Consider the following 70,849-nt stretch of genomic DNA (forward strand, 5'->3'; position numbering starts at 1 on the left):
TTCAACTAAACACGAAAGACTGTGACAGAGTGAGGGGTGGAGAGGTCAGAAGACAGCAGATGTGGCAGAGGTGATCCCAGCATCTTTATTTTGTTCTCTCTCTCTCTCTCTCTCTCTCTCTCTCTCTCTCTCTCTCTCTCTCTCTCCCTCTCTTTCTCTCTCTGTGTCTGTATGCGTGTTTGTGTCTGTATGTGTGTTTGTGTCTGTATGTGTGTGTATGTATACTGTGTAAAGGTGTCCATAGAAGCCAGAGGAGGTCATCAAGCCCTTGGAGCTGGAGTTACACACAGTCATTAAGCCGTCATGTGGGTGCTAAGAAAGGAACCTGGGTCCTCTGCAAGAGCAGCAAGCACTCTTACCTGCTGAGTCATCTCTCCAGAGTCCCCAGAGAAAGAATCTTAAGGGCAACAAAGGAGAAATTCCCAAGGAGTCCCAAGAACATCAGCAAAGGATCATCATCAAGCAGCCTTCCCGGAGAGTGGTGCCACCCACAGTATTCTGGGTCCTCCTGCGTCAATTAACAATTCCTAACAGATACACTCACAGGCCAATCTGATTTGGGAAATCCCTCAATTGAGACTTCCTTCTCAAATGACAATAAAACTAATTAGGAAGTTTATATGAGACAAATAAAGACATTATGTGTTCACAGAATCAGTGATTCAACAGAAGATACAACAGCTATGAACATATATGTACCAAACAACAGAATCAAAAAATATGTGAAGCAAACTGTCAGAATTTAGGGAGAGACAGGAATGATCTTGGGAGTTGTCAACATCACACTTGTAAATAGCTGGTAGATCAAGGACAGGGAAGATCCAGAAAGACTCTAAGTAGCCTGGACCCAATGTGCACACACAGGCTACTGCAGGAGCCGCATGGAACATTCTCTTTAGACTATGGATGTGTTCATCACATTTCTCATTGCTGGGGTCGAATACATGACAAGAAACAGCTTAAGTAAGAGAAGGTTTATTTTGATTTATAGTAAGAGGGTCCTGGCAGCAGGAGGTGGCTGGTCACATGATGTCCACAGTCAAGAAGTAGAGAGATGAACACTGGTGCTCAGCTTGTCATTTCCTTCTTATTCATCCCAGGACCCCAGCCCATGGAAGGATGCTCCCCAGGTGGGTCTTCCCATCTCAATTAAATCTCATTGAAAAGTGCTGTTTCACGCGTACCCAGGGATTTGTTTTTATGGCAGTCGAAAGTCCATCAAATTGGTAAGATTATATATCACACTGCAGATGCCTCAACTTCAATATTATCTTGAATGTTATGATACAAAAGTTAATAAACATTAAAAAATTGAAATTGGGGGCTGGGGAGTTTGCTTAGTGGCTAAGAGTATGTACACTTCCATGTCACAATCTGGTGGAGGTATTTTCTCAATTAGAGGTTCTCTTCTCTGAAGTGAGTCTGTGCCAAATTGACATAAATCTGGTCAGCACATCTACCATATGTTTAAGGAAAAATTAATAACAATTCTCCATAGTTTTTTTTAAGATACTGAAGAGGAAAGAACACTTTCTGGATCATTCTATGAATCCAGGAGTTCCCTTAAAAATCTTGTATGTCTGAGAGTGTATGTCTGCATGTATGTCTGAGCATCCCATGCTTGAAGTGTCTGCGAAGGCCAGCAGAGGTATCAGATCCTCTGGAGCTGAAGTTACAAATGGTGGTGAGCTGTTATGTAGATGCTGAGAACAGAACGCAGGTCCTCTGTAAGAGCACCAAGTTCTCTTAACCCCTGAGCTATCTCTCCAGCCTATCCTACTGATGAATTTTTAAAGAAGATTCATTGTGTGTGTGTGTGTGTGTGTGTGTGTGTGTGTGTGTGTGTAAGAGAGGGGGGTGTGTAGGAATCCCAGAGGCCAGAAAAGGGTGTCAAATCCCCTGAGTCAGGAGTTAGAGGTAGTTGTGAGCTGACCTATGTGGCTACCGGGAACTGAACTATGGTTCTCTGCAAGAGCCGCACTCACTCTTACCTGTTGAGATTTTGATGTAAAAAGTCCCCCTGACAAAATACCAGCCAAGTGAATCTGGCAACCCTTAAAACAGATACCCAGTGGGTAGTGATTACTGAGGTCAAATACCTGCTAAGAAACAACTTAAGAAAGGAAGGGTTTATTTTGATAGGGAAGACACGGCAGCAAGGAGTGTGAGGATGTGTGTCGATGCGGGTAGAAGGAGCTGGGGAATTCCCATGAGGAGCTGGAGGGGAAGCAAGATGTGGGCATGATCAAAGTATGTCTCATATACATGTCTGAGATTCTCAAAGAATAAATTTTAAAACATCTTAAAGGAAAAAGGACTACACAGAATGACCAAGGGCTTTACTCTTGGAATGAAAAGATGGTTCTGGATATGAAAATCCATCAGAGAGTTACACCACACTCAAAGAATAAAGAACAAATGTGGCCAATTCAATTGATATAGAAAAAAACACTTGCCACATTTCAAAACTGCTTTATAATTTTAATAACAGACTCAAAACATAGCAGTAACTGCTGGAAACCTCTAGGACATAACAGAATTCCCGTGTAAAGTCCCTAGAATTAACGTCACACTCTCTTCCCAGGTCAGGAGTGAATGCAAAGTTGCTTTCACGTTTGTTTAAGGTTGCATTTGAATTTCTGGGTGTAGAAAGGCGGGAAAAAGAATAAAACATCACTGAACTGGAAAAGAAGAAGTGAAATTACTCAGTTGACAGAAGCATCAGTTTACAGACAGAGCCCTCAAAATCCTTACACAGAACTGTTGGAGCTGATTAAGAAGTTGAATGACATCAAAGAACAAGTAAGGAAGGAAATCAGGAACATTATTTTTGAGGTTGGAGAGATTGCTCAGGTTGATAGCTCAGGTGGGTTTTGCTTGTTTTATTTCCAGCATAAACATGTTGGCTCACAATCATCTGTAATTCCAGACTCAGGGATTAACACACCAGCTTCTGATCTCCATGGACACTGCATGCATGCAAATATCCATACACAGAAAATAATGTTTTTTAAGTTTAAAAAGAAAACAATTTCATTTGCACAGCATCAAGAAGAATAAAATATTTAGGAATAAATATAACCGAGGAGGTAATACTAAGAACTACGAAACTCATCTAAAGTTACTTTAAAGACCCAAAGTGGAAAACATTCACTTTTAAAGATTTCAAGATAATATTGATTATAATACTACTCAAAAGGACGTGTAATTGCATATGACCCTACCGAGGTTCCAATGGTGGGGACTGGGGAAATGGTTCAAGGGTTAAAACACTTACTTTGTAAGCACAAGGACCAAGTTTGAATCCCAGTACCCACGTAAATGCAGGAATGATTTCTAGAACAAGTTTTCCAGCTGTAGAAAGTTCTGGGTTCAATGAGAGACCATGGCTCAAGATATAAGAGATCAATCAAGGGAGATACTTGGCACCAACTCCTGACCTGCATATGCATGTGATTATGTGCACACAGTTTCATGCATGCACACTCACACAATACACGTACACTTGCATGCACACCACACAATGGATTTTTTTGAGACAGGGTTTCTCTGTGTAACAGCCCTTGCTGTCCTGGAACTTGCTTAGTAGACCAGGCTGGCCTTGAACTCACAGAGATCCATCTGCTTCTGTGTCCCGCGCAACCTCCCGCCAGCAGGAACGATGCGGCACACACAGGCTCCTTCTGCAGTAAAGCTTTTATGCATCTTGAGAGGGAGAGCATAAGCTTACAGATGAAGAGGACCCCGAGGGGGCAAAATCCCAGTCCTTATATATGAAACTTCTCCCCGCCTAGGACGTGGCACCCAACGGTTGGCTGTAGCCCGTCGACCGGTATTGTGTCACAGGTGAGGCAGTGCACAAGGAATGAAAAAAAAAACGTCCTAGCACACACGCAAACCACCTGTTTGTCAGTTGGTTGAGTGGATGTCAGCGCCATCTTGCAATGGCGAATGTGAGGGCGGCTCCTCACACCTCTGCCTCCCAAGTGCTAAGATAAAAGACAAGTGACACCATGCCTGTCGAGTGGTATCTTTTTTAATAAGTTCAAAAGCCACCATAAACTCATACGGAATATCAGGATACCCCAAGATGGCTCTAGATATGTGAAACAGTATGGATAATATATACATATGTAATATAAAATGAATAATATACACAACAAAAACAGTGTTGTACCGTCATGGGGAAAGACACATAGCCAGGGGCTAGAATTGAGCACCCAGAGGTGAGCTTGTTTATATCATTGCTTATTGATAATTGAGGTGTGTGTCAAGAATACCAGGTCCTTTTGACAGATGGTGCTGGAAAAACTGGACAGATAGAAATAGACAGTAACAAAGGAGTGAGCTCGGAACCTTACCTCTCCTCAGTGGCGCGATTGACCTTCAAGTAGATCAAGGGCATAAACACCAGAGCCAATGATCCATTCCTATGAAGTACTTAGAGGAAGGCAGAAAAACCTCCAAACCATTGGCAATCATTTACCCTCACAGCTTTTGTTTGTTTTTGTTTGTTTGTTTTTGTTTGTTTTTGAGATAGAGTCTCTTCTGTGTAGCCCTGGAGGACCTGGAACTCTCTAGGTAGCCCAGGCTGGCCTTGAACTCACAGAGATCCCATTGTCTCTGCCTCTCTAGTGTGGGATGAAAAGAATGTGCCACCGTATGCAGCTTGCGAATATATTTATGTAAAGCAATGGTCTAAGATTTTACTATTATAAATTCAAAGCATCAACTGGCTTTAAAAGCATCAAAGATGTTCTATGTCTTGCAGTATCAAATTCAGCCAAGATGCAATTCATTATGCAAAATTAAGCAAGCATTCCTGGGGTTAGAGGGGAGCTCAGTAGTTAGGAACACTTACTTACTGTTCTTCTAGGGACCAAGCCCAGTTCTCACCACCTATACCAGGAGGTTCATAAGCACTTGTAACTTCAGCTCCAGAGGACTGGACACCACCTTATTCTGGCCTCTGGGGCTATTTGAACACTTCACCCCCTCCACATGCACAATTAAAATAAAAATTAAATATTTATTTAAAGCTCAAGCAGTCCATTTCATTAGTATGTAAATTTGCTTTTTATCTCTAACACATGGTAAAATTACATTTACACCCAAAATAGTATTAAAATAATTTTCCTTATCATTTATCATTTGTAATTACTTGATTTGTATCTATTTTATAGAGCCAGTGTTACATGTCCCACATGTGCAAAGATTTTGGGAATGAAGAGTCCATGGGGCCAAAGCTTAGCAAAGGAAAGAAAACAGAAAACTAAAATTTCATCAAGTTAAAATTGTTTACATTTTTAAGAGATGGTGCCAAGCTAGCTTCTAACTCTATGTCTCTGAGGCTGGCTTTGAACTTCTGATCCTCCTGTCTCTAATTCCCCAGTGCCTAGATTACAGGTATTCACTGCTATACCTATTTTATGAAGTGCTGGGGGTGGACCCAGGGTCTTCCGATGCCAGGCAAGCACTCAACCAACTGAACCAGAGGCCAAAAGTCAAAAAAAGTCAGTGGTTAGGAGCTCTGGCTGCTCTTGAAGAGGACCCAGGTTTGGTTGCCAGCACATATATGGCAGCTCACAAATATACTAACTCCAGATTCAGGGGATCTGGTGCCCTTTTCTGGTTTACTTTTCTGTGTACTGAGTCCTCATGATGCACATACATACATACATGCAGGCAAACATTCATGCACATAAAATAAAAATAAATCCTCTTTCTTGAAGTATGAAAAGATAAACACAGAATAGGAAAGTGGCCAATCACATACCAGATAAAGGATCAATGTTTAGAATATGTAAAATGCCGAACAAAATCAACAACAAGACAGTTGGGAGAAACAAAACCCAGAAATCCATGTTAGTAATAGACAAAGGATGCAAATAGACTTTTTTTTCAAAGATGGTGTATGATGGTCCAATGAGCACATAAAATGTTCTCACTGTCACTGACAGACAGGGACATGTAAACCAAGCCACAAGAAAAACTACCCCACACTAACAAGGTGGCTGTTGGGGGGGGGGGGAGGTGATTAGGAGTACAGGCTTGGGAAAGTTCCAAGTCGTGTGGAACCTCACCCATGTCTGCTCAAATCTAAGATGGTACAGCTGCTGAGAAGAGGTCAGGAGGTGTGTTACTGAGGATTTCTATTGCTGCAAGGAATCACCATAACCAAAAAGCAAATTAGGGAGGAAAGACTTTACTCTGTGTATACTTCCCCAGCACAGCTCATCACTGAATGAAGTCAGGACAGAAACTCAAATCGGAGAATCCTGAAGACAGGAGCTGATGCAGAAGCCATGGAGGAGTGCTGCTTGCTAGCTTACTCCCTCTGGCTTGCTCAGCCTGCTTTCTTTCCGTGTACAATTGTTTTATTTATTTACATTCCAAATGTTGCCCCCTTCCAGGTCCCCCCTCCAAGACTTCTTCACCCCATCGCCCTCCCCTTTGCCTCTGAGAGGGTGCTCTCCACCCACCACTCACATCCATCTCATCACCCCCCTGACCCCATCCCCTTCCCTAGGGCATCCAGTCTCTACAGGATTCAGCTCATTCTCTCCCATTGAGGCCAGACAAGGCAGCTACATATGTGTCGGGCACTGCATACCAGCCCATGTACTCTTTGGTTGGTGGCTTAGTCTCTGGGGTCTGGTTTAGAGGACACTGTTGGTCTTCTATAGGGTTGCCATCCCCTTCAGCTCCTTCAGTTCTTCCCCTAACTCCTTCATAGGGGTCCCTGACTGTGGGGAGTCGACAGAAGGCGGCTATCATCCTTGCAGCCATCTTGAGCCATATACCCTGATAAGAGACTTGATTACATCAGCCTACAACAGCTGAGCACACTCTGATAACATCTTGCTTTAGATACCCAGGATTTTCCCTTGGGTGTGTGAGACTTAAAGCTGTGATTTAGAGCCAAGACTTAAGGGCTCGACTTAGAGATCAGATTTAGAGACAAGGCCTAAAGGCATGACTTAAAGGTGTGACTTAAGGGCGTGGCTTAGAAGTGAGACATATAAAAGGCGAGAGGCAGACAGAAGAAGAACAGAGAATCAGACAACAGATTATTAGGCACTCAGGAGTACAACTTGGAACTAGGAATTAGGTTAGAGAGTACAACTTGGAGTAGAATTAGGCACTTTTTTTTTCTAATAGTAGAATTAGGAGGAAGAAGACACTTGGACTAGAGAACTCAAAAGAAGGATTATTAGGCACTAGGCACTTGGAGGAAGAACTTGGAATTAGTTATTAGGCACTTAGCACTTGGAAGAAGTAACTTGGAACTTGGAGGCATTGGTGACTAGGAACTCAAGACTAGGGACTTGGAGAGAAGAAGAGAGACTGAAGAATAAACGGGATTGAATCGCACTCTGTCTGGTCTCCATTCTTCGAATCCGTCCTCACTCTCTCTCTTGTTGAACCCCAACCCACAGACTGGAGCAGCTTGGGGCAGCACGGCTCTAATGATTTAGCCCCCAAGGCTTTGGCAGTTCGGGTCCCAACACTGACAGATCGGTCCGTGACATTTTGGCCCTCAAATGTGGGGTAGTGCAGTTCTCAACATTTCTGGCCCCGAAGCGTGGGGCAGCTCGGGCCACAACATCTGACCTCAGTCCAATGATTGGCTGTCAGCCTGCTTTCTTATAGAACCCAGGACCAACAGCCTAGGGATGGCACCACCCACCACGGGCTAGGGTCTCCCCATCAATCACTAATTAAAAAAATGCCTTATAGCTGCATCTTATGGAGGGATCTTCTCCACTGATGTCCCTTCTTTCCAGATAACTCTAGTTTGTGTGTCAAATTGACATAAGGCTTGTCAGAACAATAGGGTACTCAAAAAGTTCAACAGAGAGACCATGCAAAGTTTCCCCACAGCTCAGCAACTTCCCCTCCTGGTCTTTATCCAGAGGATTAGAAAGCATTGATTCAAATGCTTGGATGTCAGCATCCATGGTAGTGTTAGTCTCAGCAGCAACAAGGCTAGAGCAAGCCAAGCCTCCACAGATAAATGGACAGGCAGGTGTGGACCAAGCACACAATACACTATTGCTCAGCCTTAAAGAGGGAATAAATTCTAGCACATACCACTGCATGGATGAACCTGGAGCACAGCGTATTCCGAGAACTGAGCCAGTCCCATGAGAACACATTTCAGCATTCTCTTCTTTTGAGGCTTCTAGAGACACTAGCAGACAAAAACTGGGATATGGGGCTGAGGGGAGTGAGGCGGAGAGTCTATGGTCAGTGGAACCATGCTGTAGTTTGGGAAGATGGAGAATTCTGGAGGCAGATGCTAGGGACGCCTTCACAACATGGTGAACATGGTTTATACTGTGGAGCTGTGTGCTTAGGTGTGGGAAATCTTAAGTTGTATGCGTTCACCACATGCATATGCCATGTTGTCTTGTTTAAATGTTCCTGTTAACACCCTCAATTCCTCCTACTAGAGAAGAACCCTGAATCCCACTTACCTAACTGCTCTTTTGTTTTCCACTCTACACCCCAGTCCTAGGCACACCTTTAAAGACTCCCTGAACCAGCTAATCCCTGCTGACCTTTGCCTTGATGCTTAGTCTCTGGTGTTACTATTCCCTAATCTTCAGGAGGCCTTCTGCCACCCACCTGCCCCCATAAAACAGGGTGACCTTCTCTTGGCTCCTGGAAAATTGTATTGCTATCCCAAGAAGCCCATCCCTGTTGCAGGATTTGAAGTGACCCATGGACTTTGTCGTATCTCCCTGCCTGGGGTAACACCTGCTGACAGATAGGTCCATCAGTTAGGAAAAGGGCATAAAGGGACAGACAAACGGACCAGGAAGCATCTGTGTAAGGTCCATGGTGGAGGCCAGGGAGATCCAGATTCTTGTGGGAGAGTGGCCTTGTATGGGTGGCCAGGTATGCTCCTGAAGCCTGGGTACAGGTTTGGGTACATATTCTGCCTTTCTCATGTAATAGCAGCTTAGAGGACCAGGATGTTAGAGCCAGGGTAAACTGTCCAAAAATCAATAGATTCTCCAGTGTCACTAAGCAGCACCTGTGGAGACAGGCTGCAGTTTGGAGCCCAGGACAGCCAAGTATTCTCCATTTGTTTCCTCTGTGAGACTAGTCTTATTAGTAACCTGTGAATGTGCTGGGGGTACAGGCTTGACACTACCCAAACCAAGAAGCAGTGTTCTTGTGATGAGTTGACATGGTCTCTCTGTGGCCCCAAGGATCCTTTGTCGATAAGGATCATCTTTGTCCCTGAGCTCTGTGTAACCCAGTGCAGGTCCCTTTGTCCCAGCTGGCCCTGGACTCAGAGGCCAGGGTGAAGGACAGGGTCCCGCCCCAGGCTCTGTGGTCAAAAACCACAGGGATGGTTCCTGGCATAGCTGAGGCGCCCCCACACACACACTGCACTCCAGGAGGCGGCTGGCCAGCCACCTGCTCCCCCCACCCCTGCCAAGCAGGAACAACCATGTCCCTCCTGTCCCTCTCCTCCCTGTCCACGGCTTCCAACTCCTTCAACTGTGAAGAGGTAAACTTGGAAGGCTGAGCAAACAGGCTGGGTGGCCGCCACATCCGGGATGTCTCAACAGCTGCGACCCCAGCAAGCCTGTCACCCTCTGTCCACAGAGATGAGCTCAGTGCCAGATTAAGGACAGGACTTGGGTGGAAGTTGCAGCTCCTCCAGTGTAGTGTGTGGATCTATTAGGTGCCTACTATGTGCTGCCTGTGGGCCCAGATGCCACAGGGTTTTTTCCTGAGTGAGGATGGGCAGGAGTGCGCAATGTCACCTGAGCTGGGGGTGGATGAGGCTCGCTGGGCCCAGCTCAGTGAACACAGGGTGCCAGATCCTGGGCGAAGGAGAGAAACTGGTAAGACAGCTAGCTGTCCAAGCAGTGGGGCTTTCCAGAGGTGGGGGACTGCAGGATTCTCCTTTTAATACGAGCTTATCAGTGAACTGAGTGCAATTGAACACCAGCCGTGTTCAATTGGGCTCGCAGCCCAGTCTGTGAGCACGTAAGAAAGCCAAGGGGAGCAGGTTGCAATAGAGGCCTAGATAAGCCACAGCCGGTGACACAGACCATCTAGGAAGAGGATGAAGCCCACTCTTCAGACCATCCCTGGGTGTCCTTCAACAGCCCCATTTAGCAGAGGAACTGGGCATGAAAGAGGACATCTCAGACCTGAAGATCCTGATGGGAAGACTCCAGAACAAAAGTCTGATGTGCAGACCCAGCCCAGGATGGCACCAGGTTCCTAGGTAGGAGCTGTAGGCCCCACCCAAGGCCATGCTATACACATGCACTGGGAATTAAAGAAACTGCAGACAAGGGTGAAAACACGTGTCAGCCTGGCAGCCAGTCTTAGTACACCCAGAAACATCTTGGGGGAGGGGGGCATCTGCCATGCCAGAGAAAACATGAGCAGACTTTTGACATTATCACTGAGATAAAGTCAGAATGGTGTCTTTTTATCCACCCCAACTATATCCAGGGCCACAGCTCAGCGGCATGCACAGCTGCCCACTTTCACCTCTAGAACTTTCTATCTTGCCAGCAGACACTGTGTCCCCATTAAAGACACATGCTTCACTCTCTGACATCTCATCCTCCTTTCTGTGGATCTGATAAGTGGGATCCTGCAGAATTATCTCTTTTGAAACCAGGATCCTCAAGGCCCACTCATGTGCTGGACAGCAGAATGCCCTCTTTTTAAAAGTCTGTATGCTTGTCAGGCTGCGGTGGTGCATGCATTTAACTTCAGCACTTGGGAGGCAGAGGCAGGTGGGTCTCCAAGTTCAAGGCCAGCCTGGTCTACAGAGCGAGTTCTAGAACAGCTAGGGCTACACAGAAAAACTCCACCTCAGGGAGGCAGGGAAATGTCTGTGTGCTAGTCCATTGTAGGGACGGGGCCTTGCCAGCCATTGTCTAGTGTCCGATGCCTGGGGCACTCCTGTTTCAGCAACCGTGGATGGAGCCACTAGGTCAGGAATGACTGTATTTGTCACTGTTTTCTCCTCTTCTGGCAAATTTGCCTAAGAGTAGAGCCGCTAGGCCATATAGCAGTTCTATTTTTAACTTAAGGAAGTGTCAGACTGTTCTCCAGCAGTGGTCCCACTTGGCTGCCCACTGACTGAGCGGGGTCCCCGCCTCCCCATGTCCTCCCGGGCACCTCCTGTGCTCTGTTGTTTGATGGCAGCTGACTTCTTGGTTCTGAAACAATTTAAAGGTTTTTCACATAGACTTTCCCCTTTCCCATTCCATCTCTATGAATTTAGCCTCAGAAAGGTAAGTACAGGGGCAGTCAGGGAGGGGCTTCCATGATACTGAGGTCACCTGAACACTGTGCCACTTCCTGACATGGCCAGCCCCTAGGAACTTTCAGGAGTGGTCAGATCTGGTGTGCACTCCTGGTAGCTATAACAGAAGGCATGTGAACTTGTTCTGCATTCATCTAACAGGATGAATTAGACATGAACATCCTGCTCTTTATGGTAGTGTAGAAATGGCACTGGCAGATATGTTCATGGTCCAGAAAATGGCTCCCCCCAACCCTCAGGAAACCCAACAACACAATTAATAGAGTTGCGCCCCTGGAACTCCCCTTCAAGATGGACAGTAGGGTCAGGAGAGTCTCAGTTATCCCCTTTCCCCACTGTCCCCCGGTTTGAGGTTTACAAGTTCCAGAGCTGAGGCCCGAGGCAGGTCCAGGGCCCTTGGGATCCTTGGCCATTTCCTTTGTCAAGGCCCAGGGTTAATAAGATGACCCTGGAAAGAAGTGGAGTTCAACCGGAGAAGCCTGTGGCCTGCCTTGGCTCAAACCAGTACTGGGCCTCATTTTCTCCGTGTGCTTGAGCTCTACAGCAGACAGGAGCCCAGAGACTCATCTTTCTCAGATTCTGTGAGGGTTCCCCTCCTCCCTAGATCCCCAGAAGCTACACAGAATAGGGACCCTACCAGGTTCGTGGCCATCTGGAACATTCCTGACTCCCCATTTTCTGGGCTGAGGCATGACTCTTGAAGAGTGAGCCCACCCTCAAAACCTTGTTGAGTCTTTGGGAACCCAGGACTGAGCACCTGGGGTCAGCTTCCTGGCTAAATACAAGCCAAAGTTGTTGACCCTTTGACCCTAATTCTTGTAGTATCTAGTCTCCCAGAGCAGCTGACACAGGGCTGCCTGGCCAAATACCCACCCCATAGGCCCAGGGCTTCGAATCCAGAGTAGTCAGCTCCACTCCCAAGCTTCCTTACCCTGTTCACTCCCTCCCAGTTCTCAGAAGCCACAAGGGGTGGGAGCACTCTGTCTGGTGGCACAGTGATGCAAATCCTTCCTTCTCCATGGCCTCTTCCTGCCATGGTCCCTCCCCAAGAGCAAACACACGTGGCTGTGCAGGGAGTAGACAGTGCCTTACATGGCCAAGGAACTGGGCTCTGGGCCAAAGCCTTCGGCTACATAAGTCCAGGCCCCCAGGGAGTAAGTGCCTTGTCTCAGTCCCTCCCGCCTGCCCTCTGTACTGCCCCCAGGATGGGCAGCAGGAGCTGGAGCTGGGCTCTGGTCTGGGCCTTTGTGGCATTGCTCATGGTGTGGCCAGCAGGTAAGGCCAAAGCCCCTTGCCCTCTCAAAACCATCGTCCCAGAGAGATGACCTCCACCTGGGGATTTCTCCTGCTGAGATGACAGGCACATCCCACTGTCCTCAACATCGTGGTCCCAGGTCTTATAGTTCTCTGGGTTCTGGATCCAATGTCCCACACTCTAGCTATGCCAGCAGCCTAAGGACCTGGCTTTGATGGAGATACCTGGCAGAGATCAGGTCCTCTAAGGCTGCAGGTATGAGCCCCAGTGAAAGCCCCAAGACAGTCTTGGCTTTGGAAATGAACAGGAATCAGAGATGAATGTGAGGACCACAGATGTATTTCTGAGTCTGAGGTGCATGTCTCACAATTAGCAGGCACAGAGACTTTTAGTTTGGACAGGCCCTTCCCTTTACTGCTGGGGTCACAGGTACCAAGGTGATTGATCGTCAAGAGGCTGGGGCCTCCTTCATGAAGTGGATTCTACCTCCAGGTATTAGGGCTGGAGCCAGAACAGACCGACAAGATACCCAGAGCTGTAGTCTGAACTAATGACTGAGTCAGGTGGGCTGTGTGACCTTGCCAGCTGAGGTGTTTTTCTTGCCTATTTGCTCCTGAGAAAGCCGCAATACTAAGAAAGGTGGCTTCCACAGGGCTCAGTGGTAAGCAAGCAGGGCTAGCCTGAATCCCCAAGTGCCATGATCTCCCCAGGCTCTGCTCCCTAGATTAGGAGTCTGAGCAGAAGGGAACCTCAGCTTCAGGATTCCTGAATCTGTGAAAGAAGATTGTGTGTGTGTGTGTGTGTGTGTGTGTGTGTGTTGTGTGTGTGTGTGTGTGTGTATCCCGAAACCCATTCTTTCAGAGTCTGAGAAGCCATGGTTGTTCCTTTTGCTTCTACGGCTGTCTGATGGCTGCTGACTGCTCCCCTGGGCTATATCTCTCCCTAACAGGGGTCCTGTTCATCAGAGTGCTGAGCCTCCCTGCTGAACAGCCAGCCCTCCTTCCCCACTAACTTCACTTGTAAAGAGCAAATTAAGCCCTGTGTTGTGGAATTGTCCTTTTGTGACAACTGTTGTGTGTGTACGTGTGTGTGGGGGGGGTGTTCTTCACTTAGCGGAAATTTCTTGTCTGAATGGGAACCTAGACCAAGAAGTGTGTCTGTGTGGTGGTGGTGGTGGGGGTTGGGGGGAGAGGTGGCTGAGAACTCTCTGGCCAAGTGGAGAGTGAGGAATCTCAGCCTGAGGGGGACTGGCATAGAGCAGGAGGCTTGGGATGAGGGTATTCTTACCCATGTAGCCTTCCAGAAGATGGCAGAGGACAGGCTGGGCCAAGCACACTTGGGAGAGGCTGTGGATCTGGGGTCAAGGATGGGCAGAGGGAGTGTCTGTGCCTCTGAGAAATGCAGTCAAGCGGGGCCCTTGAGGAAGGATTAATGCACAGGACAGTCCCTGCGGTTTCCAAAGGTCAGCTGGACACGCTGCGAAAATCAAACAGGAAGCCGCACTGCCCATGGCACTGGAGCAAGTAGCCATCTGAGCGCAGACCTGGGGGACATGGTCCCTTACAAAGTGCTGACCTTAAGGAGCCATCAGGCTTTAGAGGCTTGAGTTGTGGAGGTTGAAGCTGTCTCTAGTAGTGCTGTGGAGGTGGCTTTGCCCGGAGGCAGTGGACAGTCCAGGCCATTGAGAGTGGACATCCTGCACCAAGATCCAGTCTGGGGCTGCCTTTGAATCTTAGGTTTCTTTCTGTTATGCCACTTTTGGGAACTGCTAATTGTGTTCTCTCTAACAAAGCCAGCCTTTATCTTCCTTATCAAGGGCCTTACGTCACCTCCCAATAGATAATCACAGTTCTGATACTAATACTGTTTCCTGATTTGCTTTTTGGAACCACTGGGACCATCTTCCATATCACTGGCAAGACAAGGTGCCACCGTAGGGGGAAAGGCCTGGCCTACAGGGGCCAGAACTGCTCAGGTCACCTGGCTTTGGTGGTGTTGACTGAAAGGGATTACAGCTAATGGGACTGGGGTCACCAGGCCCAAGTCTGTTCAGGTTTCTATAGATTATAGGAGGGTCTTGGCCTACAGCCGGAGCCAGCCCATGTGCCTCACACTAAGCTACAGAAGTTGCCATGGCCTGATGGTGTCTTTTGGACATGTATTTCCCTTTCCTGCAGAGAGCCAGGGCCAGGCAGAGCTGAGCTCAGAACACCCAGAACTCACCGGAGACAGTCAGAAAGTGTATAGTGGTACGTGGCTCAGGCTTTGGGTTGGGGATGGGAGGGGCACCAGTGATTTGGATGGGGCTCAGGTAGGATAGACCACTGGTCTTCCCACAGCCATTCATCACATGGAAACTGTTAATTAGTCCACTCTGCCTGAAGGCAGTGCTGGGCACACACAGGCCAGAGCACCCAGAAATGGAAGAGCTCCTGGGAAGACAGGAGAGGGTTTCAGTGGGAGGTGAGGGGTCCAGGGGGTGACCAAGTAGAAATTGGATATCCTGGAACCAACCTGTTAGCCCTGGGCTTCCTGATTTCCTTGGGGTGGGCACTGAAGAGGGTGGGTGGCCAAGAAAGATATCCTCAGTTACACCCCCAGTGTGACCTGGCCTTCCTTCTGCAGCCCCCACAACCTCATCCACGCAGCATGTCACCTTCATCCCACCTATCACTGTCTTCCCTAGCATGAGTGGTAAGTGGACAGTTCCTACTGCCAGCCAGGCTAAGGAGTGGAGGTGTGTGGGTTGGGGGTGGGGCAAGAGGGAGATTGCCAGTCTGGTTGAAGGTGACATAGGGTGAGGCTCCTGAACAGCTCTGAACAGGGTCTGGAACTTTCCCTGGGAACATCTGTTGACCGCCCTGGGACCTCTGACAAATGAAAGGGCCGAGGGATGGAGCTGGGTCTTTGGGTTTCATTCAAGCAACTCAGAGTGGGTCAGGGCAGAGAGCTGGCTTGCACAGCTATGGGTAGCAGGCTTCCCTGCTCCACAGATATTACCTTGGCCCTAGGAGGTTGAACCTTGGGTAGCTGGCATGGAGTGGTGACATTCAGTGGTTCTATCTGGTTTCCCTGTAGCCTTACACCTGGCACACAATGGGAGAGTGTGCAGCACGTGGGGTGACTTCCATTATAAGACCTTCGACGGTGATGTGTTCCGCTTCCCTGGCCTCTGTAACTATGTCTTCTCTTCACACTGCGGGGCCACCTACGAGGACTTCAACATCCAACTGCGTCGTGGTCTCGAGGGTTCCAGGCCCATGGTCACCTATGTGTTCCTCAGGGCCCAGGGGCTGGTGATTGAACTGTCCAATGGCTCTGTCCTGGTGAATGGACATCGGTGAGCTGGGCCTTGGTTGGGGAGGAGCACACTCAAGCCTGGTCTTTAGACCTCAATCTGTTTGCACTTGGTGCTCTGGGGAGTGATCAGGATCAGAGTACGTGGGGAGGACAGGCCCTGCCTATACCTGCTGAAGGAAGACCAGAACTTTCTGCACAGGGAGGAGCTGCCCTACAGCCGTGCAGGTCTTCTGATGGAGAGGAGCAGTGGCTATGTGAAGATTAGCATCCGGCTAGTCCTCACCTTCCTGTGGAACGAAGAAGACAGTGTCCTGGTGAGGACACTCACCCAGCTCCCTACAGCCCCCTATAATCCTACACAGGTCTTAGACAAACCCTTGCCATCTCACATAGCTCCTCTCGTACTACAGACTCCCAGAACTCTCCACAGTCTCCCACAGCTCCTCATTCCCCTCTAGAACCCCCACAGTCTTCCTAGACCCCCAGAAGTTCCCCACAGATTTCACCAAATCCCAGTCACTCATGGCTGCCCACAGTCTCCCACAGTGCACATGGCTGCCACATATCCCCCCAGCTTAGCCACAGCCCCTGCAGCTCTCCCACAGCCCTCACAGTTCCTGGACCTATTATAGGGACCCCAGAGAGTATCAGAGGAATGTCCTCTCTGGTTCCCTGGGTGAGTGGGGTGAGAAGCTGCCAGGCAGGTCCTGGAGCCAGAGCAGAAGCCCCGAGGCTGACGCTGCTCTGTCTTACCTTCAGCTGGAGCTGGACTCCAAATATGCCAACCAGACGTGTGGGCTGTGCGGTGACTTCAACGGGCTCCCAGCTGTCAATGAGTTCTACACCCACAGTGAGTGTCACTGAGTCTTCAGGCTAGATGGTCCTAAGGGCTACAGAATCAAGGAAGTCCAGGAGGGACATGGGGAGGGGGGTGGGATAGCAGACATGGAGGAGGGAAGTGTGTGTGTGTGTGTGTGTGTGTGTGTGTGTGTGTGTGTGTGTGTGTGTGTGTGTGTGTGTGTTTTCCAGGTAGAGCCTTCTGATAAGCAGACCCCCTGACTGTGAGCTTTCTCTCCTACAGACACTAGGCTGACCCCTGTCCAGTTTGGAAACCTGCAGAAGTTGGATGGTCCCACAGAGCAGTGCCAGGATGTCCAACCCTCAGCTGTCAACAACTGCACAGATAAGGTGAGCCCCTTGATCATGCCATAGCCCCCAAGGCTGGGAACAGTGCGAGGCTGGCCAAAGACTGAGGAACATCCCTGGGTGCCCAGTTGGAGAGGGATTTCCAGCTCCTGAACAATCAGGGAAGGGAAAGCTCTCAGGAGGCTGCTGTTTGGGCCTGAGGGGGACAGATCAGGCTGGCTCTCCATAGTGGGTCCAAAAAAAAATCACATTTTTGATGGACAGTCACAACTCATCCACCAGGGCAAACACAACGTCTGTGTGCAGGTGATGTGTGTGGGATATCTGTGCCTACTACCATACAGTGGGACAAAGGCAGACACTCAAGGACATTTAAGAAGCCCCTCTTGAGAGCAAGGAGGACTCATCCTTCGGATGGGAGTCTGTAATCCCCCAAACTAGTAAATACTAGTAAATAATAAGTCCTCCCTAAATTGTGAAGTGAGGGAAAATGTTGTCCAGTCCTTGGAAGCTTGGCCCCACACTGGCTTATCTGGGGTAGGAAGATGTTCAATAGCAGCACTGAATTCATGGAGGCCACCTAAGGGTGGGCGTTACCTTTATTCCCTTCCCCTCTGAGGTAACATACAAGGATGCACTCTGCATTCTCCTGGATGCACAAGCCACAGGTCAGCATGTCTTGGAGCCCTGGAGTAGGAGATGGGAGAAACAGAGAGCCCTCGGTCATTCCCTCAGAGCCAAGTAGAGCTCTGTATCCAAACGTAACAAGTTCACAGTGCTTAAGTAGAATAATGTAGATGAATGGATGGATGGACAGATGGATGATGAGTGGATGGACAGATAGATAAAGTAGGTGAGTGATGAATGGTAGCTAGATAGATGAGATGATAGATAGATAGATAGATAGATAGATAGATAGATAGATAGATAGCAGATAGATGGTGGCTGGATGATGGATCAACAGACAGATGGATGGATTTATGGGTGGAAGGAACCTTCAGGGAAGAAGAGCTTCCTGTCCTGCCCTTGGAGGGGCTCAGTCCCCATTACAAGTATCATGACAATCCTGTCTGAGAGTCAGAAGGTCAGAAGGTGCTTAGCCTCTCTGTGTTCTCCAGGAGGACATCTGCCGTCACATCCTGCTTGGCCCTGCCTTTGCTGAGTGCATTGCCCTGGTAGATGTCAACATGTACTTGGATGCCTGTGTCCAGGACCTGTGCCGCTGCCCCACCTGCCCATGTGCCACTTTTGCTGAATATTCCCGCCAGTGTGCCCATGCAGGGGGCCACCCACAGAACTGGAGGAGTCCTGATCTCTGCAGTTAGTACCCTCACTAGAGGATAGCCCAAGGTCTTACTAAGGGTCAGTCTTGAGCCTAGAACATGGCTGGGAAGACAAGGTAGAGAGAACCACTTAAGGGCCACTGAAAGAGAGTGAATGTCAGGGAGAGAGGAGATAGTGGGCAGAGTTGAGGAAAGAGTCTATGCCTGAAGGCTCTGGTGAACCTGTTGGTCTCAGAGGGTAGGACCCAGTTATGTCCCTGGGCACAGCAAGAAGATATGGCTCCAGGACCTCAGGGTAGGGTCTCCTGGAGAACAGTGGCCTCAGTTAGCCATGGGTAAAGAAGGCTGTATAAGAAGTGCTGGGTCTCTGCTTTCCTGCCTATCCAGGAGGTAGCTTTCTGGGACCTCAGTGGACATGAGAGCAAGCAGTGGGCATGACTGCCACTGGCTGAAGTGGTCAGGGGTCACTTCTCCTGGGTCAAGTGCTATCTCTTACAGACTGGACATGCCCTTTCAACATGGAATACCAAGAATGCAGCTCACCCTGTGTGGACACCTGCTCCAACCCTCAGCGCTCTCAACTCTGCGAGGACCACTGCATGGATGGCTGCTTCTGTCCCCCAGGCAGGCCCTGTGCCCTTTGTCTCCACTTCCTTTGAGTTATGGTTTCTAGCACTTGACCCCAGTGTCAGCTGACTTGCCCTACGCCTAAGGGGGATAGGCCTTGTGAGGGGTTGCATCCCATAGCTAAGTGCAGAATGGAAACTGATCATTAGAAAGACAGAGATCTGATTGTCTCTTTCCAGAGAATAGATGTCTTGGGTCCCTGAGATTAGGTGAGGAAACTGAGGCCCAGAAGAACTTATCCCCATCAGTTCAGGATGGGGCAACATTCTATACTAGGGGCCCTTCCCCATGCCTAGAACTTGGGTTGTTTTGGAGGCAAGCTGCCTCATGCTATCTTTATGGGAGGCATCTGTGTTCACTACCTCTTCCACCAGGAACTGTGCTGGATGATGTCAGACATTTGGGCTGCCTGCCCCTGGAGCAGTGCCACTGTACCCATGGTGGCCACATTTATGCCCCTGGAGAGTCCTTCAACACCAGCTGTAGGTCCTGGTAAGCTTAACAGCCTTCATGGAGATATGTGGGGTGAGGCTTGCCTCTTCCCTGTACCTCTTCTGCTCATGGACTTTCCCACAGCACCTGCTTTGGGGGACTGTGGCAGTGCCAAGACCTACCATGCCCTGGCACCTGCTCTGTGCAAGGCGGGTCCCACATCTTCACCTTTGATGAGAAACTCTACAATGTGCATGGAGACTGCAGTTACATCCTGACCAAGGTGTGGCCAGAATCTTGTCTATAGATATTAGCTAGGGTAGTGTTGATGGTTAAGAGCAGGGGTGAAGGGCTTGGTGAATCTCTGTGCTGACAAGGATGTCCCAGACTCCATGACAAGCTGCCTATTAAAAACCGGGGTACCTGAGAATACTTCTAGAGCCCCTCCATGTCTTCAGGTGTTGTGCATAAGGGAATTCTATATCCAACCACACATTTTGGGTTTCTTGACAGAAATGTGCAGATAGTAGCTTCACTGTGCTGGTCGATCTTCGGAAGTGTGGGATGACGGACACTGAGAACTGCCTCAAAGCAGTGACACTAAGCCTCAATAGTGGGGGCACGGTGAGGACTGGGCTCTGACTACAGTCACATTCTGGGTTACGAAGAACAGAGGTAGGGAACCTTCTGCTAGGGCAGGTCTGAGCTTCCTTTTTAGCTCTGTCACTGGATGGAGGGGGGATTTCCAACAGAATTATTTCTGTAAGTGACTGGATGGGCCCTTTGGGTACTGACTGTTCCACCACATCCCAGGTCATCCGGATCCAGTCCAACAGTGGTGTGTTTCTGAACTCCATGATTGCTCAGCTGCCACTGTTTGCAGGTGTGTGGCTCCCCGACACAGCAAGCCAGGGCTGGCACCTTCAGTGGGCAGTCAGCTTTCAGCACTGGATAGAGTCTTTGACACTACCCAGTGGGTACTGGGTAGCTCTTTGTGGCTCTTTGTCAGCTCCAGTGTTTCCCATGGGGTAACAAGTTGCTACCCCTGGTTCTGTGGGAACCCTATGTCTAACAACACTGCCGAGCCCTATCAGGGACAGTTGGGTCATTTACATCCCATGCACATTTGGGAACTTTGGGCGTGGGATTTCCTTAAGTGCCCCATCTCCTGTCTCAGCCTGCACTGTCCTATTTGGTGAGCTAGCTCCCAGCATGCCCAATGTCTCTCCCCTTACAGGCAACGTCACCATCTTCAGGCCATCATCCTTCTTCATTATAGTACAGGCGGGCATGGGGCTGCAGCTTCAAGTGCAGCTGGTGCCCCTCATGCAGGTGTTTGTCAGGTTGGACCGCTCCTACCAAGGCCAGATGTGTGGTGAGGCACCAATGGGCTTGAGTGTAGGGCTGTGGGGGTGGGACTATTGGGGTTGGGCCTGCCCTAGATCTAGGCTGTGAAATGAAATCAGGTGTTAAAGGTGTTTGGGAAGCATTGTTTCTAGGGCTTGATGGAAACCCCAGCACCACCCGGCACACCTGACATCTAACCAGTAACCTGTGGCGTGGCCTGGGCAGACAGACACCTGTGGTGCCCTGCTTGGGTTAGCCCTGTTAGGGGTTTATCATAGGGGAGGTTCTGGAACCAAACACTAGGCAGGGACTTTCTTCTCAGTCTTCTAACAATGCTTAGAGGGATGACAGGCCGGGGAGAGTGACCAGATGGAACAACCCACTGACTTCCTGACCCTGGTCCCTAGGCCTGTGTGGAAACTTCAACCAGAACCAAGCTGATGACTTCACAGCCCTCAGTGGGGTGGTGGAGGGCACAGGAGCAGCCTTCTCCAATACCTGGAAGACTCAAGCCTCCTGCCCCAACTCCAAGAACACCTATGAAGACCCCTGCTCATACAGTGTGGAGAACGGTAACCACCCTCTCTAGCCATTGGGCACTCTGCCAGCCCTTCCTGACCTCTGGGCCACAAGAGCCCCTGTGGAAGGGCTTAGAGAACCCCCATGTAGACAGGAAGGCATGAAGGGTTAAGGTTCATCCGGATCCCAGGGAGGGAGACAGGCTCTGGGAAGCAGGTGAGGGGCAGCCCATATTTCTCCCTCTCCCAGAGAACTTCGCCCGGGAGTGGTGCTCGATGCTCACTGAAAGCTCAGGAGTTTTCTCGGCCTGCCATGCCACTGTTAGCCCTGTGTCCTTCTACTCGGTGAGACCATGATCTGCTGGCCTGGGGTGGGGCAGGTATGAAAGCCCTTGAAAGCTGGACTCCCAAGGCCCACTACCCACTCTGATGTGTGCTTCTTGGGGCAGTTAAAAGACTCACCAACTGAGAAGATAAAAATGAAAATTCTGGGGCTCAGAAGGGTCCTTCATGGTCTCAGTGCATGTCCAACCTCCCTCTTGCAAAGACAGCAGGGGCTGGAGCAGGGTGACCTCATGTGGCGCTTGTCTCTATAAGCTTCCCCTTAAAGGTTTCTTTCTGTGTTGGGCCCCATTCACATGGGTCAGAGCACTCCAGAGAAACCTTGGGGGGAGTGACACACCTCAACCCTAAACAGCACTCCAAAGCTCTAAACTTTAGCATATCACTCCACCCCCAAGGGTGAGTCTCCAGGTAACCCACTTCCATGACACCTTTCTGGACACTCCCTCCAGGACTTATCTGGCTTCTGCCTCTGTATTTTCTGCCATCCCATCTAGTTTCCCTATGTGAAACCCAGTTAGAATGACACCTCAGATACAAGTTGACCCTGCCCTTGTCTTATGGAGACTCTTCCCCTGGGCTCCTGCCTTAGGCTTCATGCCTTTCAGCTTCTATGCCCAGACTCCAAGTCTGGCCTCTATTCTGGCTTCCACTTTGCACTGTGGCCTCTGACTCTGCCAAGCCTAAGCCACCCCCCCAAGAGACTGTTGTCAAAGTCCCTTATAGGGTGGCTCCTGCTGGGATGCCATAGGTCCAGGCCTTGCCCAGGGTTTGGCTGATGATGGTGATGTTGAAAATTTAATAAACAACAAGGGAGCCTAGGAGACAGAGGTACCTGACTCCCTGACATCCTGTCTCCCAGAACTGCTTGTTTGACACGTGCAACTGTGAAAACAGTGAGGACTGCATGTGTGCAGCCCTGTCCTCCTACGTATTTGCCTGTGCTGCCAAAGGCGTGCTGCTCAGTGGTTGGAGGGACAAAGTCTGCCGTGAGTATGCTGTGGGCCACCAAGGCTTTGACACAGGTTAAACATCCCCACATTAGCCACCTGGATCCTGCCACTCTGGCACAGGGGCCACTTAGGACCCCTGGTAGCAGTAGCTATTAGTCTGATGTCCCGTGACTACTGTGTGCCATCCTGTTTTGTCAACAATGGTGTCCCTAGTCTGAGGCAGGGAAGAGAAAGGGCTGGGCCAGTTCCCCAGTCATTGACCTCTCTGTCCCCTGTTCTTCCTATAGACAAGTACACCAACAACTGTCCCCAAACCAAGAACTACTTCTATTCAGTGAGTACTTGCCAGCCTACCTGCCGCTCGCTGAGTGAGGTCGACCTCACCTGCAGCATCCCCTTTGTGCCTGTGGATGGCTGCGCTTGCCCTGGAGGCACCTTCCTGAATGACAAGGACCACTGTGTACCAGTGGAGGAGTGCCCCTGCTACTTCCGTGGAGTTGTAGTGGCTCCCAGAGAGGTTGTTATGGACAATGGTGTAGTGTGGTAAGCAAGACTGTCCCCACACCCTTCCCCATCCTCACAGGTCTGTGTCAGTGGGGTCTCTAGCTACTGGCCCTTCCATACCTGAAAGTTTGTGTGACCTCTTCACTGAGTGTTTCAAGACATACTTGGGGCATGTTGGGTGTTAGGGGCATCTTTCAGACTGCCCGCAGAAATAGCAGGGAGGTTGTTCTGAGGGTCCTGTGATATCACAGAAGCACTCACAAGCAGTTCTCAGATGAAGTCTTACTCCCTCTTTGGCCTCAAAGGCAGTTCTTTTACAACTCAGGGTATAGACAAGCTTTCTATGACAATAACAAAAGCCCAGGACAAGATAGAGAGGTTTGCCTCAGCTCACAGTTTTGAATATTCAGCCCATCATGTGATATGACAGTGGTCCCATGGCTTTGGGCCTGTAGTAAGGAAGTGCATCATGGTAAAAGGATGTGTAGAACATAACTCACCACAGAACAAGAAGAGAGAATGGGCAGGATAGAGTTAAGGTTCCACTGTCCCCTTTAATGATCAAACTTCCTCCCACTTGTCTCTACTTCTAAAGGGCACTACCAAATCCTAGTATTAACATAGGCTCGTGACTGACCTTTAGTGTATGGGAATGTGGGGTTCAGGGTCTTCCCAAGGAACCCCAACAGCAGACACCCTCTTGTCCTTGGGAGGAGGCAAGGGGCCCTATGAAGACCCAGACCTTGGTGGGGTATGAGAAGTACTGGGGTTAAGATGTAGGAGACACTGGGCCCAGAGCAGGGGTACTATTGTCTCTTGTAGCTCGTGCACGAATGGAAAGTTGACCTGCCTGGGAGCCCTGATGCAGAAGAGCACAGGTAACATTCTACCCTGACCAGCCTGTACTTGGCCATGACTACTGTGCCAAGATGCTCTAGGGAAGGCAGTCCTGTGGGCTTTCTGGCAGTGTGGCCATAGAGCTCTTGGGGGTTGTGGGCTATACCTTCTGGGGGCAGGTCCACACAGCCTGGATGCTCTGGATAGAGCACAAGACCATTCAAGACCCTAGCTTGCTATCATCTTAGCAGTCAGACGGGGTTGGGAGACTGTAGGGGTCAGGAATGTCCTACCCTAGGCCTCTCTCGCGTGCTTGTCCTCTGCAGAGTGCCAGGCACCTATGGTATACCTGGATTGTAACAATGCCTCAGTGGGTGAGCACGGGGCCGAATGCCTCAGAAGCTGCCACACACTGGATGTGGATTGTGTGAGTCCTCTCAGTTCCAATGCCAACCCTCACCTACATCTTAATCTGCAGGGAGAGTGGGAGGAGGAATATCACTGGGTAGCCGATGGCTTTGGGTCTTGCTGACCCTGAATGACTCCTGAACATTCCCTGTTCGGTGTCTACTTGCTTGGTGTCCTGGAAACCTAATAGGGATGAGGGAACAGGCTGCTCTTTCAGTCCCTGATTAGCCAACTTGTGCCTACAGTTCAGCACACAGTGTGTCTCGGGCTGCGTGTGTCCCTCGGGGCTGGTAGCAGATGGGAACGGGGGCTGTGTTGCTGAGGAGGACTGCCCCTGCGTACACAATGAGGCCACATATAGACCTGGGGAGATCATCCGGGTAGACTGCAATAATTGGTAAGTCTTGGGACCCTCAGAGAGGTTCAAGAGGTATCTACAGGGACACTGGTGTGAGATAGCATTGGTGTTTTAGGGGCCTCAGCATGTGTCTTGGGGCCAAGGTACTCATAGGACTGCATTCTGTGGAGGAAAAGGTTGTCTATCTAGTCTAGGGTGATTGGAAACACACCCACACACGATGAACACTTGACATACACTGAGCTTAATTCCCCAAGTGAAGTGGCTTGCTAGCACAGGACCAGAACAGCCAGTCTCAGAGGACGATTCCCTTGTTAGCAAGGACCTTTCCTTTCCCAGCACCTGCAGGAATCGCCGGTGGGAATGCACCAATCAGCCCTGCATGGGTGCCTGTGTGGCCTATGGGGATGGCCACTTTGTTACCTTTGATGGTGAACGCTACATCTTTGAAGGCAGCTGCGAGTATACTTTGGCTCAGGTGTGTAGTCCCTGGCCCCTCCTAATGGATCACCCTTTTCTGTCCTTCCCACCATTTGTCTGGGCTGTGACCAGAGCTTCATCCCTTACCTTCTTAGGACTACTGCAGAGGCAACACCAGTACTGATGGGACATTCCGTATTGTCACTGAGAATGTCCCTTGTGGGACTACAGGAACCACCTGCTCCAAGGCCATTAAGATCTTCGTGGAGGTTTGAATCCATTTTTAGCCACTGGGAACTGCCTCCTTCTCTCTGCAGCTCTATTTCTGGCTCTCCAGCCAGAAAGTATTCTCAAGGACAAGATAATTCTTAAGAGACCCAAACTTGAGACTTATAACAGCAGATTCTACCATTTTCCATCCTTGGGCCAGAGTTAGATCAAGGCTAGCAAGGCCCTGCTCCTCACAGGTCAGGAAGATCCTTCCTGCCTTTCTGAGCTAGGGGCTCCTGGAGTCCTTAGTGTGTGGCCATATCACTCCAGTCTGTCTCTGACTAATCATGACCTTCTGTTCTGTGTCTATATGTCTCTGGTCATAACAAGACCATAACTTTCTCCATCCCTCGCCCAGTAAGTCTTCATCTGCTGAGGCATCCTCCAGGGGTAGACATTAGGCTTAGGGGACACCCAGGTAATTCCAGACAATCTGCCTCAACATCTTCCAATGGCTCTTTTTCTAGTAATGTTGTTTTCAGGTCCTTGGAATTATTGGTATATTCAGAAAGGATATCATACCCAGTACCCCACTTCTGGTTGAGGAAAGTCAGAATTCATAGAGCAAAAAGCAGAGCTGCTGGCTTGGCATGTATCCCCTCCAGTGTGGAGGAAGGCAGCACCAGGTCACCTGAGGTGGGTAGGGGATGGTATGCGTGAGACAGCACTGCTCATGTGAGCCTTTGGAGACCTGCAGGTGTGTGGCTTGACTTTCTCCATCCCTCGCCCAGTAAGTCTTCATCTGCTGAGGCATCCTCCAGGGGTAGCAGGCAAGCTCTTCCTCTCCCAGCTCCCTGAAACCGTTGCCCTATATCTCTCCATCTACAGAGCTACGAGCTGATCCTTCATGAGGGAAACTTCAAGGTGGTAGAGCGAGCGCCAAGTGGGGACCCTCCATACAAGATCAGATACATGGGCATCTTCCTGGTCATTGAGATCCGCAGTGGGATAGTCGTGTCCTGGGACAGGAAGACCAGTGTGTTTGTCCGGCTGCAGCAACATTACAAAGCAAGTGTGGCCACCAGGGACCCTGCTTCTAGGCTTGGCTCTGACAGGTCTAAGGCTGGAAGCTGACAAGGCTACTGAGGGTTGATCCTCACTGAAAAGCCCTGGCCACTGAGGCCACACAACAGCAGGTTCCAAGAGGGATGGGTTAAGATTGCAATGGATAATGGGTGTACTGGAATCATGGTTAGTGACCTAGCCCTGCCCACAGGCCTGCACAGAGACAGCCTTCTATAGAGAATACATGTGATTCACCCACCTGCCCCAGGACCCACTTCCTATATAACATTCATTTGGAAGTTCACTGGGTGCAACCCAGGGGAAATGGGTTCTCCCTATGTTCTACTCCCAAGCCAGGCTCTGTGCCACCTCACTTAGCTGTCTAAGGATTCTCCTTCCTTGTGTGTCTGCAGGGCAGGGTCTGTGGCCTGTGTGGGAACTTTGATGACAACGCCATCAATGACTTCACCACACGCAGCCAGTCTGTGGTGGGCGACGTGCTGGAATTTGGAAATAGCTGGAAGTTCTCCCCATCTTGCCCGGATGCCCCAGTTCCCAAAGACCCCTGCATTGCAAACCCTTACCGCAAGTCCTGGGCCCAGAAAAAGTGCAGCATCATCAACAGCGCAACCTTCGCTGCCTGCCACTCTCAGGTAGGGCCTGACCTTGGTTCACAGGACTTGAAGTTGCCTACATCTTCCTGGTAAGACTTGAGTCTTGCTGGACTAGGCACATAGCAGACCCTTGAGGGCCATCTTGACCCAGTCAGAGCACATGTTCCAAGGCTCTGGGTTTTCAAGTTCTAGGTCTAAATCTCCCACAAGATGAGTGGGCTTTCATGCATATACCACATCATGGGGTCATCTCCATCATCTTGGGACCAGCCCTTGACTACAGTCACTATCCATGACTCTCAGTGAAGTACCATCATCATCTTCCTGGGTGACCCCCAGACCTGTCCGGTGTACCTCAGAAACACCAGCAGGATTCCTCCAGAGGAAGTGGTAACTGGCTCTCATTAGATCTCAACAGCTACCTTCTGTTACCACAACCAAAACTCAGGAGTCTAGCTAGGAAAGAAGCTTCATGAGACAGGCTTTCAGACGATGACCTGAAAGTGTTCATGGATCATGGGCAGCCAGTGCCACTCACCTGTGCTGAGCACCTCAGGTCACCACGCCAACCTTGTGAGCAGGTGGACAGGGGTCCCTCTGGTTACCACGCTCTCTATATCTTGGTTCACTGCCAGCCTAAAAAGGCTGACTTGGAGGTCCCCTTGGTGGCAAAAGCAAGAACTTGAGTCCACGCTGGTGTCTTCCAGTTGGCACAGTGTGAGCTGTAGGCCATGTCCTCCACAGAATTAGACAGTTAACCACAAGTCCTACAGCTGTGCCAATCTGGAAGCTAAAAAATGCTGGATAAGTAGTCAGCACCCACTACTTCAGTGGTTCCCAGCCTGCAGGTCGTGACTCCTTTGGGAGTCGCATAACAGTTGTTCTGCATATCAGACATGTACACTCCTATTTATAACAAGCAAACTTACAGTTATGAAGTAGTAATGAAATAATAGGGTTGGGGTCACCACACCATGAGGAAGGGCCACAGCCTTGGAGTATGTTTGCAAGGGTCTGGAAGCTCAAGTGGTCTCTAGGAACTAACTCATTCAATTGGGTGGAGGATAACATTTGCTGTCTCCCAGCGATTCTCCACAGGAATGAGGCAGGAGATTGGTCAGGGAGGGGCTCACACCAGAAAGCAAACCCAGGGAGCCACCAGAGGTCATGGGCACAGCAACCCAGGGAACGAGTCGGTTATGGGAAGGCAGACATAGGATGGAGGCCAGCGCACTGGAGAGAGAGCACAAGGACAGAATTGAGAGCACAGTGCTGTGCCCTGCAGGTATAAAACCTGCAGGTCGTATGACTAGCTCAAGTTAAGAGGAGTCGCAGAGCATTAGTGAAAGTGTACAAGTGTGCAGGTGCTCATGTGTGAAGAAAAGCAGGTGTGAACGTGGGGCAGATACAGGCAGGCAGTTGTATGGGTGCGTACGCAGGGAGGCACGCAGGTAAGCAGACAGGCAGGTGAATATCTGTGCAGGTGCAGGTGGGCAGGTACACAGCGTTGCACAGGTGAGCATCTGTGCGAGCAGACAGATGGATGGGTGCACACACGAGCAGGAGGAGAAGCACACAGGTCAACAGGCAGACAGACATACAAGTGGTTAGGAGGCTGGGTAAACACATAAACAGGTGTGCAAGTTCACATACAGGCAGGTGCACTGGTGTGCATTCAGCCACGTGCATGGATGGGAAGGTATACAGTTTTACAAGTGTGCAGGTGCACAAATGAGCAGCTATACAGGCAGGTGGGCATGTAGGCATGCAGACAGACATATAAGCAGATTGCACAAGTGGCAAGCCATACGTATACCTATACCTACACATATACCTATACCTACGCATATACATAAACCTATACATATAGGTATACACAGGCCTGTTGACCTGTGTGATTTTCCTCCTGCCTGCGCATGCACCCAGCCATCTGTCTGCTCACACAGATGCTCATCTGTGCAACACCTGCTCACCTGCACCTACTAAATATTCACCTGCCCGTCTGCCTGCCTGTGTGCCTCCCTGCATACAGATAGGTACACACATTCAGCTATTCAGGCGGGTGTACAAGCTGCCAGGTGAGCAGTGCAGGAGCTCAGGCATATGGGTGTACAAATAGCAGGTTATAGGTATGTAAGTATGCAAGTATGCAGTTATACTGGTAAGTCAGAAAGGTGGTGTTGGACCATCCCACTTGGAACACTCTGATGGCAGCCACAGTACCAGATCAGGCTTCCCCTAAGTGTGGTTGGGACTAAGGCTAACTCTATATGCTTCTCATATATACACTCAGCTGCCCCGTAACCTGGGTAGACATTGCTCTCCTCCCTGAGTGGCACTTTGGCCCCTCCATTCCAGGTTGACTCTACAAAATACTACGAAGCCTGTGTGCATGATGTGTGCGCCTGTGACTCAGGAGGTGACTGCGAGTGTTTCTGCACTGCTGTGGCAGCCTATGCCCAGGCCTGCCGTGATGTGGGTGTGTGCTTGTCCTGGAGGACACCAGATATCTGCCGTGAGTGGGGCTCTGTTTATGGTATTGAAGGGTGGGGCTGGGGGTGAGGTGGGTGGCAGCCTCTACACCTCCCTTATGGCTTGGATTCTGGTCACTCTAACATGTGAGTGTACGTGTGCATATGCGTGTGCATATGCGTGTGCGAATGTGTGTGTGTGTGTGTGTGTGCGCGCACGCACACATGGACATGTGTGTATTGTACATGTGTCCATATATCTATATATACGTGTGGCTCTTTGACACCTGACAGGTGGTAGTTGAGGCTGGGGCCTCCAGGATCTGGAGTAGGGAAGGAACCAAGGAAGCTACCTGCCTAGGCCAAGGCTTGTGTATCTGGGTGCGGTCTAGAATGAGGCCTAGCAGGCGCCTGCTTAGCTCTGCCCTCCTTGTTCAGCTCTTTTCTGTGACTACTACAACCCTCATGGGGAATGTGAGTGGCATTATCAGCCTTGTGGAGCCCCCTGTCTGAAGACCTGTCGAAACCCAGCTGGACACTGCCTCGTTGACCTGCCAGGCCTGGAAGGTGAGGGTGGAACCCTCGGGCCCATAACCCATGCATGGAACCTTTAGGGCAGACCCAATGTACTAGGGGTTCTCTGCCACTGCTTGGAGGCTGGGCCAATGCGTACATGCTTGAGAGGATGGAAAGGCAAATGATAAACCCCTGCATGCTCTAGGCTGCTACCCAAAGTGCCCACCCAGCCAGCCCTTCTTCAATGAGGACCAGATGAAGTGTGTGGCCCAGTGTGGCTGCTACGATGACGATGGACACTACCATGACATTGGCACACAGGTTCCTACAGATGAGAATTGCCAGAGTTGGTGAGAAAGGACTCAGGAAAGGAAGAGGGTAGAGACGCAGGGTGGTTGGGAGAGAGCAGGAAGGGGAAAAGTATGTGTTGGTTAGGGGTGCCCACAGATCTTCAGAGCCCCTGTCTTCCCCCCTAGTCTCTGCACCCCTGGTGGCCTCCAGTGTGTTTACAACCTTACAGGTAAGGAAAGGCTGTGGGTTTGGGGTTGAAGAGGGTCTGGAGGGTGAGTAAGCTAAGCCGGTGCATATAATTCCCAGCCTGCACATGCACCTATGAGGGCCGTATCTACAACTACAATGATGTTGTCTACAACACCACTGATGGCCTCGGTGCCTGCTTAGTAGCCGTCTGCAAAGACAATGGGACTATAATACGCACAACTGAAGTGTGCCATGAAGCCCTGTCTACCACACCATTCACATTCACCACCACCCTGGCACCCCTTGTCACAAACGGTAAGCCCATACCAGGTTTTCTGGGAGTCCCTGGATGCTAAATTATTATGTTAACCCAGGGAGGGGTTTGGCCACATCTGGGATAAGGGAAGTTGTCAAGGACTCCAGCTGCAGAGACATGCTGGGTCCTGACCCATTGTTTGGTAGCCCAGGCTCTGCCTGGTATCCATGACCTCACCCCTCCCTTTCTGGTCCCTAAGACTCTTTAGTACAACTGGTAGGACTGCCACCAGAGACCACAAAAATCCCCAGGTTCCATTTGTCTTTGGTGTACCCCACCTCAGTCAGTGAGCTCTCTCCAGATTAGCTGGCAGGTCCTGGATTCAGGTCAGCAATGGTCCTAACTTTTGTAAAGATGTGGAGCCCTCTGTCTCTGCACTCTGAGGTCAGAGGAACTGAGCAGGGCCTTTTATCACTTTTGCACAGGCTCAGTTCCCATGGTGTCTACTGTGTGTGTCCATAAGGTCTGCCACTGGTCCATTTGGTATGATGAGAGCCATCCAGAGGCTGGCATGTCAGGCGGGGACTTAGAAACATTTGAGAACCTGAGGGAGAAAGGACACCAGGTGTGTCAAACCCCTGTTGCCATCGAATGCCGTGCAGTGAAGTTCCCCAGCATGGACTTAGAGGAGCTGGGTCAGAAGGTGAACTGTGACCTATCCTCTGGGCTGAGATGCTTCAACAGGGAGCAGGTCCCCCCACTGTGCCACAACTATGAACTGAGGGTTCTGTGTTGTGATTATGTGCCCTGTGGCTCCTCTCTGACCTTGGGTGTAAGTACCACTCACTCCCAGCCTGACATCAGTAGAAGACCCTCTTTGCCTACACTTACCACTCATACAGCATCCTCAGAATCACAGTCCTGGACCAGCGAAGAGAAAGAGACATCACCAGATAAAATTCACAGTTCAAGGCAAACGGTACCATTAGCCTCAAACAGCAAACCTACTTCACTTCCTACGTTGTCTAGAAACTCAGTCAGCAGCCCCCCTCTGTCCAACCCTACTTGGACTACAACAGTGAAAGAGACCAATGAGAACACAATGCTTAGCTCCCGGACAACAGCAGTATTCACTTCACAAACCAGGCCCACTTCAAGGCCCAGCACAATCACACAGACAGTCAGCAGCCCTGAGACCTCCTCCACTACCTGCCAACCCCAATGTCAGTGGACAAAGTGGATTGATGTAGACTACCCTACGTCTAACATTGATGGAGGAGACATAGAGACATATGAGAACATCAGGGCCAATGGAGAAAAAGTCTGTGAGCAGCCTCAGGATATCAGGTGCATGGCCCAGAACTACCCTGAAACGAGCGTGGACAAGTTGCAACAGAATGTGAAGTGTGATGTCAACTTTGGTCTGGTGTGCTACAACCGGGACCAGAGAGGTGATTTCCCGATGTGCTACAACTACCTGATCAAGGTGCTCTGTTGTAGTGTTAGCCACTGTCAGGGACCTACAACCACTGCAGGGTCGACCCCAACGACGGGAACTACCACCTCCACTACCCAGACCCTGTCCTCCAAGCCTTTTCTCGACACTAGTTCAGTTGAGACCTGGTCTCCCTTAGACTCTACCACCAGTATGGATGCTTCAGAGATGCCCACCCCTGGGACCCTGACTAAAAGTGTGTCACTCCCACCCACCACTCCTCTTACAGTCACCTCAGTGAGCACTAAGCATTCCAAGAGTATAGAATCCTCTGGCATTCCATCAGTGGTGACTACCAGGTCCACCTCTCAAGGGCATTCCCTGCCTCCCAGCAGTCCCCACAGTACAGTTTCAGCAACAACCTCAAGGACTTCCCTGTCCATCACAGCAACTATCTCTACCTCCCTGACCACTCCCGGACCCTCCAATACTCCTCATGAAAGCACTACCACAAACCTAGCCACAGCTGCCTCCATGACCAGAGCAGAGACCCTATCCTCAAGGCCACATACCAAGACCACCTCAGAGTTATCTGGAGTTTCCTCAGCCAGCTCCACAGCAGGACCCAGCACACAGCCTGGGTCCACTTCAAGGCCCAGCACAGTCACACAGACAGTCAGCAGCACTGAGACCTCCTCCACTACCTGCCAACCCCAATGTCAGTGGACAAAGTGGATTGATGTAGACTACCCTACGTCTAGCATTGATGGAGGAGACATAGAGACATATGAGAACATCAGGGCCAATGGAGAAAAAGTCTGTGAGCAGCCTCAGGATATCAGGTGCATGGCCCAGAACTACCCTGAAACGAGCGTGGACAAGTTGCAACAGAATGTGAAGTGTGATGTCAACTTTGGTCTGGTGTGCTACAACCGGGACCAGAGAGGTGATTTCCCGATGTGCTACAACTACCTGATCAAGGTGCTCTGTTGTAGTGTTAGCCACTGTCAGGGACCTACAACCACTGCGGGGTCAACCCCAACGACGGGAACTACCACCACTGCAGGGTCAGCCGCAACAACAGGAACTACCACCACTGCAGGGTCGGCCCCAACAATGGGAACTGCCACCACTGCCACTTCTGGGACAGCCACACACACTTCCTGGCCTATGTCCAGCATGCCTACCAGCCCCAGTACCACAGAGTCATTTTCTTCCCCTGGAAAAACCACAGTCCTTACCACAGCTTCTTCTACAGCCACAGCCACACCCAGGGAGACTCAAACCTCATCTTTGCTAACCAATGGTCTCTCCTCAGCCCTTACAACCACAGGGACCACTTCCACAGGCTGTAAATCTCAGTGCACCTGGACAGATTGGCTAGACAGCGACAAACCCCAACCTGGCCAGTTTGGAGGAGACATTGAGACTTACTATCACATTCAAAACAAGACAGGTATCAAGATATGCAAGAAACCTGTGGACATTGAGTGTGAGGCCATCCTCTTCCCCAACATGTCCTTCCAGCAGCTGGGCCAGGAGGTGGTTTGCAATGTGGACTTTGGACTCATCTGTAGGAACAGCAAGCAGGATGACAACCAAATGTGTTTCAACTACCATATCCGTGTCCTCTGCTGTGAGGAAGATGCCAGCTGTATCAGCACAACTGGATCACTGTCTACCACCTCCATGTCAGCATCTGGATTTCCCAGCACCATCTCTACGTCCACGAGCAAGTGGCAAGAGAAGCCCAAACCCTCAACTTCATTCACAACTCAAAGTAGACCCTCTACCCCTAGGACAGAGAAGATTGTCTCCATCACCACAACTAAGACGACTGGAAGTTCCTCTGTCTCTAGTCTCTCTACCCTTCCAGCCTCTCCCACCAGCCTTCTCCAAACCTCAAAAGAGCCCCACTCAGGTAAACCAAGCACAAGTTCGTGGACAGCCTCCACCAATGTTCTGAGTACTTCCAAGCTGACCACTACCACTGGCAAACAGTTCCCTAGAACAAACACCACACTGTGGAATAGCCTCCCTTCTAGTACCTCAACCACGGTCACCAGATCCACCCATCCCATTTCTACCACAATGACAACAAACAACCCTCAAACACTGATCACCAATGACATTTCCAAAAGCAGCTCTGTGTTGCCTAGTAGGCCTCATATCACCACAGCATCCTCAGCCACAGCAACAAGTGTAGGTCCTATCAGCAAGTCACACTTCTCTACCTCCCTGACCACTCCCGGACCCTCCAATACTCCTCATGAAAGCACTACCACAAACCTAGCCACAGCTGCCTCCATGACCAGAGCAGAGACCCTATCCTCAAGGCCACATACCAAGACCACCTCAGAGTTATCTGGAGTTTCCTCAGCCAGCTCCACAGCAGGACCCAGCACACAGCCTGGGTCCACTTCAAGGCCCAGCACAGTCACACAGACAGTCAGCAGCACTGAGACCTCCTCCACTACCTGCCAACCCCAATGTCAGTGGACAAAGTGGATTGATGTAGACTACCCTACGTCTAACATTGATGGAGGAGACATAGAGACATATGAGAACATCAGGGCCAATGGAGAAAAAGTCTGTGAGCAGCCTCAGGATATCAGGTGCATGGCCCAGAACTACCCTGAAACGAGCGTGGACAAGTTGCAACAGAATGTGAAGTGTGATGTCAACTTTGGTCTGGTGTGCTACAACCGGGACCAGAGAGGTGATTTCCCGATGTGCTACAACTACCTGATCAAGGTGCTCTGTTGTAGTGTTAGCCACTGTCAGGGACCTACAACCACTACGGGGTCGACCCCAACGACGGGAACTACCACCACTGCAGGGTCGACCCCAACGACAGGAACTACCACCACTGCAGGATCGACCCCAACGACAGGAACTACCACCACTGCAGGGTCGACCCCAACGACAGGAACTACCACCACTGCAGGATCGACCCCAACGACAGGAACTACCACCACTGCAGGGTCGACCCCAATGACGGGAACTACCACCACTGCAGGGTCGACCCCAATGACGGGAACTACCACCACTGCAGGATCGACCCCAACGACGGGAACTACCACCACTGCAGGGTCGACCCCAACGACGGGAACTACCACCACTGCAGGATCGACCCCAACGACGGGAACTACCACCACTGCAGGATCGACCCCAACAACGGGAACTACCACCACTGCAGGGTCGACCCCAATGACGGGAACTACCACCACTGCAGGATCGACCCCAATGATAGGAACTACTACCACTGCAGGATCGACCCCAACAACAGGAACTACCACCACTGCAGGGTCGACCCCAACAACAGGAACTACCACCACTGCAGGGTCGACCCCAACAACAGGAACTACCACCACTGCAGGGTCGACCCCAACGACAGGAACTACCACCACTGCAGGGTCGGCCCCAACGACAGGAACTACCACCACTGCAGGGTCGGCCCCAACGACAGGAACTACCACCACTGCAGGGTCGGCCCCAACGACAGGAACTACCACCACTGCAGGGTCGGCCCCAACGACAGGAACTACCACCACTGCAGGGTCGGCCCCAACGACAGGAACTACCACCACTGCAGGGTCGGCCCCAACGACAGGAACTACCACCACTGCAGGGTCGGCCCCAACGACAGGAACTACCACCACTGCAGGGTCGACCCCAATGACTGGATCAGCAACTACTGCCTCTCAGACCCTGAGTTCTAAGCCTCTTTCCAGCCCTATTCTGACTGTGACCGGTACTCACTCAGCCTCTACCACAGTAGCAACAAGCATATCAAAAGGCTCTAGTCACACAGCCACTCTTGTCACATCCTATGGCACAAGTTCCCCACATGTTTCAAGTGTCACAGAAACTAGCAGCCCAGGAAGAGTCTCCTCAATCCACACAACACCCAAGACCTTGCCTGAGACATTACAGTCGACGTCTGGCTTGACTACACAACAAACCTCGTCAACTGGAATCTGGACAAGTATACTTACGGGTACAGCTGGCACTGTCTCCTCAAAATCTCTGTCTACCAGCCTAGAGTTGACCACAGGCATAAAAGGGCTGTCCACTAGTATACCAATGACACACACCCTACCAGTAACTGAAACTAATGCCACCACCCCCCAGGGCACAACACGCTGCCAGCCCAAGTGTAAGTGGACTGAATGGTTTGATGTGGACTCACCGACCTCAGGGGTAGTACAAGGGGACATGGAGACCTATGAAAACATCAGGGCCTCTGGTAAGAAGATATGCCAGGCACCAGAGAAAATTGAGTGTCGGGCAGAGAACTACCCTGCAGTGAGCATTGATCAGATTGGCCAAGTAGTAAGCTGCAAGCTGGAGACGGGGCTCGTCTGCGAAAATAATAAGCAGACAGATGATTTCAAAATGTGCTTCAACTACAATATCCGTGTGCTTTGCTGCGATGACTATAGCCACTGTCCTAACACCCCTTACAGCACCATCAAGCCAGCCTCGCTCTGGTCTACCCATACTCCCCTGGTCCCTTTCACAACGTCAGTGTCCTCGAGCACTGAGTCCACCTTTCAGACTAGCCATCCCTCTAGCTCTTCAGTACCAAGCACCCAAGCATCCACATGGACTACATTTCCTGACACGGGCTGTGCACCTCGCTGCAAATGGACAGAGTGGTTTGATGCAGACTTCCCTAACCCTGGCCCCAGAGGTGGGGACTTTGAGGTCTATGCAGTGTTTCGTGAGGTTGGCTTCATTTTCTGTGATCAGCCCAAGGACATCCAGTGCCGGTCAGAGAAGGAGCCAGACAAGCCCCTGGAATCTCTAGAGCAGGTGGTCCAGTGTGATGTGCGATTCGGCCTGATATGCAAAAATATCAATCAATCGGGACCTTTGCAGTATTGCGACAACTACCATGTGCGCCTCCTCTGCTGTGACGACTATAGCCACTGTACCACATCACCTATGGCCACCACGCCCACTGTTCCTTCCTCTCACCCGTCGTCTACTCACACTGCCCCAGTTTTGAATACCACGACTTCTTTCCCCGGGGTCACTAGTTCCAGTGTGCCCCACTCCTCTTCCCTGGTATCTACTCACACCTCTGCAATGTTGAGCACCCAGACTTCGCCTATAGCCACTGGCTCCACTGTGGCTCCCTCCTCAACCTCGGGGACCCCTCATACACCTGGAGTTTCCCCCAGCAGCCAGGTGACCTTCAGCGTGTCTACTGCTTCTTCCTCCGTCTTCAGTACCCCCAGGCCTACTGTCTTTTCCAGCCATGCATCGTCCCCATCACCCTGTTTCTGTCAGGCCTTTGGACAGCTGTTCTTACCTGGTGAGTAGAAAAGCCCACATTCTCCCTACCCTATGTCCCTTGTCAGTTTTCAGAGCTCTGAGCCCTTTCATGCATACAAAGTTCAGCTGGTGCCCTTTGAACAGGATTCTCTTTCCCTCAGGCTACCCCTCAGGCCCCATGGCTTCCCCCTGGCACTAGCCTGCCTCTTCAGCTGGGCTGTCGCTACGTTTTCTTATGCCCCCTTCCTCACAGGGGATCTCATCTACAATAAGACTGATGGAGCTGGCTGCCAGTTCTATGCCATCTGCAACGAGCATTGTGATGTTGACCGCTTCCAGGGGACCTGCCCCTCCTCTTCACCTCCAGTGCCCTCTACCCCGGTACCTTCACCTCCCCTGCCTCCTGGCTGTGATAATGCCATCCCTCCCCGGCAGGTGAGTTTCCCTTTCCCCTCCAGCTCCCTCCGATCTGGCGTGGGTTTGGGTTGCCAGGGACAACTGCTTTGGGGTTGAGCTATGGGTAATGCTCAGGAGCACCCAGCCCCGTGGCAAGGCTGGCTCAGTGACCTGTCTTCAGTAGCTCCTTTTGAGAGGGGTGCACAGGCTTTGGGGTCTTGATCAGCAGACAATGGCTGCATTCAGAGCTGTAGGAACCCAGGGCTGCAGACAGGACAGGGCTTGAATCTCCACAGGAGCTCCAGGTGAACACCCTGTATATCTTCTCCCTCAGGTGAATGAGTCTTGGACCCTGGAGAACTGCACAGTGGCCATGTGCCAAGGCAACAACCAAGTCATTCTCCTAGAGCCAGAGCCTGTGGACAATGTCACCTGTGTCAACAAGCACTTGCCCATCAAAGTGTGGGACCAGGAGCCTTGCCACTTCCACTACGAGTGTGAATGTGAGCAGAGGGCAGGCATGGGACAGTTCAGCCAGATGGGACAGCATTGAGGCATTTGGCTTCAGTGTCTGTCAGTCTCAGACAGCACATGCAAATGCTGTGCTAGCCTGCAGGCAGTGCGCACAGGGAGGCTAAAAACATGGATGTGGCATGGGCAGGGGCTGTAACCAGAGAGAGGCAGGGTGGGAAAGTCACAGTGTGAGTCCTTTCCTATGGTACTGATGACAACTTCCATTACTGAGTGATAAATGACTCAAACTTGGGACTTAGAACTCAAACTCTTAGGATCTCCCATCCTAAGATGTTGAGCTAGATTCAGATCAAACCAGGCAGGGCCACACTCTCTATGGAGGTTGGGGAGGTTCCTTCCTGCCTTTCCATGTTAAGGGCTACAGGAGTCCTTGGCTTGTGGCTTCATCGCTTCATTCTGCCTCCATCTTCTTATGGTCTTCTGCCCCATGTCTGTCTCTCCTATCATTTATAAGTACACTGTCATTAGGTTCAAGAGACACCTAGGTAATTTGGAATAGTCCCATTTTAAGACCAACATCATATTCACAGTAAATATAGTTTGGGAGACACCTATTTTATAGATATAGCAACTGTTCCCCTGGGGTAGTGGTTTCTGAGGTGGCACTGGGTAACAGTGTTGGGGAGTGAGTCTCCAACTGTAGTCTCCCATAGGCTTCTGCAGTGGATGGGGGTACTCACACTACCTGACATTCGATGGCACCTCCTATACTTTCCTGGACAACTGTACCTCGGTGCTTATGAGAGAGATCCATCCTCGCCATGGCAACCTGAGCATCCTTGCCCATAGCTACTACTGTGGGGCTACTACAAATGCCACCTTCTGTCCCCGCGCCCTCAGTATATACTACAACTCCATGGAGATTGTCCTCACTATCGCCACTACTAAGAGTGGGAAGGAAGAGAGCCTGGTGAGTCTTGTGATAGGCAGGGCCACCATACCACAGTGCAAACATGGGGTCTAGATATGAGGTGACATAGAAAAGCTCTGAGGACCAAGAACATTCTCCCCTCTGCAGAAATGGCCTGTAGGAGCTTGGCTAGGCTAAGAAATAATTCCTAGCTCTAGACTGAGGAGACAATAGGAATGTATGTCCCTGGTGTTTGGGAGGGAAAATTCCCAAAGTAGCATGCTGCCTCGCCAGCCCTCTGATCATTGCTTTCCTCTGGACATCCCTAGATTATATGGGACCATATGTGGATACAGTCAGGCTACAGTAAGAATGGTGTGACTGTGTCCTTGAGTGGGGCCACCACAATGACTGTCAACATTTCTGCCATTGGAACCAGCATCACCTTTGATGGGAACATTTTCCAGATATGGTTGCCCTACAGATATTTCGGCAACAATACTGAGGGCCAGTGTGGTGAGTAGGCATGACCTAAGTAAGTAAGTGGAGGAAGGAACAGGTCTATGGGAAACAATGGAAGCTGATGTAATCCTGCCCTACTCACCAGGTACCTGCACAAACAGCCAGACAGACGACTGCCGCCGGCCTGATGGCACAATAGCTTCCAACTGCCAGGACATGGCCAAACACTGGATGGTGCCTGGGAACAGTAGCAGTGGCTGCTTAGCTCAGCCTAGCCCTCCCCCCAGCACCACTCCCCAGCCCACAGTGTCCAGCACACCGACCTCCACCCCATGCCCCACTGCACCTCTCTGTGAGCTGATGCTGAGCCAGTGAGTTGTCCTTTGGGGGTGGTGGGCTTGGGCAGTAGTTCCCTTGGCCAGCCTCCCTGCTGAGCTTGGCCCAGCCCTGACCACTCACTCACTGTCATAGGGTCTTTGCTGAGTGTCACAGGCTCATCCCTCCAGATACTTTCTTCAGAACCTGTGTCAGTGACCACTGCAATGGCAATATTACTGACACACTCTGTCAGAGCCTGGAGGCCTATGCAGCACTCTGCCGGACCCAGGGTGTATGCACCAACTGGCGCAATGCCACTGGAGGGTTGTGTGGTAAGTTGGAAGCATCCCACTTAGGGCTTCAGCCTCCTTGGTTCTTCTGAACCTGTTTGATGACACTTTCTGTGCCCACAGACCTCTCCTGTCCACCCACTAAGGAGTACAGGCCTTGTGGACCCCTGAATCCAGCATCCTGCAGCTCCAGGTGAGTGCTGTCTGAGTGACAGGAATGTGGAGGTAGCAGCTGGCCTCCCAGGCATGTCTGAAGGGTTTAACCTGTGGGTACCCTCATTCCAGTACTCCCTGGGATGTTCACAATTGGCTCTCAGAGGGGCTACTTGATTTCTGATCTTACACCCTGCTCCTCCTCCTCACATTAGGATGCAGGACCGTTCAGCTGGGATGCTGACAGAGGGCTGCTTCTGCCCTGAGAATCAGCTCCTCTTCAACTCACGCCTGGACATCTGTGTGTCAGAGTGTCGTAAGTGCCATTCACCTACCATAAGACAAACCCCGCCCCACCCCTGCTCTCCATAGGGTCCATCCTCACCTGCCAGGCCAGGATCCTGTTCTCTCTGACTAGTATGGGAGAAGAGCCTAGTGAGGCAGATGTCCATCCTGCAGATGTATTCCTGCAGATGTCAAAAGGCCTCCTGTGAGCCTGCCACCATTCTGTGTAAACTTTGCTGCTTGGGGCTGGTCAGAGAACCTGCCTCCCTTCGTCACATAAGAGCTAGAATCTCAACATTTACTCTTACTACTCCCCCAGGGACCCAATACCCTCAGAATTCTCTAGGACCTTCTGTTCCATCCTTGGAAAAGATGGAGGTCTTGGCTTGGGTACAGGTGGTCAGAGCTAAGAGCATGGTTCTCTCAGCTTATGACCCCCTTCTGCCTGGCTTTGAACCCCAGCATCTTCAGTAACAACTTTATTCATTTCTTTCCAGCCTGCGTGGGACCAGATGGGCTACCCAAGTTTGTGAGTGGTGCTGCTCGCTAGCCTTTGCTTGAGCTAAAGAAGAGCGGGAAGGAGGGAGGGAAGGAGGGAAGAAGGAAGGGAGGGAGGAAAGGAGAGAGGGATGGATGGAAGGAGGGAGGGAGGGACAAAAGGAGGGAGGGAGGGAGGGAAGGAAGGAGGGAGGGAGGGAGGGAAGAAGGGAAAGGAGGGAAGGAGGGAGGGAGAGAGGGATGGAGGGAAGGAGGGAGAGAGGGAGGGAGGAAGGGAAGGAGGGAGGGATGAAGGAAAGGAGGGAGGGATGAAGGGAGGGAGGGAGGGAAAGAGGGAAGAAGGGAGGGAAGGAGGGAGGGAGGGAGGCCAAGTCTTTATGGCCCAGGAAGCTGATGTGGGCTCCTGGGATCCTTGGAAGGGCTAACCTGCTTAGGGTAAACTATGACTTGGAGGTGAGTTCAGGTAGACAGGCCAGGGACTTTAGGACCTCGGAGCCTTCAGAGATCCTGATTTGGCTTGTTTCAGCCTGGAGAACACTGGATCAGCAACTGTCAGGCCTGTGTGTGTGACCCCGGCTCTGTGTCAGTACAGTGTGAGCCAGTGAAGTGTGAGAGCCAGGATAAACCCCCACAGTGCACAGAAGCTGGCTTTGTGACTGTGACCCAGCCCAGCGCTGACAATCCATGCTGCCCTGAGACACTGTGTGGTGAGCATCTCCTGGGGACGTAGAGGAGTCTCACTCTAGCTTAGCTGCACTGGCCATTCAAGGGGTGGGGGATGATCTCAAGATGCTTCTTCAGCTTTTTACCTAAAAATAAAGCTGGTAACCTCTGGTCTGAGCTAACAAAGCAGAGGATTGGGGAGTACCAAGAGGGTCAAAGAGATTTGTTGAAACCCAGAAAAACCATGAAACACACTAAGTCCCAAGGGAAAAATGACATCAGAGGCTAGTATTTCCAAAAGGAAGAAGATGGGGAGGGGGTGGCTAAATGGGCAGTATCCTCACAGAGCTACCCCTTTACAGTTTGCAATTCAAGCACCTGCCCCAAGAGTCTGCCCGAATGTGAGCCAGGGTATGAGCTGGTCCAGACCCATGAGAATGGCAGCTGCTGCCCCAGCTCCAGCTGTCGTAAGTAGGAATGGGGTGGAAGCAAGGGGTAGGGGACACTGAGACTGGTTGCAATGGAATCCAGGGATGCAGGGGGAGCAAAGGTTTGTGCCCTGCTGCCAGATGCATACTCAATCCCCCTTTCCTTTCAGGACCTAAACTGTGTACATACAATGACACCGTTTATGGGGTAAGGGCTCAGCCCAGGCAGGGTGGATAGCAGGGGCAGGTTGAGGTGGGTGGGAAGTCCATGTTTACCAGTCCCTGGTCTTGTCTTGACATTCTTGCCATGAAGGGGAGATCAAAGAGGGAGTCTGGACCGTTAAGACATAGGACATAAGATCATTGTGTGTGTGTGTGTGAGTGTGTGTGTGTGTGTGTGTGTGTGTGTGTGTGTGTGTGTGTGTGAAGAAAGCTGTAGAAAGAGGGGCTGCCACAACTGTTACCTCTGAGTGCTCAGCTCTTGGGTCTCCCAGCTTACTGATGTCCCTGCCCACTGGGTACCTATTTTCAACTAGAGGAACAATCATATGTTAGCGGGGAAATATCTGGGCCCTGTGGGCTCTACCTGGATTCAGCTACACATCCTGACCTGTTGTGCTCACCCACATCTGCCCTGCCTTCTGTGTCACTCTTCTCTTCTGCTCTAGGTTGGTACAACCTTCCCAGGGGGTCCCTGCCAGACATGCACCTGCCTCTCTGTGGGCAACCAAGAGCCAAAAGTAGAGTGTAAGGAGATGCTCTGTACCACCTCTTGTCCCCAGGTGAGCCTGTGGCCCAGAAAACACCCTGAGAGGCTACCCTTGGCTGCCTTTCACTGAGAGTCCTCCAGCTCACCGTCATTTTGAGGTCTTCCTCTTTTCCAGTGGGAAAAGTAGGGGGAGGGTAAGGACTGGAGTACAGGACCTGCAGGCTGATGAACTAAGTAGAAACGGGTCTAGTATGGTACCCTGTGGGTCACAACATCTCTGAGGGTCAAATGACCTTTTCATAGGGGTCACATTTCAGATATCCTGTATGTCAGATATTTACATCACAAATCATAACAGTACCAAAATCACAGTTATGAAGTAGCAATGAAGTCATTTTATGGTGGTGAGTCGCCACAACACGAGGAACTGTATTAAGAGGCTGTAGTGTTAGGAAGGTTGAGAACCACTGCAGTCAACAGAGAGAGGCAGGGTGAGCTAAGCTGCAAGACCTGGGAACACAGCAAAGACATGCATGACCTTTCTGCTGTTCCTGTTAAGGAATCCCAGAGCCCCAAGTGTGTGCTCAGGAGGGTGGATGGGATGCATCACAGACATGACCACCTCTCCTGTCCCCACAGGGCTTCAAGTACACACTGGTGCCACAGCAGTGCTGCGGGGAGTGTGTGCAGAATGCCTGCCTCACACCAGAGGGTCACGTGGTACAGGTAATAGCAGAGGATGGACGGAGACCTTCCCTTGAGCAGGTCTCAGCCACAAGCAGATCACTGCCTAGACCTCTGTTGTGTGATTTGCTTTTCAGCCCAATGAAACCTGGGTGAACAGTCCTGTGGACAACTGCACTGCATACATCTGTAGGGCTGAGAATGGAGTCCATGTTCTGACCCCGATCCCCACGCCTTGCCCTGATGTATCCAACTGTACGGTATGTGCCTGGGAGGCCCTGCCTTTGGGTGGTCTACCCTTATCATGCCCCTGGAAGGCTCTACCCTAAGGAGTGTGTATTTCTACGACCTGTCCCCCTATCCCAACTCTGCTGCAGTCTTGTTCTGTTCTTGGCTCTGTAGGGAACCCTAAGGAAAGCGGGTTGCTGTTACTCCTGTGAAAAAGAGGGTAAGTTGAAGACATCTCCTATCTCCTCCAGCTCCATCCAGTTCCCACCAAAAACAATACAAGCTTCTCCCACTGGGTGGCAGATCCCACCAGGGTTCCAGGATGAGAGAAGGGGTGGGCCACCCACGAAAGCTGTGTCAGTTACTTCTGTCACTTCTGTGACAAAACACGGGACAAAGCCATTTGAAGGAAGGAAGAATTTGTTTGGCTCCTGGTTGGAGTGTGCTGCTGCCCCACCATGGTGTGGAGACGTGGCTGTTAAAGCAGAGGCGGGCGGCACTGTGTCTGTAGCCAGGAGGCAGGGAGGGATAGATGGTGGCGGGCAGCTCACTTTCTCCTTTCCACTCAGGCTGAGACCCCAGGCCATGGAGGTCCTGCCTACATGCAGGGTGGGTCTTTTCTCATAAATTAACTTAATCTAGAAAATCTCTCTGAGCTTTTCTCTTAGGCGACTCTATATCCTGTCAAATTGACAGTCAATATTGACACCATGGAGGGTCAGCTTTACCAGGTCCAGAGGCTCTGAGTAAGGGTCTAGGGTCCTTGCACTGGCCTGTTTCCTTTGCAGACTCACATACCTGTCAAGTGCACGTAAACTCAACCATATTGCGGCATAAGGGCTGTGAGACGGAGGTCAACATCACCTTCTGTGAGGGTTCCTGCTCTGGAAAGTCCAAGTGAGTGGGTGCCTTACCTCCCCTGAGAGTACAGCAGCATCTAGTTGCTACCTGTCACCTTGGGTCTCACAGAAACTGTACCCTGCTCAGGGTCAGAAGGTCACACATAGCTCTCTGCACAAAGATGCACATAGCATATGGCCCATCTCCCATCCAAGCCAGGAGCAATCCTAGCTTAGCTGCACAAAATAGGGGTTTGGCTAGGGACCCACGGGCAGGAATCTGAATATGTCTAGGGGGTCAGGTAGCATCAGGTCCTTCTGTAAGCCCTAGATGGCCCCAGGCTATGGTCAGCCGTGAAGAGGGAGAGGTCAGGAAGGTTGAGAGTCTGTGGTAGAGAGGGCAGGAGAAACGGCCAGAGGCTTATTTCAGGGCTTAGGGTGGCTGTCCAGAGGAAACATCTGAACAGGATCAGCAGAATGGAAAGGGAACAGAATCGCAGATGGCTATGAAAGATAGAGTAGGGTTTAAAGAGAGCCCAGGAGGGGTAAGGCTTTGTGTTTAAGAAAGTAGCCATGCTGGATAGTCAGGCAGCTGTCAAGAGCCTACAGAGGACCATGAATTATTACACTGCTAAGAGGAACACCCTCCCATGTCCACAGGTACTCCATGGAGACCCAGGCCATGGAGCATCAGTGCACCTGCTGTCAGGAGAGCAAGGTCCATGATGTAGCTGTGACTATGCAGTGTCCCGATGGTACAGTCATCCAGCACACCTACACCCACATCGATGAGTGCAACTGTGCCCCGGCCTGCAGCTCCCTGCCTATGACTTCCATGAACGCTTCCTAGAGCCCACTGCTGGAAGGCAATTGCATCCCCAACCCCTTATGACCCTCCACTTGGAGCAGAGCCTGCACAGCTGACCATGAAAACCTTAGGCAGGCATGCTCCACAAGGCCCACAAGAACCCTCTGTGGCTCTCACTGCTTCTGGTCGACCCTCTGCCTGCCACTGCTGAGACCAGCATCAAGGAGGTTGGTGGGACAATTAAGACCCACTAGAGGAGGGTGCCAGGTGAGGATTTGGCCCCGAGGAGCCTGTTGGCTGTTTTGGCCTCATCCTCTGTGAGAGCCTGTGGCTGTAGGGCTTCCCACAGCAAGCCTGTGTGTCCTCTGTAACATAAAGTAAGCCCTGTGTCAGTCACTTCACATTCACAAAGGCAGATGGGACTGTCCAAGCAAGACCAGCTACCAGGGAGCTGTATCAGGCAATGTGGCTGCCTGCTGGAGGGGCTCTGGGACCTGGGGTTGAAAAGGGGTCTGTGCTCACTCATCCCTAAGCTGCAATAAACCCTGGCACTGTGTGTCTCCTCCTGGTGTCTTTTCCTGGGCACTCTGCGTGGCTTCTCGTTTGTGGTTCAAAGTTTCCAGGAACAGAGCTAAAGTTATCAACAGAACATGGGGGACGAGAGTGTGTCTAACAGGAATAGGGGAGAGGTAATTAGCCATTGGCTGGACACTGAGAGCAAGGGCAGGGGCAAAGCAAGCCAGGGACCCACACACCAGCCTCGCAGCCACTGAACCCAAGGGCAGCATCAGAACATTCTAGGTAGACAGAGGAGCCTGTGGGCTGAGAAGACCATCCTAGCATCCATCAGTGTGGTGGAGGCAATGGACAGACATGTGGAGAAGGGCGCTTTGCACTGCTCAAACACCAAGAGGCTGTGGCTGCAGTGGTGCTAGGACCTAAGTCCTGTTCTGCCTCCTCAGGTGCACTACATTTAAGATACCTGTCAATGACTGGCTTACTATACAAGAGGCTATCGGCTGCTCCTTTCCTTCCATCCCTCTGGTGACAGTGGAGAACATTCCACACATGTGGAAGGGGATCACGGGGCCAGGAATGTGGGGCTCTATGGCTTGGGTTTCAGAGGTAGGAGTGGCAAGAAGAAAACATGATACAGGGAACCTATGTGTGGTGTGTGGCAGATAAAGTCCTGGCTGGACTGTGTAGGAAGGGTACAAGATAATCTCCAAATGCACAGAATGTGGCCAATGATGGGGCTGTGACCTGGGAAGATAAAGACACAGTGGTTAGCTATGGCCTCAAAAGCTTCTGGAGAATAAACCACAGGGGTCCTGCTATGGGCTATGGGCTCCCTCTGCTCCCCAGAAGTGGATGTAAACAGATCCAGTGTGGCAGAGCTCCTGGGCCTGGGGTAGGAGAACCCAGGTCCTCACAGATGTGGCCAGTAAGCCTGCCTTTCCTATGCACTTGGAGAGGTCTGTCTGGCAGACGGCACACCGGGGACTGACAAACGTGATGCAGAGGTTGGTGAGGCAGTGGGTGTGCTGAGGGACAGCAGGAGGACACTGAAGCCGGCTTCTCTAAGCTCACCTTTGATCTCAGAGTGTGGCTTCCAGGACAAGAAATTCCATGTCCCTGTTCTCAGAAAGCCACAGCCAAATGATGATTCCTCAATCCCAGTCATTCCCAGGCATCCTCACCGGGAATCAAGGGCATCATTTGGTGGGGATGCTCTCAAATGTTGAAGTCTTCCATGTCAAGGGACACTATGGCCAAATATATAGTGTGTAACGCCACTGTTCTACCCACTGAGGAAACAGAGATGAAAACTGCTTTAGCAGGGACAAGGCCTGCTCCAGCCAGGGCAGTAGACCCAGAGTCCACTCTGAAAATCTAAGGCCTGACCAGGGCCCAGGGAAAGCCACAGCAAGACAATGAATAAACAAGCTGATCCAGGTCCTCTTTAAATATACTCTAAGAGGGATTCTGCCTTCTAGGTGGGAGAATGGGCATCTTCCCCACAGTGACAAAAAGGAACTACAGCCACAAGATGGATTAAGTGGAAAGCAGACATGTCCTTGTGAAAAAAAGACATTAGCAATACAGCAGCCATGACAGGGCAGCCCAGGGGTCCACGTCAGGAGGCCCAATATCCTTCCTTAAAGGGAGTATATACTTAACTCCTAAACCACTAGTCCCCAAGTGAGGCAGAGTCAGGAAACAAAATGGGACCAAGTACCAGGCACCCAGGTTTGCAGGTAAAGTAGGGTGGTTTTATGCTGGGAGCCAAACCCAGGAAATTACCTGCTGTTTTACAAAGTCTAGTCAGTACAAGGTTAAGAAAGGACGTGTTCACAGGTCTCAGGTCCCAGGAACTTAAAGAACGTCTGGCATTTCCTTGGAGCTGATTATGACAGTGGGAAGGTCTAGGGCAATAAGGATTCCATAGTAGGATAGCCCTAAGCAATGACCCTCGCCCAAACTTCCCGGTTTGCTATGTCTTTATAACCTGCCCCCAAAATTAAAGTTTCAGAGCTTGATCAGAACCCAGACTTGCTCTCATTCTTTGTGTCTCTTGTCCTTTCATTCATTCGCCCCCTTCCCTAAGGTCTCGTCGAATCCCCGTGGGCTGGGGCAGTTTTATAGAAGTGATTCAAGTGATTCAAGGTTATTGGTGATACATCTGAAGTTCCCCCAAAGAACTGGAAGGGAGCTGGACACATACCTGTAACACCAGCACCCTGGTGGTTAAGGGATGCAGATCATCAGCTGTAGGCTAGCCTGGGCTATACAGTGAGACTCTAAAAAGAGGAGTGTGTGTGTGTGTGTGTGTGTGTGTGTGTGTGTGTGTGTGTGTGTGTACAGGAATGTTCTTGCTGGTGTTACAATCATGAGAAGGAAGGGAGGATGCTGCTCAACCTGGAGAAAGCTGTATCCCACATGCCTCCCCTCCGTTTCCTACAGCCCATAGCTTTTAAATGGATCTTGGATGCAGGGTTGTGTTTCCATAGATAGTAGAGGTCTGCAGCTCAAAAAAAAAAAAATGCTGGTAGAGTTGGCTTCAAAATATAAATGAGAGGCTAGAGAGAAGGCTCCATGGCTAAGAGCATTTGATGTTCTTCCCGAAGATCCAGGTTTGATTCCTAGCAAGTACACGGCAGCTTTCAACCATTTGTAACTCATCCCTGGGGATGTGACAACCTCTTCTGGTCCCCATAGGCACTAGGCATGCACATGATACATAGACATGCATGTAGGCAAAACACCCATCCACATAAAATAATAAAAAATTAAAAACATAAGTGAGGGGCTGGGGCATAGCTCAACAGGTAAAGGCACTTGTCCTTCAAGCCTGGCTACTGAGTTCAATCCCAGGAACCTGCATGAGGGTGGGAGGAGAGAAGTGACTCCAAATACTGTCCTCCAACCTCCATATGCACAAGGCCACACACACACACACACACACACACACACACACACCCCAAAAATAGAAATAAAAGGAGTTGTCTTTATCCTTTGCTTGAACTTACAACAAATGTGCTCTAAGTGCCCAGGGAAGTCTCAAGGGCCTAGCCTACAAAGCAAGAAGGTAAGCTCTCTGGGAAAGGGTGCTTGGCAACTCTGCCTTGTGTACCTGGGGGACCTGCCCAAGGTCCTGTGGTGGCAACAGTATGGACACTGTTCCTCCCACACACAGCACTTGGGAAATGAGATGACGAGGAGGTACACACTACTCTCGTAATCTCACAAGCACAGCTGGGTAAGGTCTGTTCCACCAGAGGCAGGGAGGATGCTGGGGAAGGAGGGGAAGTGTCTTAATTAATGTTCTACTGCTGTGAAGAAACACTCTGACCAAGGCAACTCTTAATAATGGAACATTTAATTGGAGGCCTGCTTATAGCTTTAGAGTTAGTTCGTTATCATCATGACAGGAAGCAGATAGGCAGACTGCTATGCAGGAGCAGTAGCTGAGAGCTTTACATCCTGATCTACAGGCAACAGGCAGAGAAGAAACACAAGGCCTGGCATAGGCTTTTGAAACCTCAAAGTTCACCCCCATGATGTATTTCCTCCAAAGGTCACACCTACTCCAGCAAGTTCCTAATCCTTCTCAAATGGCTACCAACTGAGGACCAAGCATTCACACTTATGAGCCTATAAGGGCCATTTTCATTCAAACCATTATGAAGCTAAGCAGGAAGGAGAAGCTTGAGGAATGAGGAGCCCAGGGTGGTTCTACAGGGACAAGTGAATGAGTTCAAGGGCCACAAAGAGAGCATGCCAAGCACCCACAGCAGAGAATTGTCAGAGCTGGACACTGCCTTAGAGGGTCTCTGCCAGCCACTGAGATGAAGCGACAAGAAACTTTGACCATGAGGGATGCAGGACAAATGTGGGGCATAGAATAGAGTGTAGCTGTCAAGAGCACAGAAACACAGACCCTAACACAGGTCCTTATTCTTCCTGTGCTCACATGATATTCCCGGGAAGAACTGACCTAGCTCTCTGCTGTTCTGTTTACTCCTCCACCATCCTGCTGATGTCCTAGATCCAGTGATACCTCCATCTCTGTATCTCCACACTATCTGGCTGACTATGCCCTGCCTCCTGGAACCTTCTTCCCAGCTCCTCCACTGTGCACACCCTGGTAGCTACTCTCCAGCATAGTCTGGGCTGCCACCTTGCTGAGCCTACTCTGTACCTTAGGGGCCAGGAGGGGACTCTTCTTTTCTCTGGCATTTCAGCTGCCTGGAGCCTGAGGTGCACAGTGTCATGATGAGCCATTCAGCCTTCCTATGAGGCAATCTGATTCCATGCTCTACTGTCCCTTTGGATGTGGCTACTCCTGCCTCACTCTTGCTGACAAGTCTTGTCAGTCCTATGATCCTGTTGTGGTTTAAATGTGAAATACTCTCTACCAACTTGAAATATTCTTTATAGACTCGTGTGTTCAAATACTTGATCCCCCAGTTTTTTAGCACTGTTTGGAAGGTTGTAGAATGTTTGGGAGGTAGACATTCAAAGTAAGGCACTAGGTCTTAAAGTTTTACAGTCAGACCTGCTGTCCACTTGTAACTACAGATTCATGTGTCCAACTTTTTTATGTTCAATTATGCCCCTCCATGATGGCCTTAAGTTGCCTCTTGTCACATATTTGGTCACGGCAATAGGACAATTGACAAATGTTAAGTCTTTTCATTCTCTCCCGGTGATCTCATCCTGCCTTGGTACTTGGAATGAACTGGGGAGACATGAATGCCACCTCTAGACCCAGCTCATGGGATGTGGAAATTTTCAAAAGATCTACAGAAAAGCCAGCCAGGGAGACACATGGGGATGAGTGCAGAGAGCAGACACAGTTACTGCCAACAGATCTTTTGTTTCCATCCACCCCAAGGCTAAGCACTTAGGAGAGGCGATGGGCTTAAGAGTCCACCAAAACAGCAAGATGAAAGCGTGATGAAGTCTAGGCACAAGGGTAACAATGATGTTCAAAGCATACTTGAGGGCAGAATAAAAGACTGAGTGCTGCAGAGGAGGGCTTGCCTCCTAACCTGTCGGTTGTATAAAGTCCAGCACGTCAACATGCTTTTCCTTGAGCCTAACTTATGGACTATGGAATGTATCCAGGAGTTCCAATAATAATAATAATAATAGCCATCTTAGTTAGGGTTCCTATTGGTGTGAAGAGACACCATGACCATAGCAACTCTTATAAAGGAAGCATTTAATCGGGGCTGGCTTACAGTTTCAGAGGCTTAGTCCATTATTGCTATGGCAGGAAGTATGGCTGCAAACGGGCAGACATGGTGCTGGGGAAGAAATTGAGAGTTCTACATCTGGATCCACAGGCAGCACAAAGTGACAGGCACACTGAGATGGTCACCTGTGCTGAGTCAGGACAGGATGGAATATGAGGAGGTGCTGCTGGCATAGTCCCCTGGCCCATGGACACAGGTATATAAACCACAGGCCTCTTCATGGGCTTAAATATGCCACTATCTGTATGATGACCCAAGAGTCCAATAGGGAGCCAGGAGTAAGGACAAAGTACAAATGAAATGCCTCAGTGGGGCCCGTTTAAGTGTCTGGGCCTGGCTGGACCTGACTGCCTGAAGTGGGTATAGCAGGGTAGGCCCAGGAGGTTGATGATATAGCACATGCACTCAGCACTGACCTGGTGTGCTGCTGGCTCCTGGATGCTAACAGGATCCCAGTGGAGACCCCAGAACTGCATTATCAATGGTGAGGGGTGAGACCACAGAACAGGGGACAGATCTGTTCTTTGACGGGTCTTAGAGGATGCTTTACTTAAAGCAGTAAAGAACAAGCAGGGGATGAGCTGTCCTTCATAGGATGGTCTTTGAGGAGGCATTGCAAGATCATGTTCTTCAAACAGTAGGGGACCACAGGACTCTGAGATAGCAGAGAAATGGCAAACCTCTGCCAGAATTCCCGTAATAAACTCTTAGGTCCAAGGGCATCTCAGGGGTTTTGGCCAGCAGAATCTGTGGTGACTGGTCCTGGACCATATAATGTTAAGGTCAACTTGACAAGTATACATACTTAGAACCAAGCATCAAGACAGCATAGGTTGAGGCCAACCTTCTCAGTGGAAAATTCTGACTCTCACCTATCTGTAAGCCTCAGGTTGACATGGAAGTACAGCTGAAGGAGAGGCGTGACGCCCTTGAAAAATCCTCAGAGACATTACAAGGAACTGGGTCTCCAGCCTCCCCAGAGCTGTGGGGCCTACTGTATGCATGAAGTGAGAACAGCAGGTCAAGCTACTGCTGACACTGGGGTCAGGTGACATACCACTGTGCCTATGCGACACAGGACTTTGTGGAGACAGGTGCTAGGTTTCCTTCTGTCCACTCCGTGACAGAACCTTGATCATTTCCCATGACTCTGGGTGCTCAGCAGCTGGTGTGCATCCATGGCCATTTGGCCTGTTTAGTAAGAAGTACAGCAGCTGACAGGCCAAGCAAGAAGCAAAACAGATACACCAAGTCCACACTGGATCTGAGGTGAACCATAAGAGCCAAGAGCCCAGAGATAAGATGCTGGAGTCCTTATATAGACATAACTGAGAGCCTAGAGTTGAGATGCTGGAGCCTGGAGCCTAGAGCTCAAAGTAGGGTCACCCATGGGACAGAAAGCTCAGAAGCAGGTGGTCCTCATCGGTCTTGCATAATTCATCTTTCAGGCCCCACAGGAGACATGTGACCAAGACTGACCCGTAACCTTCTATCTGTAAGAAGCCTGATGGTGTGGACATGCACATTCGAACCACTGCAGAGCCTTGAAACGGCAATGTAGGGGTTATGCTCTTTCAGAAGCTGCTCTGAAAACTTAACACGCTAGCTCACACGCTCAGGCCAGTCATGCGTTTTGCCTCCAGTGACTTTCATTTTCACATTACTGCTGCGAGACATTAAACATTACAGCTTTGTGCTGTTCCTACAGGGAGTTTTGTACTCTGGGCTTCTCTGAAGTCCTTCTATCTTGTCAGTGTTCTCTGACACGGTCCTTTTGACATGCTGCCTGCCCCCCCTAAACCCTGAAGATCCATGAAGAGTCCATTTCCCAGCTTATCCAGTCTTGGCCCATCTATGGAGGTGAACTGATCTTTCATCTAGCAGAGGATGGCCTTGTATGACATCAGTGGGAGGGGAGCCCCTTGGTCATGTGGAGGCTTGATGCCCCAGCATAGGTGAATGCTAGTGGGTGGGTGGGTGGGAAGCACCCTCATAGAATCAGGGGGAGGGGGGAAAGGATAGGGGTTTTACAGGGAGGAAACTGGGAAGGGGGACAACATTTGAAATATAAATAAATAAATAACCAATAAAAAAACAAGAAGTTCATCTTAAGGCTTAGTTTTTACCTCTCAATCTCAATATTCAGTTCAGGTCTTGCCACTGTTATGTGCTGATTTTTTTTCAGTAGTCTGTTGATTTTTGCTTGCAATGTTTTTTCATCCTGTTTTTAAAACCTTAAAATAATTTAAAAAAAAAAAAAAACCTGCACACATGCTTCAGCAGGGATTCTGGGGCATTACTGCTGTGGCTGGTCTCAGCTGACAGCTTGCTTCTCAGTGCTAACTTTTCACTGCATTTACATGTGGTTGTCATTGGATGCTGGTAGGCTTGCATCAACCCCTGCTTTTCCAGAGGGAATTTTTTCATTCCTACACAACCCAGAATCTGGACTACATGACTGTGGACCACAACCCAAGACAGCAGGGAGAAACTGAATCATGAATTCCTGTTGTTCATCCCTTGCCTCTCGTCTCTGTCAGGTCAGCTTTTCCCTAGCTTGAGCTGGGGATGAAAATCTTACTCTGTGTCTTAGTTAGGGTTTTACTGCTGTGAACAGACACCATGGCCAAGGCAACTCTTATAAAAGACAACATTTAATTGAAGCTGGCTTACAGGTTCAGAGGTTCAGTCCATTATCAAGGTGGGAAGCATGGCAGTGTCCAGGCAGGCATGGTGCTGGAAGAGTTGAGAGTTCTACATCTTGAACTGAAGACAGAAGACTGACTTCCAGGCAGCTAGGAGGAGGGTCTCCAAGTCCACTCCCACAGTGACACACTTCTTCTAACAAGGCCACACCTCCCAATAGTGGCACTCCTTGGGCCAAGCATATGCAAACCACCACACTCTTCTAACATCCCAGCTTGACAACAGTCCCATTCTTGAGCCGAGGCTGCAGGACCTTGTACCTGAGGCTTCAGACCTATATCCATCCACGCATGCCCAGCACTGTGCCCCCATCTCTCTTCTGGCTGCAGCTGCAGCCCCATGCAGGATTCTTCGACTCTTTGGCTCCCTCCTGCCAGGCCACACGGTCTCCGGTCTCCAGCAGGGTATTTTTAACAAAGCCCACAGGGATAGGAGAGAGCCTAAAACAGACAACCCCTGCACAGGGCCACACAGGTGGGCCTGGGTGAGGAGTGAACTGAGACCACAACTAGTATGGCACTATGGGGCCCAGACAGGGGGCTAGACTGAGATGAACACCAGTCTGGTACCATATTGCACAGGCAAGGGATAGCACTCCTGAAACTACTTGTGAGCTGACGCCAGACACTCAGAAACATTGGGTGCCACTAAGGGGAACAAGCAAATGGTAGAAAAATGGAAGAGAAACAAGAATGTAGACACAATGAAGAAAGGCAGAACTGGAGACTCGAGGGTAGTAAGGAACAGCTTGATGTAAGTAACTGGTGATGCCATCTGGGACCATGGTAGAGTCCTTGGTAGTGGCTTATGCTGCCACTGGAGGCCACATCTGGTTCTACGGCCCTGCAGTAGCAGGAGGGGTCTGTTATTACCAAAAGCCAGGTGGAGTACCTGGTCTGAGCTGACACCTCGGGACATGTTGATGTCTGAGGGTTGTGCAGAACTGACTCTACCCTTGCCTGGGCATCATAGGAGAGCCTGGGGGTGTGAGAGCAGGAGAGTTCACCCCCCTCCCCAAATTCCCAGCTAGCTGCAGTACTTTGAAGAACAGGCCCTGCACATCACCCATAAAGCAAAGTAGATCTGACTCTGGTGATGGGAGTTTTAGGTGACTCAGCCTGGGGGGGTATGAATGTGGGCCCTGCCATTCATTTCCTGTGTGGTGGCATGGATCAGGGAGAGATATATCTTTCTCTCCATTCACCCCTAGCTACCTGCAACAGGCTGGAGACCTGGCCCTGGGGTCATGAAAGCAGGAGAGCAGGCCCTGCACCTCACCTGGGCAGCACAGTTGGCCCTGATGATGCGGCCATAGGTGAGCCAGCCAAGGGCATTAGAGCTAAAGAGCAGGCTCTGCCCCCAGTTCAGATGCCTTCTCAGGCCCAGAGAATTGGCCCACCCAACATCTACCCCATGAATAAACTGCTGGAGTGCGTGAAGTAGCCGATCCTACAGATCCAAAGCTGCAGAACCTCCATGACACAGGGCACCAACAGGATATCTCAGAGGAGTCCCAGGATCTATACAGCAGCAGAAACCCGAGACCTCATACCAGACATTTACAAGCAGTGTAGACAAAAGGATATACTGTGGGACACGGTGTGACCCGCTACGGCTTCCACAAGAGGTTGTAAGGGTGGAAGGCAGGTACTAGGGGAGGGGAGATGAGTGGGATTGGGGTACATGATGTCAAATTCACAAAGAACTAATCAAAAGTTAAAAACTACTCAAGAACAAAAATGGTAAACATTTCCTTAGAGGACTTTATTTTTCTATTTTATATAGACCACTTATTAAATTAGAAGGCTGAAAAGTAAAAATATATCATATAATCAAAGAAAAATCTGGACATGAACCCCCCCCATCCCCAAGATAACTGTAGACAGAATTCTGAGAACCATTCCCACCAACCTCCAGACAGTGTACCAGATGATACCAGTTCTGTAAAGAGTGGCTGGGAGGCGAGGCAGAGCCCAGTCACACAGCTCTTCTCTCATCAGGTAGGCGTCACTCACATGGTGAGATAAAAGCCCTGGCATGTCAGACCACAAGCATGCAGCAGGTTACAACTTCAGGCAACCAACACATCCAGAGAAGAAAACAGCCAAGGCCATGTCTACCGAGAGCTGGCCTGAGGACAGGGGCTCCAGTGGACACCTGCAAAATTTTGCTACCAATGCCAATCTTCAAACTTGGCCAGAGCAGCAATGATACCCAGTGAAAGCCTGGTCCCCATGCAGAAGCTTGTCTGCCTCTGCTGTGGCCTCTGCCTTTGAGCTCCTTCCAGAGATGACTTTTCATCTCAAGAAGATTCAGAATGGGAAGGAAGGCTAAGCAAGCCATGCTCTGATGTCTTGGTACCTACACAGGTGCTGACAAGCACTGCCTCTTTCTTTGCACTAGATGGGTGCTGGCATGAAAATCCAAGACAAAACAGCACAAAACCCAGGAGAGTGGAGTATCACTCAGGCCTTATAGAATGTGATCTTTCTTCAATCTATTAAAAAAATAAAATGTTCATGACAAAGGGAAGAGTCTGTTTCAGCTCAAGTCTTAAATCTGTCTTAAAACCATCACTCTTCCTCATTTGAGCAAGCACAAGTTAGTGAACTCTGCCTCTGAGTGCTGTGGGGGCTGCTCAGGGGCTGGCAGCAAATCTTGATGCTCCTTACAGAACCTCACATGAACAAAGTGGCCCTGTGCTAGCCCATACCTCCTTAAGGCAGAAGCTGATGCACATAGCCACACCTGAGACCTAGAGACAGGTGCTGAGGTTCCTGCTCTGGGGGTAACACTAAGTGGACCACTTAAGGAGGTCCTGCCTGCTTGACTCATCTACCCCATAATAGGGCATCTGCTTACCAAGCACAAGGCCACACAACAGTCTAGAATGGAGACTTCCAGTGCCTAGTTATGTTAAAGTAAGTGCTTGAATCTATTTAACAAACATTGGTCTTTCTTCTCCATTTTGCAGTTAAAAGGTTTGAAGACTTACAACTAAAGAAAAGTGCTTGTCACCACCATTCACGCCCACCGTCACCATATACTGCCTTTAGGCTTACAAAAATAAATACTTATGAACAATACATTTGACAAAAAGCACCCCCATGGAAAACAGAAAGTAGTATATTTTACTGTGTTTTTAGGAGGCAAAGACCAAAACTGAAGCACTAATTTTCTTATTTGAAGTCCTTGACAACAGTCCAAACTACTAGGAGTTACCTTCATGCCCATATTGGGGGATCACATATTCAAATACCGGGTGTGCAAATTCTCAGAAAAACAAAAAGCAACTGCAATGTAAGGCAAAACTGTTACACCATCAACATGTGACAATGCTCGGCAGCTTCTTAACATTAGCAGAACCTGTACAGTGTGGTGATTCTGAGAAAGCTTTCAAGGTCTGAATCTTAGGACAACGGGCCACCCATTTTCTCCCTAAACAGACCTATAGCCAGGTCATGGGCTCAAAGGTTTGCAACCCAACATACAACACACAATATCCACTGGTCAGGTACAGGCACCTCTATCTCATGAAGGTTTAATTTAAGCATAGATTGTTATCACTCAAGCCAAGCTACAGTATGGGTCCACAGAGTATACTGCAGGTCAGTAGTGTCATGATGCTTGAATTTTAGTAGTAAGCACAGAGTACCACATCCACCCATCCCCTTCACTTGACTCTGGGGTCTGTGATGAAGGTCTATCAATAAGAACAGCCCCTGGAATAAGACCCACAATGCTGGTACTAAACAAGAGGATGTGAAAAGCAGCCTCCAGCAGTGAGGGCCAAGGTGGGGCTTTGCCAACCAAGCACCAGGTCCAGACACCTTTTGTATTCAAATTGGATTTCTGTGGCTGAAGCCTAGCCAGACAATGGCAGGTAAGCTAGACAGGAGGTTAGAGACCTGCTGGATATGGCTGGGAAGCATATCTCACTGGCCCAGGACATACAACATCAAAGGAGGAAAGGAGCTTTTAGCTTGAAAGTTCTAAAAATAACCTGTAAATAAGGGCACATGAACTCAGTGCACCCTCAACAACCATCTCAGCTGGGCCGAGTAACTAACTCCATGCCATCCATCAACTCAGAAGGATGCTGTACAATTTCTAGTATCCTGGCAGAGGCAGTTGCTTTCTGTAAGAATGTATTCCAGAATAAGGTGAAGACAGGAGATGCAGGTCCCCAAACAGGACCACTGGTCTGTGCAATAACAGGGCCATGCCACCATCACCCAACTAGAGACAAGGAGAGAACTGTCCCTCAGCAACAATGAAGAGGACTGCCTGCCTAGAACCAAAAATCCACATGCATCCCCAAAATATGTGGGAAGGGGAGGCACAGATGTCCAAGGAAGGGTATGTGGATGATCTTTCATTGGAATCTTGTGGGGATGGTGACCCTGGGGAGCCCTGGATGGACAAGTCCAAGGGTCAGTGGTGTGAAGCCAAGGGCCACAGGTGGGTCTAGGACTCTTCACCCATTTGCAGCAAAGAATTGATGGCAGCATCTTTGTTCCCTCTCTGGGCTTCAAGCACAGAACGGATTACTTCCCTGTCCATGTTGGGAAACATGTCCTGGATAGCCTTGAGGTCCTCCTCATTACATCGAGGCTGAGGAGCCACAGCTGGTGGGGGCATGGCCATAGGCACCATGCCTGGGCTGCAGACAGCAGGCATCCCTGAAAACAAAAGGTGAAGTTTGGTTAAAAAGAGTGGGGCCAGCCAGGCATGGTGATGCATGACTTTAATCCCAGTACTTGGAAGGCAACAGGAAAATCTTTAAGTTCAAGGCCAGCCTGGTCTACAGAATGAGTTCCAGGACAACAGAGGGGTCACAAAGCTGAAGTGCCAAAGAAAGAAATAATACATCTCACTGGCCTCAAGGGGAAAGGCTACTTTAAGTCTGACTTGAAAACAGACCCCACAGGGATGGGTCATCCTCCTCACTATTGAGGCCCCTGTTAGTATTCTGTCTAAACTCCACCTCCACAGTTACCTGGCAACAGCCAGGTATGCTCCTCCCCACAGTTAGTTACCTGGCAACTGCCAGGTAGGCCTGATCCACTATAAAAGGGGCTGCTTGCCCCCTCCTCACTCTCTTAATCTCTTACCCTCTCTCTCTTACTCTCTTACCCTCTTGCCTCTCTGCCCAACCCCTCTCTCTCCATGTGGTCATGGCTGGCCTCTACTTCTCTATTCCTCTGCCTCTACTTCTCTCTCTCTCTCTCTCTCTCTCTCTCTCTCTCTCTCTCTCTCTCTCTCTCTCTTTCTCTCTCTCTCCCCCACCTCTCTCTCTGCCTCTACTACCCTCCTGGCTCCCCTCCCCATGCCCTCAATAAACTCTATTCTATACTATACCGGTGTGTGACTGGTCCCTCAGGGGGAAGAGATGCCTCTTCATGGGCCCGCTGAGACATCCCCTCCCCCCATACCTCTCCACACACCCACAGAACATACTCTCTTTATCTCTTTATCTTTTTATAAACACTTCACTGGTGCCGAGACTCGGATATAGAAATCTGCAGGTTTGCATCAGACCAGCTACGAAAGGATATCCACACTCACTAGCATAGCCTAGAACTGGTAAACTCCACCTGGGACATCTGAAATAAGAACAACAGTCCCCTCTCCTGATGTTATTTTTTTTTCCTGAACAAAAATTCAAGTTGAATCTATCTAATCAAAAATTACAGGGAGCAAGATGAAAAATTGCTAACCACATGTGCTACTTCAAGACCTTAGGAGACTTGTCACAGACATGTGTCTTTACTGAGAATGACAACAACAAAGTATTATGCTTGTTTCACCCAATATTCCAAAGTCTGTTTGTGTCAATATTCTAGAATTTACTTTCACAGCTTAGCAAAGACATTACAGTAGCCATGCGTATGGTAAGGTCTTAAAGCTACATAAAGCACTCCCTGAAAACTTCAAGAAAAGTTGCATACTAGCCTTTCACAATGAAGACAGTACACATCAGAAAGTACATCACTTTTCAGCAGCCTGAGGCATCAGGGCCCTCAGTGGGGCACAGGAGCCAATCCTTTTGCCATGAGAATGACAAAAGGCTGCTGGCAAAGGGCTCAGCATTGATGCTACATGGTCCCTGCACCCTGTAGATGAAGGGGTACAAACTGAGAAACAGAGGCAGGTTTCCTAAGTACCCTCTGGGCCCAGCCTTCACCTTCATGCCTTTGTCCTGATTGACCTGGACAGGTTGTCATGAGACACCTTACAAGTTGTCACCATATAGTGGTGCAGCTGGTGTTGGCTACTTTGAGGTTCTTCTTTCTTCTACCCTTCTCCACCCCTTGGAACTCCTAATACTAGCTAGAAGAGGAAAAAATGATAGCAAGGAGGAGGGTGCTTATCATTAGACTACTTCCTGCTGATTAGGGGCATCAAGATCTTTGGGACAAGTCTGATCTTCGTCATCAGCATATCTAACTACTTCCTGTTTCTTCTTTGCACATGATTACTTAACAAACCACAACAACAAACAACAACAAACAACCAACAACCCACCCTGCCTCTTGGGGCCCTAGCATTTCTATACCCTCTGAAAAATCTGCTAAACACTACATAATCGCAGAAACTATCTGTTGCTGGCAAAATCATGCCTCTGCTAGAACATGAGGCAAAACATAGTCGGCTGCTGTAAACAATCTGAAGCAGCCTCATGTCCCACACCTGGGATTAAAACAAAAACCTATTCTTATAATATTTCTGTAATTTTTAAGAAAATAAAATGCCAAAATTGTTGCCTGGCCCAGGTGTAAGACAGCAGCCTATTGTTTCTAAAGGGACTCAAATAACCTCACTAGAATGAATGCAGTGTCTGCACACACACACACAGCCACTGAGGCAACACAAGGAAGGTGCAAAATGATACCCAGACCAGGCTGTTTCCTGCTCAGACTATTTCAACACTTTTCAGCCTAGCTGGGTACAGGGAAGAGAGGAATGGGCACTGCTGCAAAACCTGCAAACAAACTGCATGGGGTCAACGTAAGAAAGCTGTCTGCAGTCATCTGTTCCAGACAAGGAACAAGGAAGACTATGCACAAAGACTGACCCTGCTGTCTTCCATCCTCCAGAGTAGATACCGTATTTCCAATCCAAGTCTGACCCTGTCACCATGACTGAGTATGGACCAGTTTACCAAAACTTCCTTGAATTTGTGAGAGCAGATGTGGGGTGACCAGCCAACTCTGCAGGTAAAGGACAGACAGGACCCTGCAGTCTTGGGATACAAATAATGTGTCCTCTCAGGTTCAACTGGGTACCGTGAGGAGCCATGCTGATGGAAGTGAACCTGTAGCTCTCACTAAAACACTATGTTGAATAAGAACAGCTCAGTGGCATAACCCTATGACCCCCTCATCATGAACTGACACAAACGGATAGAGGAGGACCAATTCATTTCCAGTAGGAGGACACTTAGCTACAATGCACATATTATAGACAGTAGGCAGACACAAGTCAGTGAAGCAAGAGACTTTTCACCAATAGAATGCCACCCAGTAAACAAAAGCAAGTGAGCTTTCCATTCAAGAAAAACTGGTGCTTAGCATGGCAGCACAGACAGCCTGGGTCCTAAATGGCCTCACTGCAACAGCTCAAAACTGACACCAACAGCTAAAGGCCTCGGAGGCCTCGGAGGCTACCCCTGCTGGCTAGGGAGCTTAGGAGCAGGCTACATATCACAGGACATTTCTAAGTTCTCAAACTAATAGATTGATAAACACACAGGTAACCCTTGATCCTCAACCTTCAGCTTCAGCTCTGCAAAGCAGCAGCTGTGATCTTGAATCCAAGACCTCAGACATAGACAACAGGGTCTCTGCTTCATAATATGCAGAGGGCACCTACTGGTTATGCATTGCCCCCTGGGCATATGGCAAGGGTAGGCCAATGCACAGTGAGGATAGGCTGACATGAGTCTCCTCATTCCTGTCTAACTGTGCTTGAGTGCTGTCCTCTTCATGCATGGTCTGTGTACACATTCCTCACCTCCTGAATAGTCAAGGGTATAAGTATTCTCAAGAGAGCAAACTCTGCAGCATGAAGCTGATATGAAGCAAGAAACATCATGTGACTTGACCTCACTTTGAGAAGCCAGAGAGCACAGGAATAAAAACACCCTGGATGAACTGCTGCTCCTGCTTCTGTGGACTGAGATAACCCGACACATGGACCAGATGGCAGCCTAATCGTCTCTGCACAGGATTCCCCCAAGTACTCTGCTCAGATGGCTCTGCCATCATAAACATGGAGGAATTATAAGAACCAAAGCTAGGCATCCAGTTTCAACGAAGCAATATGCTCACTAATGCCCCCAAGATTAAGACAAATAACAAACAAAAAACAATTCAACAACTTTTTTAGAACTGACTCTCCATTACTGGAAGCCTGAATTCAGAGAGAAGTGGCTAATTCTGGGGTGGAAGAAGGAAATGTACAAGATAGCTAGAGGCTTCCTGTGCCAAAGTCAGGAGGCTCCACAGCATGTAAGTGTAAGACCTCAAAAAGCACACAATTCAGCCTAAAGGCCTGGCCAATCTGGGATCACTGAGTGACAAAACAATACAGTAACAAATTAATAGCGCAGAAAATAAAACAATCCTCAAATCCACACTGCTACAACTATCAGTGGACAGCTCAGTCTGACAAAAACCAGGCGGCAACTGTGACCTTGAATACAATCCTCTAGGAGATACAAAAGGGTTCTCAAGAGAATGAAAAGGCAAACTGTGTCACCTTACCAAACACTAAGATGTGAGCAGCAGAAATGAAAGAGAGCCACTTTCTAAACAGCATCTGGGTGTACCTGGCCAGATAGTGAACAGGACTGCAGAGCCTGTCACAAGTTCTGGGAAGACCTAGACCACTAGCCCCCTGACCTGCAGCTCGTCTTCTTGGGAAGAGTCCTCACTTTCAGGAAGCATGCTTACATGGGGACAGAGCAGACATCAGACAGAGGCTGGTCTCCAAAGGAAAAATATCTTTTTATTTCTGTGACAGCTTTTTTATCAGTAGGAAACTATCTCTAACTTTCAAAATGTACATCAAAAGTGAGGATCAAAGTTTATAGAGGAGCCTTCCCTAAAATACAACACATTCTAGAGCAGTCTAGAGGCACTACAGAGAATGAAGGGCAGGAGCCAAGAAAAAGTACACTGGTCAAAAGCTGTATCTTTTGTTTAGAAGTAGTTCTTCTGTTTGTAACTAGACAGAAGTTTGTCTTTGTTGCTTCCCTACCCCTTCTGCCTCCACTCAAAGATATGCCCAGTGCTTGTAGATGGACTTGGAAAGAGGGTACCCTTGTTCAGATAAGACCATGAAGGAGCAGAAGAGCCTCTGTCCAGTGACCTTACAAGACATAACACACAAAGAGGGTGGCAATCACAAGAGTATGAAGACAGACCAGGAAGATATGGCCAGAAACCAAGTCACACCAAGAGCTGGAAAACGTAGAAGTTCACTCTCTAGAGCTTCAGAAAGATTGCAGCCCTTGTTTTGGTTTCTGGCATCGGAAACTGAGGGAAGAGACTGCTGCTGCATTGTCCCATCTGTGATCTGTTGCCTCTGCTGCACTGGGGTACCCTTTGTGCTCAGGGCACTTCACTTGCTTCTCCCTCCTCAGACCTCCAGTTCGGGACAAATTCCATACTCTGATGAGACTGCAGTTCAAAAAGGATCCTGAGAGCCACTCTGGGAATGCAACCCTCATACCTCAGGATCCGATCACTGAACTGGACAGGTCAGGATCTTGTATTGGCGACTCCACAGTGCACACATCCTAAAACCCCACTCTCCAGATTTCTAAGGCTCTCGGTGAACAACCACACTGCTTTAAGGTTCTCTTAAGGTCCTGGGTCACTCCCCACTTGACTGTTCGCCCTCTACTGCAGGCTGTACATTCTGGTCTCTGCTGATCTGGTGGCAACCTACTCCACTCCCAAATACTGCAGGGACCTGGAAGCCTGTGAACTTACCCTCCCTTTCCTTTGCAAAGTGCTGCCCTTTGTTCCTACAGGAAGATTTGTCATAGGCAGAAGGCCCAAGTTCTGTCTGTTAGGGCTGTTTTCAGGCTATGTGTGGGTGGATTTCATTCCCAAGTCCTGCACTATCTTCCCTAGCTCAGCTGGTATAGGGGCTGAGTCAAAAGCTAATGAGTCACTCCATTCTGGCTGTGTGGGACCCTCAGACCCCACACCACTGAGCCATAGCAGCTCTGTGCCGTCCTAGATCCAAGGCAACACTCACCCTGAGCACCAGCAAGGAGGGACTATGCAGGCCAAGTCCCATCCAGGACCTCATGATCCCTCTTGCCCTACAGACTGGCCATCGCCACTGCCTTAGCCTTTGAGTTCCTTGGGATAACAGACTTCCATGGTCTGCTTGGACTCCATTTCCCTGGATTCTCGCAGAGAATAGAGAGCCTGCAGGCCTGCCCTGGTGTCTACTCTCAGAGCTTTTCTTGTTGGCTGAAGCCAAGAAAGCAGCTGTGTGATCTCATCTGGCTTGCCCTATTCTGGTAGGAGGGCCAGTTGGACACCACACACTGTGAACACCACAGGAAGATTGGAAAACTAAAAAAAACTACATAAGAGCCACATGTTGAGTTTGTGAGCCAAGCAGATACTAACTTGCTTGGGTAACACTTCCAATGAGAGCCATGAGTTCCTTTATAACAGGTACTACGCCTTGTCTAACAGGAACCAGGCTTTCTTATTCCAGGAACTTGTCATGAAAATGTTCCTAAACAACGTTTCTACACCTCCAAAAATGTCAACTCGCCTTACTTATGGCAACAATTAGGGCAAACACTATTTCCTATGTACGCATAAACAATTCAAATATGACACTGGAATAAGCTTTAGAAGGATCTTCATTTAAAGTAGCCATGCTTGCACAATTCTACACTACTCAAGTTTTGCAGGAATGTTGGGCCCTTCCTTCCTCCTGTCCTACTTTGTCCCAGGATTACCTGCCAAAGAGGCAGTACACACCTGCAATGGGCACATAGCCAACACCCTGCTGGTACACAGTTGGCATCAGGACCACAGGCTGAGGCGGCATCATCATGGCGGCTGGGAGGGACTGAAACACAACAAAGAAAAACATGGTGTCAAGGAGGACCATACCATATGTCAATCTTGTTACTTCCGGTAAGTAAGGAATAGTCCTAGCCACAGTCCAGACATTAACACCCAAGACAGGGAGTCCTCAGCAAGAATGTAGTGTCTCCTGGCCACTGGTTTCATCTGCACCAACACTCCCACAGACCACTGCCCATTATCTAGAAGACTTGGGCTGCAGACTCAGTTAGAAAAGTGCTTGGTGCACAAGCACAAGGACCTAAGTTCAATCCCCAGCATCCATATATAAAGCCACGTTTGGTAGCTCATATCTATAATCCTAGGAGGCAGAGACAAGAAGATCCCTCAAGTTCATTAGCCAGCCAATCTAATGAAATGAATGAGTTTCAGTTTCAGTGAGAACAAAAGTCAGGGTGAAGATTAAAGAAAACAATGATGTCAACCACTGGCCTCACATGAGTTGCAACTACCACCACTTCTCACACAGACTTACAAAGCTCCCTTCAGCGTCTGTTCTGGAGACTGCACCAGTATCAGTAGCTTCTCTCAGAAGTTATTTATGTAACGTGTCTTAGTATTTTGCGTGCATGTATATATGTGCATTATATGTGTGCCAGATGCCAGTGAAGGTTAGACTAGGATATTGAATCCCCTAGAACTGGAGTCACAGTTGGTTATGAGTCACCATGTAGGGGCTGGGAATTAAACCTGGAAATTTCCACAAGAGCAGCAGTGCTCTTACCTGCTGAGCCACCTCTCTGGCCCCAGCTCAAATAATCTTGAACTGTAGATGAGCTAGTCAAAAATGGACCTATGCTCCTGTTAAAGACAGGTAACACTCAACACCAGAAGGAGAGGCAGGATGGTCAAGCTGAGGAGGCCTGCATACAGGTCCTTTATTCTCCCCTGTTCTCAAAGGCTCAAGAACATCTAAAACAAAAGGCCTAGATAATACAAAGGAGACAGTGGGAGCCCAGACCCCCAGCCCTGCCTCCCATGACTTCCCAAGGTTCTGGGAGCCATAGCTGCCTCAAGGTGGTGCCAGAACCTTTTTGAGGATGGCCTCTCTGGACAGTGAACTTACCGTGTAGGACATGACCAGGTTAATCATGCCCTCCTTGTCGTCGCCCTGCCTCCCACTCAGGCTATACCACTCGTCTTCCACTTGGCCCTGCTTCAGGGACTCAGGGATGGTGATGTGGGTCCAAGCTATGCGGTCGTCCATGGAGAAGGCTCGCTGAGGAAGACAAGAGTAAAATGACCTCATCAGGGTCCACAACAACCCATGTCACAGAGAGCAGCTTCTCCTATGGCTGTGACTCCACCTGGAGTGCCGCCTGCATCTACCTTCTGTCTTCTTAGCAGAACAGGGGTCCTCCTCACTGCTCCAGCTTCCTTCAAGGAGCTTCCCACTAAACCACAATCCCAGACCTCCATAGATCACCTGTACCTGGCCACCACCACTGCATCTGCATCTTCTGAAAGGACAATAAAGAATCTCTGAGCTGCTATCCTTGCTTAGGGATGGACACTGTCCTTCCCAGTCCTTGTGCTCTACTCTTAAGTCTCAAGCCCAGTAGGTATACATGAGGACAAGAGCTCCAAGCCACCATTCATAGCCCCACCCCAAACCTCCTTTTCATAACCCTACTATTCTCAGACACACAAGAAGGAGAAAGGGACAAAACCAACCAACTAAACAAATAAACAAGAAGAAAGCAGAGGAAGAGGCAGAGGGTCAAGACAAAGGAGAAGCTGTGTCCCCCTTGCTGGGCTGCCCATGCCCACTTCCTCTCTGGTTCTCACTGCCCTGTTTCTCTTCCTACTGCTCTTTGCTCTGTTTCAAGGAGGCAAGCACATGGTCTCTAGAACTAAGCTACAAGGAGACATCTTCAGCTACCTGTGCTTCCTGACTGCCCTCAAAAAGCTGCGTGCTTAACTGCTGGCATGGCCATGGGACATTACTGGCAGAGCCTGGAACTCAACTCATGCCTGCAAGTGTTCTAATCACTAGCAGAGCCTGACTCACTTGACATCTGACCTATCCATGAACATTTATTTTCACTCTATTCATGCTTCTATCACTGGTGAAGTTCACAATAGACACTGTCAAAGGAGCTAAGGGAGAAAATAACAGTACCTTGTCATTCAGCCACTAAATGTCAGGTGTCCATGCAGGTCACACCCTGTCACCAGCCACTAAATGCTAGGTACACAGGGCCTGAGCACCAGGAGAGCAGCCTTGTAACTACAACCACAAGGCACACTGCAGCACACCATTGGCTGTCAGATCCCAAACTAGGCAGGTCTGTAACACTGGGGCATCTCTCACCTCATCGAAGATCTCAAGGTAGAACGAGTCCACACCTGGGGGCACCGTGCACTGAATGACCTTGTTCCAGCGAGGGTTCTTGGCGCCATTGTGTGCTGTAGGAGTTTCATAAACAGCATAGCCCAGACGTAGGCGGCAGTAAGGGTCCATACGAGTCATTCCATAATTCTTTGCCAATTTAGCCTGAAATAACACCCAATTTAGAAAAATGAGGCATCCACTAGCAGAGACAAAGGCTAGTGTTTATATAAACTGCTTTTCTTACAGGTATTTCCCAGAGTGAAAAAACAGCCTTCAAGTTCACCTAACCGTGTCAGTAACCTGCTCTTAAACATGCTGCCAGTCACTCCTGGACTCATGTGACTTTGGGAACCTGGCCATCCCTGGCAGTAAGCAACTACCTATAAGTAGGAAGACAAGATCTCTCATCTGGCACTGTGCGCTGACTGTGCACATCCTAGGGCTCCGCATGGAGCTGTGCCCTGCACAGTTTGCAGGGCAGTTGTGCAGAACTGAGTTGCTAACACCTCAGCTGCTACAAAGAGGTCAGGGAAAGCATCCTCATGGAGGATAATGCCCGACATGGACCAGTAGTATCTTAGGCAGATCCCTGGGAAATCAACAGGTATTACCAGATATTTTCAAAAATAACTAGAATCAAAAAAGTTCTACTGTCCACATGGGAAATAAGGTGCAAAGCCCCATGCCTATGCCTCCTCTTCTGTTCAATCCCACCAAACTCCAACAAGAAACAGACCCACCTGTACTACAGTGATGCTGAGGCGACCCACAGTGCCAACTGCTCCTCCATACTGCAGCTGCTGGGCTGCCTGGGCATCCAGCTGGATCTGCTGCTGCTGCTGTGTGGGCGTTATACGGAGGAAGTCCTGGGGGAGTTCACCAATGTACACCTTCCAGTGAGGAGAGAGAGAGTAGAGTCAAAGCAGGTAGCCACGCAATCTCACAGTACTATCTTATTATCTGGCTTACCTTGGAGCAGTGTGTCACTCCAGGCCCACTCCAGTTCCCCTCATCTTACCAAGGCCTTCCCCCCGCCCCCTACAAGAGATTCCAGCCTGCCCTCTTCTGAGCTTCCTTCCCCTGAAGACACACACCTTCTTACCCAGGAGGTACTCAAGGCAAACCAGAGCCCTTGGAAGGTTAAGAATATTTCTCAGTCACTAAAAAGACTAGCTATTATTAGGGCTTGAGGGAGACCTGAAGTGTGCTAAGAAAGTAGAGTTTTTCAAGAAAAAGAAGAGAGCAAAGGAAAGGGGAAAGGTTAACCAGGACTCCTAGTGGTGACCCTGGCTAAGATTTATTCCAGAGTTCACCACAGGGCCCTACCACAGAGGGAGACCACAGGAATACATACTGAACCAGGGCTTCCTAGGAAGAAAACACCAGTTGGAAATGGCATACCTGCCTGGGGCCCAAGAAGGGAGGGCCAAGAACCCTTTGTAGCAGCTGAGATGTTAGCTACTTAGGACCAGTGAGGACAGCCTTGGGACCAAGCATCCACAGCTTCAACCAGATAACCCAACAGAAGGCAGGACTGCTCCTTGCCCAGTGGGTGCCCGTGTGAGCTACACAGAGGAAATACTCACAATTATGGAACAGTTGATGAAGCTCTGAAGGCTGAAAGCCCACTGAAAAAGGACCTGAACAGCAATCAGGTGCCTAAAGTGGTCCCACCATGCATGCTTCCCCAGAAGCACCAATGTCATATGAGCTGTGACAGAGTGAATTTACTGAGAGCTGCTGGGAGCACTTGATATGCAGGGTCTGTGACCCCCTGACTACCTCCACTGCACACACTGCTATCCACCTAGCTGTGGGCTCACACTGATGTACATTATGTACACGTCCATTTTCTACAGTTCTCAGCTCCCAGCACCGTGAAGACACCTGTCTCCAAGGGGTTTGGGTCTTCTTTCCAAAGGTCCTTGAAAAAGTTAGACATGGTGGCTCACTCTCACATCCCCAGCACTTGAGAAACTGAGGCAGGAGAGTACAATGAGTTCAAAGCCAATCTGAGCTACATAGTTGAGTTCCAGGCTAGCAAGACGCTGTCTCAAAATATAAATCAAATAAGTTAATAAAGGAAAGAAGCAAGCAAAAGTCACTGGATCTGGTTAGCAAGAATGGCAGTTTCCAAAGCCCCGAAGCCTCTCTTTGACAGACAGCCTTTCCCACGGCACATCACAAATGCTTCTGGGGAGTCCAAGAGATGAGAAAGGGCTGTGTTTCAAGAAGAGAAGAATCAGTATCTATGGTATATAGGAAACACTGAGTCCCTCCCAGAAGAACTCCTGGCCCATGCCTGTGCTAGTCTATAGTGAATTTTCAGGGCGCACCTCCAAGATGTATACCCAGATTTATCTATACAACATAAATGAGTTATTAGGAAAAAACATATTTTCTTCAGCCAGGTTCTTGGGGTTAAACTATATAGGCCAAGTTCTCACTTGTCATAGGAATAACTATCAATTGTATGCCACTTATTACAGCTTTAAGGCTGCAGCAGGACACACTTGTGTCTCCGAAGGATACACACAGGAGGGCAAGCAGGCCAGTAGATATCACAGTGATAAGTCAGGATATAGGCAGTCATGGGGGATGCTTAAGGCATGGAGGTCAGGAAAGGCCATATGGAACAAGTCAGGGCTGTTTTTTACTTTAATTGTTTCTTATCCTCTTCTTGGGACTGGAAACTTCAGACATTGAGATTTCATATAAGGAGACTGTTAGGGTAAGGTGACATTAAGATAAAACGTGAACAGAGGTAGTGTTCTGTGGTAGAACATTTGCCCAGCATGCACAATGCACTAGGTTCAATCCCAGTACTTTTGTTCTGCAAAGATCAAATTCAAATGTGCTATTTTTCAATAAGGATTTAACCATAAAATTATAAATAGGAAAGGAAAGTTCTAACAATGTGAATTTAACAGTGTTACTGAGGAATAGAAAAGCAACTTTGTGGTAGAGAAAGCTAACCCATTCCTTAGCTGCCTTAGTTAGGTGAGCCTTCATCCAAGCTAGGGATGTGCTACAACACCCTTGACAATGCACCTTCTCAAAAACAAACAAACAAACAAACAAACCCCCAAAACAAGGAAGCCCGAGATATGGTCAAAGGCAAGGCAAGGTACTAGGAGGAGCCGACAGCAGTGAAGGGAACACGCTGAATCTAGAGCATGGACTGAAGCCAGTTTCATGGCAGTGACAATGGTCTGTGAATACAACATCAGGGGAAATGATACGAGGAGAAATTTTTTCTATAGCTTTTCTCAAGTCACAATTTTACTAGAAAAAGTTTCACCTTAACCTAAAGAGGGAGCAGGGAGGACGGGAAAGACTTCAGCCTGAACCAGATAAACAAGGTGGTTATACAACCAATACTCTCTGTCCTGGGAGGGAAA

At 49.7% G+C, this 70,849-nt stretch overlaps 2 protein-coding genes across 9 annotated transcripts in view; one reads left to right on the plus strand and one right to left on the minus strand.

The window, feature by feature from the left end:
• Positions 1-12,489: 12,489 nt before the first annotated feature.
• Muc5b (mucin 5B, oligomeric mucus/gel-forming) lies at positions 12,490-46,075 on the plus strand. Its single transcript, XM_076913582.1, has 49 exons — positions 12,490-12,589; positions 14,747-14,818; positions 15,195-15,263; positions 15,648-15,909; positions 16,069-16,183; positions 16,629-16,719; positions 16,951-17,057; positions 18,134-18,335; positions 18,797-18,922; positions 19,300-19,417; positions 19,502-19,640; positions 19,871-19,981; positions 20,171-20,240; positions 20,595-20,732; positions 21,112-21,276; positions 21,473-21,567; positions 22,427-22,553; positions 22,805-23,060; positions 23,844-23,899; positions 24,185-24,285; positions 24,512-24,663; positions 24,964-25,102; positions 25,200-25,313; positions 26,143-26,322; positions 26,733-26,972; positions 29,292-29,448; positions 29,843-29,971; positions 30,126-30,270; positions 30,397-30,440; positions 30,518-30,715; positions 31,142-37,414; positions 37,628-37,809; positions 38,105-38,273; positions 38,958-39,214; positions 39,484-39,670; positions 39,762-39,987; positions 40,088-40,266; positions 40,348-40,417; positions 40,593-40,693; positions 41,160-41,191; positions 41,687-41,867; positions 42,186-42,290; positions 42,422-42,459; positions 42,920-43,033; positions 43,600-43,686; positions 43,782-43,904; positions 44,047-44,092; positions 44,661-44,769; positions 45,372-46,075. Exons 1-49 carry the CDS (start codon positions 12,520-12,522, stop codon positions 45,559-45,561), a joined length of 12,657 nt encoding a protein of 4,218 aa, XP_076769697.1. The 5' UTR covers positions 12,490-12,519; the 3' UTR covers positions 45,562-46,075.
• Positions 46,076-55,730: 9,655 nt separating this feature from the next.
• Positions 55,731-70,849, minus strand: part of Tollip (toll interacting protein) — a 21,281-nt gene continuing 6,162 nt past the window's right edge. For all 8 annotated transcript variants that reach the window (XM_034503158.2, XM_034503168.2, XM_076913626.1 and 5 more), the window contains 5 exons: positions 68,189-68,338; positions 67,428-67,610; positions 66,180-66,332; positions 65,006-65,096; positions 55,731-58,669 (listed from right to left, as the gene is read on the minus strand). In XM_034503158.2, coding sequence (XP_034359049.1) covers positions 58,455-58,669; positions 65,006-65,096; positions 66,180-66,332; positions 67,428-67,610; positions 68,189-68,338 — 792 coding nt within the window. In that variant the 3' untranslated portion in view covers positions 55,731-58,454. The remainder of the gene's footprint in view (positions 58,670-65,005; positions 65,097-66,179; positions 66,333-67,427; positions 67,611-68,188; positions 68,339-70,849) is intronic.

The sequence above is a fragment of the Arvicanthis niloticus genome, chromosome 1 (assembly GCF_011762505.2).
Source record: "Arvicanthis niloticus isolate mArvNil1 chromosome 1, mArvNil1.pat.X, whole genome shotgun sequence".
NCBI lineage: Eukaryota > Metazoa > Chordata > Mammalia > Rodentia > Muridae > Arvicanthis > Arvicanthis niloticus.

Coding starts and splice junctions, on each gene's coding strand:
- Muc5b (XM_076913582.1), top strand. CDS start 12,520: ATGGGCAGCAGGAGCTGGAGCTGGGCTCTGGTCTGGGCCTTTGTGGCA. Junction 20,241..20,594: donor TCAGCTGCCACTGTTTGCAG/GTGTGTGGCTCC, acceptor CTCCCCTTACAG/GCAACGTCACCATCTTCAGG. Junction 38,274..38,957: donor CTTCCACTACGAGTGTGAAT/GTGAGCAGAGGG, acceptor AGTCTCCCATAG/GCTTCTGCAGTGGATGGGGG.